Raw genomic sequence first — 72,089 nt, forward strand, 5'->3', positions numbered from 1 at the left:
ATTCTGTTAAAGTAATCATTTGCACGAATTTATAAGATCAATATAGAGTAGAAGTAAATACATAGTGTCACTGCACGAATATCCCTTTGGTTGCAGAAACCTAGTTCTGCAGCCTTCAATAACTACTGTGAGTGAGATTTCAATCTTCTTGTAGGTCGTTACCAAAAGGGCTAGTAGTTGAGGGTTTTGTTGGTGTGTAGTAAACTGTGAAATTGGGTTAAGTCCCCTCAAACCAACATCTTACACTTTTTTGGGTAGAGAGATTAGAAATTGTGGCTAAGTGAAGAAGAGATATTTCATGTCTGAGAGGAGCTTGGAAGAATTGGTGAGGGTATTTATAAAGAAATGGCTAGCTAGTGTCATGGAGTCACAAGCCGAAAAGACCACAGAGGCGAATGTACCCATGTCACTGACAGGCTTAAGGTTGCCAAGAAAGGTGCATGCACAGCCTCAAGCCCAACCACAAGCATAGGCACAACCACAATCATAGCCTTAGAAGACAAAGGAGGAGAGACTGGATGAGGTCTCTGCAGTAGAATTAAAAACATCACCACACAAGAAGACATGGAAGGAACTACAGACGAAGAACGTGGAGGATATAGGCAAAAATTCCATGCAGAAAGGAAAGAAACCAATGCAACAAGAGGGACCTCAGCAAATCCACGATAGTGATGAAGAAGTTGAGTTTCAGTAGAAGAAAATAGAGGATGTGGAGATTCCCTATATGCTCCCAACGTACATGCCACCAAGAAAGTCAGGTGCAAACCTGGTTAGGGAGCCAAAGGAAGGAAAATTTTCTACCTATACACCACTATTGCTAGAGGAGGTTCCTTTTCAAGGAGAAGTGTTGGGGAAGATCCCGCAACTCAAAATGGAAAACTAGGATTTCAATGACAGAAGAAAATACCTATAGTTTGAGCCGAGTAGGTATCTAGAGAAAGTCTACTACCCAAATAGTGAAGTTACAATATTGGAACCACAAAAATGGGTTGCGTGATCGTAGAGAGAAGGGATTTTGAACATGATGAACATGTCACACTTCAGTCGAAACCCATTAAGTACAATTTATATGCAGAAGCTCCTCACATTGGTGCATCATGATTGCATTTGGCTAGGGACGAGGCCCCCAATTAATGAGCTGCTCATAAGGAAAATAACATCGCTCCCATATCAAGGAAAGGACCCCGTAGAAAATTTTGGATTAGTGAAGAAATCCCACGGATATGGGATAAACTCTATCGAGGATCAGGGTGTCCACTTCGCCACACATATCTTAGCAGGGAATATCACGAGGAAGTGCAGGGCCAATGAGGTGCCTGCAGCAGTAGTGTCATTAGCAAAACAATGTAGCACAGTGATCCAGTTCAACTGGGCTTCTTATCTATGTAAATAGTTTTTGATGGATTGCAAGGAAGCACAACAAGAAAGCAAGACCTTCCACTACGCCTGGCTACTAATTCTTATTGCACTTATTGCATGGAAAAGATTCTCAATTTCCGACTGTTGAGGTAGATTTATGAGAAGCAACGAGGTATGCTTCACTATGGTTTACAAAGGAATCGACGTGTGTAACAGAGAACAAGATATTATTTGTAATCATTGTGACAGGTCTAGATATGGTGGTGAATCACTATCCAATATTGTCCCCGAGCTTGTACAAACAATACTGCCATATTCCATAGTTCAAGGTAGAATTTCACAGGGCGTATGTGAAAGCGAGGAAGGACCCAACGGAGACATGAAATCCATTGCCATACTTGGTAACAAGAGATGATCTCCTCGCTGTAGTGTAGGATTGGCCGTAGGAATGGATGACTCCACCCAGTGGAATAGTTGTAGTTGGAACAAAGAAGGGTACTTTGCAGGGTACAGGAACAAGTAGAAAAGATGTCGATGAAGAGACATAAGAAATAGGGTGAGGACAGGAACACAAATAACACCTTAGTGATGCGTAGGTATCATAAGATTCGGCCTTTGTGGTGAAAATGCAGCCAAGAAAGAAGCAAAAGGTGGATAAGAGTAAGGGAGTAGTGTCTCTTTTCCTCACTAATGGGGACATCAATGAGATAGTAGAAAAGATACAAGAGATCAACACAGAGACCTGAGGCAAGATTGATGATCGTTGCAAAGCAATCTTGGCTGAGGTATAGCGGGGCATTGTGGAGCTGAAGGCATTGCTGCATGCAGTGAGGCAACCAAAGCAGGTAACCTAGCTGTTGCAACTAGAAAAAATATTGGAAACACCCTATAGAGTCAGGATGTTACATGTGCTATTTGGGGCATTGAAGTTTGAAGCTTCAGTAGACAAAGGGCAACCCAAAGCATGGTAGAGTGTCTAGATGAATGTCGTTTTGCTACCCCTTTAGATATTGCATGAATTTCACCAATGTATCACCATAGAATTGTAGAAATGAGAGCAATGTATGTCATTGTTAAAGAAAAGGCGGAGTCAGAAAAAGCAATGATGCAAAAGGAATTGAAGAAATTGGCCAAGGAAACTGAGGAAGCAAGGCAGCAATGAGAACAACTAGAGAAGGCCATTGTTGAAACTTGTAGCATAGTTCTAGATGTGTGGGTCTGAGATGATGAAGCACCACCAGAAGAAGTTGTGAAGCTTTTTGAGCATTAGAGAAGGTATGTAATTGCCACTTATTTCGTTATCTTTTCCTTTAATTCATAACTTCTTTACATTATCAAATGGGCATATGATGAAGGATTATGATGAAGTTTAGGAGATTTGTGAGTAACATAAAATGACTAATTATTACCTTTTCCTATGCAGAAAATGAAGAAAATGGAAGATCACCATTCCAAAGGAAAAGACAAGATGAAATCAACTATTGTCCCTTTGATAGGGAACCGCATCCAAACGAGGCAATCCAGATCGGAGTGCATAAGCCAAGAAAAGGAAGAGGAGATACCAAATCGGTGCAAGAAGATGAAGAGATAACTGAGAAATAATGATATGGCGAATCCCTCAGGATCATTTGATCCTGAGGGATCGCTACCTTAAAGAATATCTGTATCTTTGATATTTCCACCTGGCCGCTATAAAAAGGGACAACGTTGCTAGCCTAAGGGGTAGATTATTGTTGTTTTATAGAATTCACTGTTGTAACCTAAAATTTGATCATTGACTCTCTTTAAAGAGCGATTACTGTAACTATATTTCATGATTAATACATAAACTCTATTGTTGTCCCATCTTTGATCCTGGAGTAATCACAGCAGTGCGTCCCTAGAGGCTAACGGCCCGACCCTAGTGGATCACTTGCTTCACGTACCATTATTTTCCAATTCCAAGTCGTGTGTCGTTTGATTTCTTTTATTTGCCTTGTTTAGTAATCTGTTGTTCCCTATCATTTCATGTATTGGCTCTGTTATATTTCATTCATATTTGAATATTAAGGTTATCCTTTGCAACTGGAATGTTATGTTGTTCATTCTGCATTTATGTCACATTACCGTTCCTTTACAGTTTGATATTATTGTATAACATTGTTGTTCCTTCACAGATTACCATTAATGTTCATTTACAGAGTAACAATGCTATGTATTTATAGATCGGTACTATTGTCTATTTATCTATGGTTTACCTCTAAGAGTGATTACTATTCATTGGGATGGTTGTTCCATGGTAATCGCAATTGTTGTTTCTTCATAACCTTAATTAATATTCGTTATGCTGAAACTCTGATTACTGCCTCTCTTAGTATAGATGCACTGCGTGTAACATTCAATTTAGCTTGCTATGCGTTTACATTTGATTCAGGTTGTTGTTCAATATTTTTTCAACTTACCTTAGTTTGTTGTTCCATTTTCTGTTTGTTGTTCAAATCATTTCTGAGGTAAAGATCGCTTCTTAATTCCTTTAGATTACAATTACTTAATTCATCTATATAGGTTAAAGCTTTGTTGTTCAATATTTTTAAATAGATTAGTTGTTGTTCCCTTTCCGGTTAATTGAATTATCATTGCAAGTAAATGTTTTGGTGTGAACAGAACGATCTGAAGCTGTAGTGAACATTGACTAGTGTTGTCCACTTCCCAGATTGACGATCTTCTCCTTGATTGCTTTTCAATTGCATCAGTTTACAAAGGGAAGGGTTATCATTATTGCAACCTTGACTGATGAAGTGTTGTAGTTTCTTAAATGAGTGATTTAGTTACAAAGCATTTCAAGTTCTTGCCTTTACATTTATAGTTTATTTCCAGCATTTATTCACTTTTGCAAAAGCACTATACTACTAGCATTACTCTTGACAAATGACCGCCTCAAACCGAGTACACTATTTGAGATAACAAATCGTACCTGGATTGATAATTAATGTAGGGTAAATAGAGGTGAAAAAGACCCTTTTACTTCTCGACATTTTGGCACCATTGTCGAGGAAGAGTGTGGCCATTTGTTTCTTTTTAGAGTAGTGTAAGTACCTGCTAGGAGAGAATTGGGTTTTAAAAACAGAAGGTAAGAACCTGAGTACGGAGCATGTAATAGCATTGCTCCCCTGCCTGCTTTCCTACATATTTGTTGTTGTTGTGGGTGGAAATCAGCATTTGATTTGTGTGCATGACTAACTTGAAAAATCCTGAAAAGAAACCTAAACCACTACGCAAGCCTGATAAAGCTAAGGGGCTGGTGACCCTTGGTCGATCGACCTTTATAGACGAAATCCTTAAAAACGCAGAATCTCAGCCTTTAGTAGGACCTAGAAAAGTTGATTCTAGACAACCTACAAGTTCCCTTCAGGCCACAGGGTCACCATCTGTAGCCTTTGGTGAGGTGCACAGCCAAACTGAGGATCAAGATTTTCAAGAAATTGAGAATTCTTGCCCAAAATCATTGCAAGAAGGGAACCTTAGTAATCTCTGCAAGGGGAGAGGAGAAACAGGGGAAACTGAAGAACCAAGATCTCCTCTTGGAATAATTCAGCCATTAAGCAGCCCAGATAAGGGAAGTGCTGCAAAAATCACCCAGAACAAAGTCGAAGAACCTCAAGAGTTAAAATCCCCCCAGACATTAGGAACTCTCATCATCCCAGATAAAGGAAGTGTTGTTAAGGCCATTCCTATTAAGGCCATCCCTGCTCCATCTAAACAACCTAGGAATACCCTCCTAGAAATCCCATAAGGTTATTGGAACATATTTGACCAAATGGCTTAGAACCATCCAACCACCCAAACCTCCACACTACAATATCCCATTGTAGATACTGCAGTCAATGCACCTATGAAGGCAATTCCTCTCCAGCATATCCCTACATTTCCTTGTCTAACATCAGAAGACCTAGATGCATTTTTGTTAGAATTCAATGTGTTGTGCAGGGGATATGGCTATGCCACCGACCCCCAAAAGCTGAAACTATTTCACTCTACATTAAAAGGGGCTGCTTTACGATGGTTTATGGGGTTGGGTGGAGGTGTTATAAATGACTGGGATCAGATGAAAGGTGCTTTCCTGAAGAAATATCAGGATTATTGTAGATCTAGAGAGTTAAAAGATGAAATATTTCAGATGGTAGCTAGACCTAATGAAACACCAGAAGAATATGTTGAACGTTTTTAGTATAGTCTTCAAAGATCTCTTTATGCATCATTACCCTTACCTGACAATGTATTAAAAACAACATTAATTAAAGGTATGAAGGAACAATGGATTGAAACACTAAATATTATGGGAAAAGGAGACATCTATCAAGAATATTTTGCTAACATCATTGATTTATGTATCAGGAGCTCACGAGGAAGCACAAGGCTAAAACCAGCAGAACATGACAGGTTTACAAGGGATAACAAGATCTCTGGAGAAGGAGTAACTCGCACAGAAATTGGAAATTTATTAGAAAATTTCAAAACTGATATATTGGGGACTCTGACAACACAACTTGATATTATGTAAGCCAAACAGAGACAAGCAGAGGTAGAGCAAAATCTAGCAATATTTTGTCCTAGATGCAGAAAGAAACACAGCCACAAAGAGTGCCCATTAGATGCAGTTCAAGTTTGTGCTATTTGTATAAAAGATCACTCTATGGAGAGCTACCCCTCACTTCCTGGTTTGAAAGAAATATACAAAGAAGCGGAAGAAAAACCAAAACTGGTGTACCTACTTAATCAGTGCCGGCAATGGCAGCCGCAACAATCAAGTATGTTCCCCGAACCAGCTTCTTCTTTCCAGCCTCCATAATATCATGCTCAACAATATAATACAATGTGCAAAATCAACCTCCCTTCTCAAATTGGTCACAACAACCATTTCCTTCATCATCACCATGGCCAAACCAAGCAAGCCAATCTAATTGGCCAAATTTTCCCTACACTCCACCATATTGGCAAAACAATGCGTATCCAGCACAATGGTCCCCTCCCACTTCACAGAGTCAAGCCTGGCAGACAAACTGGCAAAGACCAATAAATCAGCCAGTAGGAACCATTCCACTCCCTCAACCTACACTGCCAGCACTACAACAAAACCCCCAGTCCAATTTAAGACCGCAACTCCTAGCCCAACCCAACCCAAACCCAAATAATAGACCGGTGCAATCTGTTCAAATAATTGAAACCCCAAAGCTAGAAATCGATCTAAGGGAGTGCAACGACCTTCAATTAAGGTCTGGCGCATTATAGAAATTGAGAGAGATAAAAATGTTCAAGTTGAAAATCAGTTACCTGCAGAACAACCATTACAAGAAGAAGATGTGGTTAGAAAACAGACTCATGACCAAGCAACCACATCTTCTCCCCCATTCCCAGAATGATTAAGTATACTGCGTCCTATAGAACATCCTGACTTTGATATTCTGGGAGAACTTAAGAATTTGTACATAAAAATCCCACTCCTCCAAGCTATCCAAGATATCCCAATATATGCAAAGACCATCAAAGAGCTATGTATAAAAAAACCAAGGAGGAGAATAACAAATAACCCAACAGTCCAAGTAGTTGACACCTTATTTGACCTGTTATCAGGAAGAGAAGCACCCATCAAATATGAAGACCCAAGAAATCCAATAGTGACAGTGAAAATCAATGGAAAAACCTTTTCAAATGCCTTAGTTTATTTAGGGGCTGCAATTAATATCTTGACAACCACCACTTGTCAAAAACTGGGCATTACATCAGTAGAACCAACTTCCACTTTATTAGAACTGGCTGACCAATCAGTGGTTAGGCCGGAAGGCACACTACATGATGTCAGGGTATTCGTTGATTCCTGGGAATATCCTATTGACTTTCTGATAATAAACCCCAAAAACCGACTTGATGGACATCCGTTAATTTTAGGCAGACCTTGGCTTGCAACCACTGATGCTTACATTCGCTGCCAACAAGGCAGTATGATCATAACTAGAGGGAGTAACATCAAGAATCTAGCCCTATACCCTCTAGCCCAGCCAAGTGTAAAAATAATAAAAACTAACAAACATCCTGTATCATACCTTACTGAAAATATTAGATCCCCATTAACCATAGAAGATGCCCTTGATTTCAAAGATCAAACAGAGGATGATTTTATTAACAACTTCATTAACCAAGATGAATCCAGATCCCACGTGCAATGTCACATCATAGAAGTAGCATTTGACAATGAACTAGAAGAAGATCCTCTCAAGGACACTGATGATCAGACAATACCTACTACCTCTGTTTCAAATAGAAAAACTATAGAAATTGAGCCAGGAAAAACTTTGAACATCAATAATAACCTAACTCCTAAACAAGAAGAGAAGCTGATCCAACTACTGAGAAAATACAAGGAAGCATTTGCATGGGATTATCCGGACATGAAGTGAATTGATCCCCAGCTATGTACACACCACATTTATATAGAAAAATACGCAAGACCTGTTCACCAACCCCAAAGAAGACTTAACCCTCATCTAAAAGACATTGTGAAAGCTGAACTATAAAAACTTTTAGATGTAAACTTTATTTATCCAATATCCGATAGCAAATGGGTCTCTCCACTTGTAGTGGTGCCAAAGAAGAATTGAAAGTGGAGGAATTGTGTAGATTACAGAGAATTAAATAAAGCAACCCAGAAAGACCACTTTCCCCTTCCATTCATTGATGAAGTATTAGATACACTAGTAGGAAAGAAATTATTTTCTTTCTTGGATGTCTTCAGTGGATACAATCAGATTGAGATTGCCCCTGAAGACCAGGACAAAACTACTTTTACCTGTCCTTGGGGAATGTTCGCCTACAGAGTTTTATCCTTTGGCCTATGCAATGCTCCTGCCACATTTCAAAGGGCTATCCTTAGCATCTTTTCAGATTTAAAAAATGAAGGGCTCGAAGTATACATGGACGATTTCACACCATACGAAGATGATTTCGACCCAGCACTAGACACATTGGAAAGGTGCTGCAACGATGTATCGCCACCAGGCTCTGCCTGAGCCATGAAAAATGTTATATGATGATGACTGAAGGACTCATTCTAGGTCATTATATCTCAGCAGCTAGAATACAGGTAGATCTGGCCAAAATTCAAATAATTTTGTTAATACCTACTCCTACCACACAAACAGAGGTACGCAGTTTTCTTGGATTTTCTGGTTATTATTGGAGATTTATAGAACATTTTTCTCAAATATCTGCACCTCTATATGCACTACAGGGAATGTTGATTTTGTTTGGACAAATAAATGTGACCATTCTTTTGAGGATCTGAAAAAGCTTGTGTCAACAGCCCCAGTGCTCAGAGGCCCAAATTGGGACCTGCCATTTCAAATTTCATCATATGCTTCAGACACAGCTATTGGAGCAGTCCTTGGGTAGGAAGAAGACAAAAAACCATATGCAATCTATTATATTAGCAAGAATTTGTCTCCTGCTGAGTTAAACTATACTGTTACTGAAAAATAATTTTTAGCTGTAATACATGTTGTAAATAAATTTAGGCATTATATCACTGGATATCCTGTTGTTTTATATACAAATCACTCTACCATAGAATATTTAGAAAATAAACCAATTACAAATGGTAGAGTAAAAACATGGTTGATTTTATTGCAGGAATTTGACATCACAATAAAAGATCGACCTGGAAAAGAAAATCCTATAGCTAACTTTCTCTCACGAATGCCAAAGCCAATGGACGCAACAGCAGTTGAAGATCAATTTCTAGATGAACATTTATTCGTCGTTACTGTCAAAACACCCTGGTATGTTGATGTTGCGAATTATTTAGCGGTAGGCAAATTACCGAAACATCTGACCCCCAATGAACAAAAACAGATTGTGCAACGTAGTACCCAATTTTCTTGGATTAGGGGCTACCCTTTCCATATATGGGCAAATATGCACATCAGAAGACGCGTCCGTGAAGATGAAATTTTTGACATTCCGAAAGCCTATCATGACGGACCCTGTGGCGGACATTTCACAGATCGAAGAACTGGTCACAAAGTTCTGCAAACAGGGTATTACTGGCCCACAATATTCAAAGATGCAAAGAAATTTGTTCAAGCTTGTGACAGTTGCCAAAGAGCAAGACGTCCTAGATAGTCTGATGAAATGCCTTTGAACCCACAGCTAGTCATTGAACCATTTGAGCGTTGGGCACTCAATTTTGTTGGTCCAATCAAACCAAAAAACATATATTTTGGTAGCAATGGAATACGTGACCAAATGGGTTGAAGCAGAGGCACTTCCAAGAGCTACAGAGGATTCCGTCATTCATTTCTTGTTCCAGATGTTTGTGCGATATGGCCTCCCAAGAGACATAATCACGGATGGGGGACCACAATTTGCTGGTAATAAAATTGCTGCAACATTAAAAAACTATCATATTCAGCATCAAATTATCACTCCATACGACCCATAGGCAAATGTCCAAGTAGAGAGCACAAATAAAGTAATAGAAGCAATATTAAAAAAAACCATTGCGTCACACAGATGCGATTGGGCTACAAGATTTCCGGAAGCCTTGTGGGAATACAGAACAACATGGAGAAATACTATCGATTATTCACCATATCAGCTAGTATTTGGAAAGGAACCCATCTTTCCAATAGAATTCGAAATACAAACTTTGAGAACAGCACAAGAAGTCGGTCTAGATTTAAATGAGGCCCAGATTAATAGACTACAGCAAATCAACGAGCTGGATGAAATCAGGCTCTCCGCTCTTCAACATACTACATTAATCCAACAACAGAGAGAAAAATGGCATGACGCCCTCATCAAAAAGAAAGTCTTCCACGAAGGAAATTGGGCACTCCTATATGATTCCAGGTTTGAAGATTTTCCAGGGAAACTTCAGACTCATTGGTTGGGACCATATGAAATCCAGAAGGTGCATTATAATGGCACCATTACTTTAACCACCATTAACGGATCTGGACATACCTTTAAAGCAAATGGCCACCGAGTTCGACTATACCACAAACCACTTACTCAGGAATCCTTCTACTAGCAACTCCAGGAAGACTCCGACATGCAGATTTTGCCTAAGGAAGAGAACTCTCCCTCGCCTTTGGTTCACTAAGTAATATGATTGCTTTTAAATTTTGTACATAATTCTTTTTGTTTTTTTGTGTAAATTACTTTTTGTACAGATTTATGCATTTATGCAATTTTTGCGTTTTGTTGTTCCTTCGGAAGGAACAAAATTTTCATTGCTTTGCTGTTCCTTTTTGAAGGAATAGCATTGTTGCATTTTGCTATTCCTTTTCGAAGGAACAACACTTTTGCATTTTTCTGTTCCTTTTCAAAGGAACAACATTTCCAACGTTTTGTTGTTCCTTTTCGAAGGAACAATGCTTTTGCATTTTGTTGTTTCTTTCCAAAGGAACAGCATTTTCGTTGTTTGTTGTTCTTTTCCGAAGGAACAACACTTTTGCATTTTGTTGTTCCTTTCTGAAGGAACAGAACTTTCGTTTTTTGTTGTTCCTTTCCAAAGGAACAACACTTTCGTTTTTCACTATTCCTTTCCGAAGGATCAACACTTTCATTTTTTGCTATTCCTTTCCGAAGGAACAACACTTTCATTTTTTGTTGTTCCTTTCTGAAGGAATGACACTTTCAATTTTTTTTGTTCCTTTCCGAAGGAACAACACTTTCGTTCTTTGTTGTTCCTTTCTGAAGGGACAGCACTTTCATTTTTTCGTTGTTCCTTTCCGAAGGAACAACACTTTTGTTTTTTGTTGTTCCTTTCTGAAGGAACAACACTTTCATTTTTTGTTGTTCCTTTCCGAAAACACAACATTTTCACATTTTTTTTTGTTTGCGCTTGCTTTATTTGTTGTTCCGATTAAGGAACAGCTACTGTTTCTCTCAAGGAACATCAGTTTCGAGCATGTTTTTTTTCCTTTTTGCTTGCAGTTTTTGTGTGCAAATATTCTTTTTCTGTCCCTCTAAAGAAACAACAGTTGTTCCATCTTGAGAACAACATTTTTGGTGCATTTTTCTTCTTTTTTGTGTATATGTGTTTTACCATTTAGAGGATTTTTTGTGAGTGATGGTCATTTAAGGCATAGCTATACATTTATGCAAGAATACAAAAACTAGAGGATACTGAAATCAACAAATCACATAAAAATCGTCATCTTTAGAAGAAATTGCTTTGAATTGATAAAAGAAAAGAGGAAAGGACACAACTATTTATCACCTTGCTGTCATTATTTTACTAATACCAATATGATTGATTATTTTTATCATGATGGTTCTTTCTAAATCCCCATAATTCTCTTTGATCATTATTATTGAATAAGAATAAGGGCATATTTTTCTCTATTGAGATGTTCAGACTTCTTCCACCATCCCTACTCTTAAGGAGTGTTGAACCACCCTCTGTATATAAATAGGAAAAGTGCTATATAAAAGAAAAGAAGAAAAAGAAAAATGTTTATATATATGATTGCTAACATGATTTGTCAGATGAAGGATAGGGGGTCTCATCAAGAGCCATCCTACCATGATAATAAGGAAGAAAGTGAAGTGGCATTCCCACTATGGCCACCACACCAGGGATATGATCCAAGAGGCACACCAAAAAAATAAAAAGTCCTTGGAACAGGAGGTCTCATCACAAGCTGGCCTGCCCACCTTTCACTCCTTCCTGGTGAATGGCATTGTGATTCATCTGGTTACCAAGCCAGCACAATGGCCTCCATTTTGACATTGCATAGCACTTTCTTAGGCATACACAAAGGATTATGGTTCCAAGGGTGAAATAAGCAACTCTGTCAAGGTTATGGACACCTGTGGGTAACAAAGCTCTGTTGATGGTATTGAATTCATATTTCTTATACATCAATAGTGACTATAAAACCCTTCTTCTTATATCTTTATAAGTGGTTTCAAATGAGACTATGTATATAACCCTTTTGAACCTTTGATACATGAAAATCATTTACAAATCAATCATGACAGTAAAATTTGATAATGACTGCATAAGAACTTTTATTCACGTCAGTTGTCTTAACCTCCATTTCTCACATCATATCACGGCATTTCCATATTTATTAGTGATTCTATCATACGCCTCGATTTCGGTAATCCGCTCATTTTTGTAAACATGGCATATCCCTATACGATGTTCCTTTATTACTCTGTACTATTGCAGTTCAGCACACTGCTCCTTTATTTGATGGCCGAGGACGGCCTATCACATTATAGGGGGGCGCGGGTGATCTCCATAATTCGCTGGCATACGTGTCAGCCCATCATTCGGAAGAATTATGACTCGAGAATAGCAAGCTTAATGATATTTTGTTTCCCAATATGCATGGCTTGTTGTTCTGACACCATTTCTGTGTTTTGCTCTGCAAAAATTAGCAGTAAGTTAGAAATTTGAACAGCTTGCTGTTCCATCATCTTCTCTATGCTTTCTTAACAGTGAGCTAAAAATTTGAACAGCCTGTTGTTCCATTGTTGTCTTTGTGTCTTTACAGTGTGCTAAGTGTGAATAAGATGGGAGGAAGATCAATTTGCTGTGAGCCACAAGTGTTGATGGTTTCCGATGCTGCACGAGAAATCCTAGCAAGGGCAAGATGGATAGCTTACCTTAACCGTCTGCAGCAATCCAATGAGACAGTGGAAATTGAGTTTCTGCATAACTTGCAAGAAAATCATTCTATGGTGAGAGGGAGACAGATAGTAGTCACTAATGACATAATTGTAGAAGTTTCGATACTGCCAGCTGCTAGACCTGTCTGGACTCTGAAAAAGGTGAGACCGAGAGACACCATAACCATCTTCCAAGATGAAGGGAAAAACTTTACTGTAAAAGGGAAAGGAGTTCTCCCGGCAACCCTGGGAGAGTCGTGGGTAGAATTGGTGAGAATTATCCAGAGCTACATCACTTGCGATGGCAGAAAAGACATGGTAAGACCACGCCATCTCAAACTTTTAGCCGTGTTAAAGCAAAAATGTGCTGTGAATTTGCCTGCGTTTTTAAATTTTTTATTACACGATGTTGCCCGAAGCATGAAGAAATCTTGCCATGTAGAGTTAGTAGTAAGCCACCATGGGTTAATATGACTGAGAGTCAGCTACAGTCTTGCCCAACAGCAGAGTAGTCGGGAAGAATTGATTTTCTCGATAGATTGGGGACAGGTTTTGCCAGCCCCAAATGAAAACATATTTCCAGTACATCGAGCAGACCACTAAAACGAAGAAAATCTGTTAGATTGGCAAGGATCAGAGGAATGCTGGGAAATTCCCAGGGAAACATTAGTCAACCTGTGGAAATACATGATTCAAGAGACGAACAACCCCCACAATTGGAAGGTGGGGAGAACGAAAAAGAATTGGAGGAAAATGATGAAGGAGAACTGGAGGAGGAGACTGAGCAATCTGGTCAGGAAGAAGGGGAGGAAACAGAGCAACACAGCGAAAGTCCGCTGCAAAACCCTCTGCAAGAAGATGAATTGGCCCAAATTCTGGCCAATATGGGTGAATATGTCCAACCTCATAGCCCACTCAACCCCCATACCGAAGAAGGGCCACAGGAGCACTATGCTCATGATAAAAGTGCATCCGAGGAACTGTGTGATGAGGAGGAAGAAGAAGAGGATCACTCTGCTCATGATAAGAGTGTATCTAGGGAGAAGAGTGATGAGGGTGAGGAAGAGGAACAATATGTTCCTAGTCAAAATACACCTAAAGAATTCCATGATGAAGAAGAGGTAGAAGAAGAAGCTACCCAGGAGACAGCAAGCAAACTAGGGTTTTTACCCCTGAAAAAATGATCAGTAGAACACTGAAGAAGTATTCCAAGAAGGAAACAAGGAAATTGGCCAAGGCGAAGATATAATGCCTAAGGTACAAAGCCCAGACTTGAGAAAACAAATGGCTTTTCCTTCCAAGGAAACAGAGGAAATTAAAAGATTGTGAAAGGAACAATAGAGATTTCTTAACGTAATTAAGCAACTTTGACAACAGTTAAGAGTCTTAAAAATGGGGAAGAAATCAAAAGGAACCTCTGTGGAAAAGCATGCAACTACCCAGGCAAAACCCCTTAAGAAAAATACCAAGAGGACTCAAGTCCAACTTGTCATTCAGAATCGAAAGGAACAGCATCTGGCTGTTGCAAATGTAGAAGTACAAACAGATGACGCACCAGCCTGTGATAAGGAAATCTAGATAGAGGCACTGTCCTCTAGCGAGAAGGAAACTCAGACCATAAAGATGAGATGTCGTAATAAGGAGATCCAAGTAGATCTCCAGCCCAAAATTATCATGTTGGATAATGACCTGAGGATAGTAACTCTGCGAAAAGATTTGGCACAAGCCCAACAAACAATAGAGAAACTCACAGAGCAGATTGTTCCTCAAGAAAAATACCAGAAGTTACAACAGCAGCTGAAAAACATCAATGCATCAGAAAGCCAAGCCTTTGAACGATGGCAAAAGGCAGAGGAAAGAGTCAAAAAGGCAACCCATAGACTAGACACACTCATAAACCAAATGGATACCTTATGTTCTCTGTATACTAATGTTCTAGCGTGTAGGGCACCTGCCAGAAACTATGTTTTGTTTTTAATGGAAAGATATTTACAATTGAAAATTAAAGCTGTCAAGGCAGGAGTACCTATAGAGATAAAAACCATTGATGACTTTATAAATTGTTGTAAGCATTACGGGGTGAAAGTTCAGCAATTGTTATGTGAATTTTATTTGCACAATCTTGTATTAGATGGAGAAATAGAAGAGAACCCTAGCCCTTTTGTGGGTGATGTCCAACTACAGGCATTTATTTCTTTTGGTCTTAATTAGATAAAGTGGCTTTAAGCCTACAATGTCTTTCAAAGACAGGAGAATGGATTAGATCTATGGGTGAGGGGTGAACCTAGAGACCCATTTCAATTATGGAATAAACATAGGAGCCTAATGAGAACTCAGGGTGTGATCGAGACATTGGGACCTATTCACATAGCAGTCATCCGGCAAGGGGTAGAATACTTCTTTACCATCAAAGACCTTGCCATAGCAGCGACCAAATTCCGATACCAGACTTCTATTGTTGAATTGAGGCTTATGTGATCCATATCAAGTTTAAGAGAATTTCTTTGGCGTAAATCACAAGATAAATCATTTGTTACAATTGTGGAGGCCTGAGACACTATGCGCGAGACTGCCCAAATCCGACAGGTCTATAATGCCGATATTGTACTTAGTTTGAACATGCGATAGAGGATTCCCCGTATTATTAGCTAAGATACATGAAAAGGGGGCGTAACCTCAACAACTGACTCAGAACCTACATATGATGAGGGCTTAGCCTCGCGAGGAGGATCCTAAGGTAAATATTATGCTGCAGAGTGGAATGACGACTGGCAAAGATAAGGGGAAACAACTTGAAAAAGGTGAGTGGGTCCACAAAGTGCCAGAAAAGGAGATCGGGTTTGATCTAGAACACGCAAGGGAAATGTTTATGGAAGAAAAGAAAACTTCGTTGAGGCACCTACCTTGGGAACTCAGGATAAGCCAACTGAAGAGATGGACCCTTCCATGCTTACTACTTTCTTGGAGACCTGTATGAAGCTATTGCATGATAGCAAGGTTGTGAAAGGACTGCAGGAGCTGATAAATAAGTGCGTCAGAAAAGAAAACGCTCCTGATGGACCATGCGTAATCAGGAAGATTGGTAAGCATAAGGAGAGAACGGGGCATGAGATGAGGCTCACTGCGTAGATAGGAGAATATGAGATGGATCAATTTATTCTAGATCTGGGTCACACCCGAATGTTTTGCCTAAAAAAACATTGGAGAGGATTGTTTCCGGGAAAACTAGTGTCTATTTGATCTGCTAGTCCCACTAAGACGGGTAGCTATCTTAGAAACAAACAATTCAAAGTAACTTGTGTTTTCCTTTATGTATGATAGACAAGAGAGAAGCAGAGAGCACCAACCTGAATCTTTCGCTTGGCTCCTTGCTTGTTTCCTCTCTCCTTTGATATAGCCTACCACTCCTTTCTCACTTGTCTCGCTTTAAAGAACACTTGTAGAGGCAAAGAAATAGAACATCATCAAAGCATAGAGATCTATAATACCATAAACAATGCAGAATCAGAAGTAAATTAACCATACAATTGCATTCACAAATAGCAAGATTCACAAATACACAAGTATATGGAGGAAAACTCAAATAACTTTATTGATAGTAGAAATAGAAGAGAGGATTACAACCCAGTTGTCTGATCCAACATCATCCTCCCAACATGAAAGCCCTCTTCACCTCATGAAAAGAAAGATCACCCAACAATGCAATGTCTCAAAGAGAAACCAACAGCACTTCCTTACAATTTACAAAATTCCAGCCTCTAGATCTCTGTGATGAGGGATCCATTTATAGATATTTGTAGAGGTGTGAGTCAGCTTCTGGTTTTTTTATTATTGTCATTTCACTGATAGTTCTTGGTTCCACTTGGAGATTTCATGATCTCTTATGCATCCCTGGGCGAATTCAGAGAGGCAAGTGTCATAGGAGAAGTTTCTAGAAGATTCCCTGGGTTTCCACTTAGAAAACTGCCTCTGCCTTTTGTCTACTCTCACCCATCGCATCCCATGGAAGGCTCTTTCAGTATGCATCACACCTGGCTAGTGTAGCAACTAGTATGCATCGCACCCTCAGCATGGAGTAATTTGTATGGTCCAGTTTTGGCCAGTTCTGAGTGGTTTTTCAGGTGGAACTTCTGGGAAATGATGTAATCAGTTGACCATGATCCTTTAGGGTGTGGAACAACACTTTTAGGGGTTTAAGAGCCCTTGGTTTATTCACATATGTGATTGGGCTTACAGTGCCCAAATATGTCTATAACAGTTGCCCCCTAAAGCATGAGGTCGTAAATCTTCTGATGTTGGGTGAAATGATTTATCATGAGGATCCAAGGTTTTTCAAACTAGAAGGTGACCTGTATAAAATAAAATACAATACATTATCTTCATATTATTTTCATGATCTAGCTAAGACGGGCATTCCCATGCTCAGCTTTATAAATTATTTTTCATGTACATAGGACAGACAATCGTCTGCTGTTGCAGGCTAGTGATTCTTGTAGAGCCATCATCCCTTAGCTTGGATGATCATCTGTGGAGCTATGTTGTACATTTGATGTCTTTATATTCCTGAATATATCACAGCTCGGATGGATGAAACTAGATTTGGGGTCTTCAAACTTGTTCAATCTTTGCCCAATGTACAAGTCGATCCATGTGAAAAGATGTTCTGAAGTCGAACATGGAAAGACATCGCCTGATTACTAGCCAATGATGTAGGTTGTTAACAGACGCGAGAGGAATCACTGATAATGATAATGACCCTCAAGGTACTATAGTACAATTCACATGGTGTGAATATATGAGTCAATGTCGAACACCATGTGAAATCTTTCGGTCAAAGGCCATTGATGTAAACCTGTTGCCGGAAGTGAGAAACTTGCCATTGAGGCATGCAAGCTTCAAAGTACTGAAAGGGTTGTTCCCAAGTCAACTTCTTGGATAATGAGCTGATGTCGACAAGAAGTGACCCATCATAAGAGGGCCTTAATGAATCCCACATCTATGACACGAAACAAAGAAAATGATTTTGTGGAGGTGAAAATGATCTAATGATACAAGGTTCAGGAATGGTGGTCATGAAAAATGGAGAGTGAAGGTATTGCAGTGGATGAGGTGTTAGCTGGGTTGGTGAATTCTCTGAATGACTTCTCTTGAACATATCGGTGACACTGAGATGGATTAGTAGCGTTAACCCCAAAAATGGATGGTATGGAGGACCAATAGTAATGTGACCGGTGAACAGAATAACCCAACCCGACTCAATCATGGTGATGGAGTGAAAGTATCATGTTCAAGAGCGACCTGCTACCAATGAAGTTCTTCAAGTTTTCTTCCCTTTTTCCCCAGTCATTGCTGACTAGTACCTCTTTATTTTTGTCAAGCTTGAGGAGGATAACATATGATTGTTCTATAATTTTCCCTTCGGGCAAACCTGTCACTATGTTTTAGCGAGCCTAGCGATAGTGAAACTCGCTCTTGTCCAGATGGACAAGTTTGTCACTATTGTTTTAACAAGCGTAATGACAAAGATAGCTTGGGCCTTTTCATGTTTAGAGAGTTTGAAAAGAGACGGAAAGGAAACTGCAATAGTCCTTTTTTGTGGCATAATCCCTTAAGTCTGAAAAAGTATAAAATAATATGAAAGGGATGACTTTTCGGTAGCTTTAGTGAGCCGAAAAAGACAAGCACTCGATCTTGTTGTGGAATGATCCCTCAGGTCCAAAAATATTAAAATGTAGAGGAGGGATGGTGCTTCCCCTTACTTCAACGAGCTGGAAAGGCCAGTAGCTCAACAATCTTTTCATATTTTACGAGTCTAAAAAGAGCTTAAAAGAGACTCGTTTTTGAGGAACGAGTGATGTTTTCAGGTAGCAACTGGTTCCAGGTAAGTTTGGAACTTCTCAAACACGGTAGTGTAACAAGGGTGGCTAATGGAATCACTCATCACAGTTGTTCCTCAAAAGGGTAAACAATCAAGTGGAGGTGTATGATCGGCCAAAAGAATGGAGGTGATGGTAAGAACACAACCAAGGCTCAAAAGGCTGATAGCAATGCAATCACAAAGGTTATTTACCAAGGGTGGATTCATTTTTTAATGAGCTTGAATCTTTGGAAACTATGCTCAGTGGTGGGTTTATTTTTTAACGAGCTTGAACCCTACAGTAACATTTCCCAATATAATAGTCAAAGATGCTCAATTTACCATTAACACTATATTATTTCGACGGTCGTACAACATGTTCAATTACTCCATCAAGCTAATTAGAAATGCAAATACATGCTCGAAAAATGAGTTAAAAACTAACATCTTACTTGAATTACGTGAATAGTAACATAAAAGCAGTTTTACCTCTCATTTTTACCATTTCATTCAAATTTGGGATTGTTGGAGCTCTGGAGGTGTTTCCCCCTAAAATTTCATCAGCTGATTTTGGGAGATTCGGTGGACTATTCTTCGCACCGTTAGGACCAGGTAGGAGCTAACCCTGAGCTCTTCAATTACATTTCATCCTTTTCTAATTTAGAGCAAGCTTTCCCTTTCTTTTGGGCCCCAGGGGTTTGAATATTTCGTTCTCTCCCCATCACACCTAGTCTGCATCAAAAAGTGCGATGCATACTGAGCTGGCCATTGGCCAGTCAGTATGCATCTCACCCTGTACACAGCTAGGGTGCGATGGGCGCAGAAGGGAAATTTTGTGCAGTGGTTTCTCATGAAAGTTTTGCCTGTTTTTGCCCAAATCAGGATCCTAATTCATCTTTTGTTTGTGTTTAAGAGATTCATCAGATCAAGATGGCTGTTACATCGCATGAATGCAAGAATGAAGAAGAGGACATGATTTCCTTACATGATCTGGGTACGGTTACTGCATTGCGAAATTGTGGCTTGCTCAAATTCTTCTGCATATCTAGCATGAGGCAACAAATCAATTTGTTGCAATATCTTCTCAATGCATGGGATCTGATCAACCAAGTTTTCCAGATTAGAGGAAAATCCATTCCTTTGATGGTTGAGGATATCTACCTTTTTCACTGGGTTATCGAGGTGTGGTGCCCCTCTCTCACTATCGGGATCTGCCCGTGGGGGTGAATCTGTGAGGGATTATATTCACCAGTTTTGTAGAGATGGGTCTCAGTCGAGCAGGGATGGAAAGATCAGTATTTGAGATGTCACTGATCGGTCCTTGAGGACTATTTTATTCACCTTTGCTAGATTAGCTAGTAGCGCGACTCTTCATTTGGGCAATAGATCGTATATGCAGTATGCCTTGGAATGCCTGGAACCAAAGGTATTCAACTGGTGTGAAGCAGTACTTCCCGTTATAAAAGAACAACTTTCCAAGGTGAAGAATGGAAGATCCAAGAACTTTGGTTATGGTTCGATTCTGACTGCTTTTGCCTTGGAGAGGATTCCACTAATGCAGCCAAAATACATTTCACTAGGATTGCCAGCACCGAGGGAACCACGGATGCAGAGATGGGTTGACCTCATGGCCAAACATGCTGTCCAATCACAGATTTCATTCTCTGATGCCTTCTTTGAGTGGTTCAACTATCAGGATATGGACTTTGCCGAGTATCCATACGTTGGGATGGATTTCTGAGGCGACCCAGATTTGGTGCTACCAGCTGGCGAGCAATGGAGTGTTATGGGTAAAATGATCTGACCATATCTTTGTTTATTAGTTTTCTATAATATTCTTGTGTTTTTTAAATGTTATCAAGACTAATCAAACTCATATATTTGTGCAGATGTTGGGCCAGCGCGACCAACAGTGCACCCAAGGGCGGCAGCTGACGTTCTAGCAGGAGAGGCTGTAAGGAGGGCTATCCTTCACGATCTGGACATAGCGGAGACCCTTGCAGTATTGCAGGATCAGATCGAGGGTCTCACCCTTGGTATTCAGGATGTGAGGACCGATGAGTTACCTCTGAGATTACAGTGCCATACCACTGGCGTGCCGAGTCGATGGACTAGGCTCTTACATATGATCGCACAAGCGGTGACTTTTTATCACCAACACCATTAGTCTAGGGTGCTTTTTGCATTTTTGAGTTTTTGGGTCATATGACCGATTTTGTCCTGGACATAGAACATTTTTAAAAAAATATCAACAATTATATATTTTTGATTTTCGGAGTTTTATTTCAGTTAAGTTATGTGATCCTGATGCAAATGTTAATTGGAATGCTTTTTCCTTTATAAATGCTACAAATGTCTATCTAACACATAATTTGCTAATGAATCAGTTAATGTGTTTAATTTTTTGGAAATGTGTTGATATTGAATAGAATCAAACCACCTTTCCAAAATCCTAACCCTTAGGAACATACGGTAGATAGCTGGGTTCCGAACAGAATAGACACCAGTAAGCTGTAGAATGACGAGTTGCAAATCTAACCTGACAACAAGTTGGCGTATGCCATGTGAAATGGCATCAGAGAGAAGTTCCATCAGCGTGTTGTACTCAGCGATGTTGTTCATTGATTGACCAATACATATCCCCCTAAAACTCACTAACTCATCGCTTGGAGAAAAAATGGCCCAGGCTGCAGAAGATAGGTTCTGCATTCTACAACTAGCTCTCTCGGCGTACCGAACGAATGTTTCCAAAAGGTTTGACATCTCCAACAAATGCAAAGTGGATTACCTAACCAAAATGATAACTCTTGAGGAAAACAAAAATGTAACAAAAGCATACAAAGAGATTACTACACTTAATCAAGCATAGTAACACTTAAGATATAACCCATTCCGAGGTCGGGACAGTGGAATCCCATTGTAATCTACTAGCTCATAGGCTCCTTTTGCTAATACTCTTTTAACAATGTAGGGGCCCATCCACAATGGTTCGAACTTACCTGCTCCCAATTTATCGGGGTCTTGATTGTAAAGCAAGACCAGGTCACCTTCTGAGAAGACACGGGGTTTGACATTTTTGTCAAATTGTGCCTTGACACATTTCTTATGAGATTTGTTAGCCAAAGTGGCATCACGACGGGTTTCATCCAATTGGATTAGTTCCAAGAAATGAGCCTCTTCCTCCGAAGTTTCGGGAAGTAGATCGACTGCGAGCTTGAGAGATGAAATTTCACACTGAATCAGTAAGACCACTTCCAGGCCATACACCATCTAAAACGGTGTAAATCCAGTCACATTTCTCACTGATGTCCTATATGCCCACAAGGCTGAGTACAGGATTAAGTTCCAATTTCGTTTATGGACTCCAATCATCCTTTGCAGCATGCGCTTGAGGACTTTGTTGATGGCCTCAACTTGTCCGTTAGCTTGTGGATAATATGGAGTGGAACTGTCGTGGGACAGTCCTAATTTGGCAGCTAATTCGACCATCAGGTGATTGCGAAAATGCGATCCATGATCTGTGACTATAGCCTATGGAGCACCGAATCTAGAGACTACATGATTGAAAAAGAAAAGAGCAGTTGTTTCACCGCTGTTGTTTAATGTAGGCATCGCCTCAGCCCATTTTGTAAAATAGTCGACTGCGACTATGATATACCCATGCCCCCTGGCTGAGGTGGGGTTACATGTCATGAAATCTATGCCCCATTTGGCGAATGGCCCAACAGCAACTACTGGATGTAGCGGTGCAGGTGGTAGTTTGGTTTTGCGGTCGAAGATCTGACAAGCATGGAAACTTCTGACTGCGATTATGCAATATTTGAATATAGTAGGCCAGAAGTAACCCAATCGTAAGATCTTTTGTGCCGTAGCGTAACCAGATTGATGCCCCCCACACGCACCTGAATGGCAATCATTCAAGACTTTTTTGGCCTCCTCATGCGTGAGGCACCTTTGCAGAACTGTATCGATACCACGATGGTAAAGTGTATCACCGACGATCATGTAGTCTTTGGCTTGGTATTGAGTACGTCTTTGTTTGGGGTGAGAGGTATTAGGACTATATGTTTGGGTTTGGAGATAGATCAATATATCTCCATACCACGGATCGCTTGATGATATCAGAAACAGAGATTCATCCACGATTGTTGCTTTACATGTTGAATCGTTGGACAACGATGGGAGGTCGCATAGTAACCATGCGAAAACTAGAGATTTCTTTGATTTGGATTTTGTGAATTCCAGATCAAACTCTTGCAAAATGGCTATCCATTTTGAATATTTTCCCCCTAGTAATTGACGTGATAGAATGTAAGTCATAGGGTTGCAATCTGACAAGATGGTAGTTTTGCGAAAGAGGATATAGTGTCAAAATCTCTATATTGCTTGAACAATTGCTAGAGCTAGCTTTTCAACATAGGAGTACTTTCTTTCTGTATCATTTAAGTTTTGACTTAAATAATAGACAGGATGTTCAATTCCATGTCTTCTTGTACTAAAACCATTGTGATGGTTGTATCTGCTGCAGCTAGATACATGTTAAATTCTTTTTGATAGTTAGGAGCGTACATTAATGATGCTTTTATTAGGGAATCCTTTAAAGGATCAATGGAAGCTTGCGCAACCTGATCCCAGTTGAAGGGCACTTATATTTTCAAAAGACATGTATAACCTTTAGCAAGTTCGGTGTAATTTGGAATGAACCTCCTTAGATAGTTTTCTTTCCCTTGGAGTTTCTGAATCTGAAGCAAATTTGAAGGTGGAGGCATGTCAATGATCGCCTGAACCTTATATGGGTCGAGTCAAATCCCGTCTTTAGAAACTATAAAACCAAGTAAGTGACCAGAATCGACACAAAACACACACTTGTGTGGATTGAGTCGTATCTTGTAATGTCAGCAACATAGAAATATAGCTCTCAAATGCTGCGGATGATCAGTCCGCTTTCACGAATGAGCTGGTAGATTGTCAGGGTATGGTTGAACGATGTGTTTGATGTCATGGAAGGGGTAGTTCATTACCCTCTGAAAAGTTTCCCCTGTGTTCTTTAAACCAAAAGGTAGTTTACGGTACATGAATGTGCCCCATGGACATATAAACGCAGTCTTCGACTGGTCTTGTGGGCGGATGTTTATTTGATTGTATCCGGAAAATCCATCCATCAATGAAAATATTTCACATCCAGCACATTCATCAATTATCTGGTCGATGAAGGGTGTAGGGTAGTTGTCTTTTGGACAAGCTTGATTTACATCCCTATAATCAACGCACACTCTAACCGTTCCTTGTTTTTTCATGACAGGAACAATATTCAATACCCAATCAGTTAGAGGAATAGGGTAAATGAAACCAGTATGTAAAAGTTTTTCAACTTCTGCCTTGATGGCAGCGGCTTTCTTCGGGTGAACCTGTCGAAGCCACTGTCATACTGGTTTGATGTCTAGATACATCTTGATTTCATGTTGAACGATCCTCGAGTTAATGCCCGGAATTTCTTCATATGACCATGCAAAGACATCTCTGAATTTGTGAAAGAGAGTGGATTATATTTCCAGTTCTGAAGAAGAAAAAGATTTGCTGACATGAATATTCTCTACAACATTAGGTTTGGTCGAGATATTTATGGTGATAGTTTCTTCAATATTGGATAGGTTTCGCTTGGAATCCACCGTATTTACAGTATTTGATAGAAAATCAAAAACTAAAGGATGATTAAGGTCACTGGAATAATCTTCGTCATTATCTTGAAGATGGGAACGATGGTGGTAATCTTCCCATGGTGCCTCTCCTATCATCATTGACCGAATTATTCCTTCATCTGTAGAATGTATATGTGACCAAGGATCTGAAGAGGTGCCATATTCTAGAGACCTATCTATCCAAACATTTGATGAGTGTTGATTTGTGTTTTCCACCCAGGCGAAAAAAATTGATTGCTACAAAATTTCTATGGGGCTTGGAGGTAATACCTGGCGATGATCCATGCTAAAAAAATGTTCAGAAATATTCTTAATATTTGCTGATGTAGAAGATACCATATTACAAGTTTCCACCGTGACCACTTCCGCCAAATTACTCGGAGGCCGGAGGGAAAAAGTACCCATTAAGGCAAGGTCTTTTAGGAGGCATACTCCGACATTTTGAAGCGATTAAGAGCTTCCATAGATCATTGGAATGCTTCTCGTAGCTTGTGAAATGTTGGGGAAAAAGGTTAGTTGGTCAACTATTGTAATTTCACCTTGGAAGGGAAATGCAATCTTTCTAAAATATGTTGACACAACAACAGCCATGGCATAAATCTAGGGCCTTCACAGTAGGATATTGTAATCGAGGTTTCCATCAATAACTTTGACTTCAATTTCTATTGTCTTGGCCCCCAATTCAACTTGCAAGTTATTTAATATCCCATATGGTGTGTATGTTCTTCCATCGAATGCTTTTAATGTCATTGATGATCGCGACAAGGGTGGTGAGCCTAAAGTTTTCCAGCAACTCATTGACATAATACAGGTAGATGCCCCCTCATCAATGATTGTTCTATGAACAGTTTTGTTGAGGGCTTTTACCTGTATAAGGAAAGCGAGTTGTGCTGGTAACTAAGGTTCATATCCTTTGTGGTTAAAGGCCACAATATTGGAATCCGTTGGGTCAATCCCACCTATTGCTAATAATAAAGCTTGCTTTTGGGAGGAGAAATTCTGCAGTACTTCAAGTGTCGACATAACGAATGGCGATTGAGCCAGATCCTCTACTATATTATAATTCTGTGCTGCTCGAGCACAAGGATTAAATGTTGATTTATGTAATACTCCCTTTGGCAGCTTATTGTTAGTTCAGGAAAGATGGGTGGCACAACTTCTGACGAAGTTGTTGTCGAGACCATTTTTCCCGAAATGGTTTCGTTTCTAGAGTTAAAGACGGTTGACTCACTAGTCTCCGCGAACGACGAGGTTTTGATTGACTTTCTTCCACGATTGCGGATTACTTGATCAAATCAAAATTAAAAAGGGGAAAATGTTATTCTGAATTAAATGAATTTTATGACACTTTGACACAACTTGATTTTTCAATTTTTAAGAGTCGAGAAAAAGCTAAAGGTGACTCTAGTCTCCTTCGATTTTTAATGAGCCTGAAGTGACAAGTGCTTAGATGGACCTTTTATTTTAGGGAGTCAAAAAGGAACGGAAGTGACTACTCTGGAAATATAGACAGAGGGATTACCAAACCAATCACAAAACTGCAATATACACCTTGGTGGTAAATTAAAGAGAAATTACCAAGGACTTTATGTACGGTAGTCAATCTTCCCGAATGTTGTGTTCAATGCATTGCGATCGATAGGGCGGCAGACATGGCTTCCTAAGGATAAAGGATATCAGCCTATTGTGGTCTCCCAATATATACTCGACGGTACAGGGAGCACAAGTCCATACTGGCACTTGTCGTATCAAAGAGGAGGAATCACCCAACCTTCGATGAAAACGATAGTTACCAGGTTTTACGACGCCGGAACACGTCTCTAGCCTAGACTTCTATATGTTGTGCGTTAGGTTCCAAAGTGTTTTTATGTTCATTGAGGTTTATTTTAGAGTTGATCTTTCTTAGAATTTTGTCTTTCAAGTTTCACCGCATGATGTAGATGTAAAATTCCTAAATATGCAATCTAAAATGATAAGCAGTCATTTGTTTTCTTTTAGAAATGAAAATCCTAGCTATTAAGGAAAGAAGAGTGTGATTCTTTCAACAGAGAGTAGAGAGCACACACTAAATGCACTTTTCCTAAACCATTTTCCGCATGCAGTCTAAATGCAAATGCACATCCATGTATTTGCTTTTCCGTTTCCTTAATGTGAGAATGCCAAAAAGGAAAACTCAGTACAGATCTGAACTATTTTCTTCAAAGCGACACTTCAACAATTTCTTTTCAAAATGAAAGGAAGACCAAAACGACACTTTTGATTTCGAATGGAAAACTATTTTCGACATTTCAAATATTGACAATTCAAATCAAATACAATGAAAAAAGTACAATCAACAATCTATAAGAGGAAGACTTTACAACACTCTTCTTCTTGACTCAAAACGAAAGCTACGACACTTTTGAATCAAAAGACGACAGTTCGATTAAGCTAATTTTTGCAAAGGAGGACTGTAAATGATGAAAAATACATTAAAAACATTCACAATTCCTGATCAATGGAGGCTGAATAATGTAAAGGAAGAAGGCTTCAACAATGATATATTGATCATAAGCAACAAAACTACTGAATAGAGCTGAAAACAAGGAGGAAAAAACCAAATTCTAGAGATAGAAACAATATCATTCAATCATCGCACTTGTCCTTAAGGGAAACAGGGATGCATCTCACCTACAACACACGGGAGGTGCGATGCATCCAGGCTGCCAGTTACAGACAGTGCGATGGACCAGGGAACGAAACTGAGCTTGGTTTTTGCTCAAAATTTGCAGCTAAGTTCAGTGATTTAGGCTGAGCTATGATAGACAGTAACAACAAAGTATAGGGGTATGATCTTATGAGGTTAATGAGCTACCACAAGGGCACTTAGGATGTTTGCAAGTCAGATGTTTAGTTCATAAACCAACCCAGAGATTGATTGAAGCAGCGTTGATCTACTTTGCAGTTGCATAGAAAAAGCAGTTCGAAGGCTAGCTGGCTTAACTTCAGGCTCCATTTGTAGTTTATAAAGCAAACAATAGTAACAAAAAAAACAAACTATTCATTCCCTAATGGAGTCGCCATTTTGTTTCCAGGAAAACTAGTGTCTATTTGATCTGCTAGTCCCATTAGGATGGCTAGCTATCTTAGAAACAAACAATTCAAAGTAACTTGTGTTTTCCTTTATGTATGATAGACAAGAGAGAAGCAGAGAGCACCAACTTGAATCTTTCGCTTGGCTCCTTGCTTGTTTCCTCTCTCCTTTGATATAGCCTGCCACTCCTTTCTCACTTGTCTCGCTTTAAATAACACCTGTAGAGGCAAAGCAACAGAACATCATCAAAGCATAGAGATCTATAATACCATAAACAATGCAGAATCAGAAGTACATTAACCATACAATTGCATTCACAAATACACAAGTATATGGAGGAAAACTCAAATAACTTTATTGATAGTAGAAGTAGAAGAGAGGATTACAACCCAGCCATCTGATCCAGCATCATCCTCCCAGCATGAAAGCCTGCTTCACCTCATGAAAAGCAAGATCACCCAACAATGCAATGTCTCAAAAAGAAACCAACAACACTTCCTTACAAATTACAAAATTCCAGCCTCTATATCTCTGTGATGAGGGATCCATTTATAGATATTTGCAGAGGGGTGAGTCAGCTTTTGGGTTTTTGATTAGTGTCATTTCACTAATAGTTCTTGGTTCCACTTGGAGATTTCATGATCTCTTACTCATCCCTAGGCGAATTCAAAAGGGCAAGTGTCATAGGAGAAGTTTCTAGAAGATTCCCTGGGTTTCCACTTAGCAAACTGCCTCTGCCATTTGTCTACTCTCACCCATCACACCCCACAGAAGGCTCTTTCAGTATGCATCGCACCTAGCTAGTGTAGCAACCAGTATGCATTGCACCCTCAACATGGAGCAGTCTGTATGGTCCAATTTTGGCTAGTTCTGAGGGGTTTTTCAGGTGGAACTTCTAGGAAATGATGTAATCAATTGACCATGATCCTTTAGGGTGTGCAACAAAATTTTTAGGGGCTTAAAATCCCTTGGTTTATCGAAATATGTGATTGGGGTTGCAGTGCCCAAATATGTCTATAACAAGGATGGGGAGACCTATGCTACAGTGGTCTCTGATTCAGTTAAGAATGGAAAATCAGCAGAAAATCATCCCCATGGGAATGTTACAGGGAGTGAGAGTTGAGATTGAGGGCGCGAGTGCATTGGCTGATTTTGAAGTGATAGAGATTATGGATGACAAAAATCCCTACCCTGCACTCCTTGGGATTGATTGGGCTACTGACATGAATGGGGTAATCAATTTGAAGAAGTGGAAGATGATATTTGAGAAGAAAGTTCTACATGTAGTAGTGCCCATGGACCCTGCAGAAGGACCATGCTATACTGAACCGGTCCGCAATTATAAAAGTGATGATGATTTGGACTAGATTTAAAATATAGCAGCATGAGATTAGGATTGGGTGAATTTGATAGCAGATGGATGCATTGTCTGGCACCGCAAAACTTCCTACACATTAGATTCAAATGAGGATTTAGAGCACTCACAGAATCGATTGCATGAAGTATCTATGCTACGCTGTAATATGATGACCAGATCATGCATTGTGTATCATTAGAGGTAAGAAATCTACCTTGCTATGATGGTTTAACAAATGTTGATAAATTTCTAGATGCATTTGAAAGGTAAGAGCGAGAGAAGCATCACTTCCAGGCCTTGGATTTGGCGTTGCACGCTACGCTTGTGAGATGGTGGTGTATGCACAAAGACAGTTTTGATGATTGGTGCATGTATAGAAAGATGATGAGATTACAGTTTGGTCACCCACAGGTACGGCTAACAAAGAAATATGATGGAAGGAATGACCCATGCGATCACCTGGCCAAATGAACTAAGGTTTATGGAGCAGAGCCTCAACCTGAACGGGTGCATCTATTTTGTCATACTTTCAATGTAATACCGATGAACTGGTACTTGGAAACAGAGCTCCACCATGGCACTGAAGAATGGGATGTTTTGTAACAGGGATTCTTGATGATGTTTAGCTTTGAGGATGGGTTTGAAAGTATTAATGAGGCATTGTAGGAAGTTAACGCAGCAATCTTTAGAGTACCGCAGGATCCCTTGGACTTAATTCAACCGGATTGGACCACCTAGTTGAGCCACACGCTAGAGTGTTACAATGTGACTGTCGAAGAAGAGGACGAGGACCCGAGGAACATTAATATCCCAGAGACTGAAGGTCACCGCGAAGTTGAAGGACCGCAAATTGAAAATCCAAATATCACTGCACTGCTAAAAACAAGACAAGTAAACATTGGAATAGAGGTGGAGCCGAAGTTTGAAAATATTGGGGACTACTCGAATGATGCAACAATAGATAAGGTTGTTGAATTGCTCCGTGAATACCAGGACTTGTTCCCTACGAAGTTCTCAGACCTAAAGGGGATAATAAGGGACCTAGGAGTTATGAAATTATGTTGAAACCGGACGTGAAGCCAATCAAGCAGAGGCCTTACCGCCTCAGTTCAAAGGATAAAGAAAGGGTCCGCTTAGAGTTGGATAAAATGCTTGCGGTGGGTATTATTGAACCAGTAGAAGAGTCTGATTGGGTGAACCCAATAGTAGTTCAAGAAAAAAAGCAAAAGGATGAAATAAGGATATGCATAGATCTCAGGAAGTTAAATGATGCATGCGTGCATGATCCCTTTCCAACTCCGTTCACTGATGAAATGCTGGATAATGTAGGAGGATAGGAGGCATATTCGTTCACGGATGGGTTCTCAGGGTACCATCAGATCAATATTTCACCAAATGATAGAAGTAAGATGACCTTCGCCATAGAGTGGGAGTGCTTCCAGTATACCATAATTCCTTTTGGGTTGAAGAACACGACGACGATCTTTTTGCGCATGGTCATCGTGGCATTTAAGGACTTCATTCACAAGTTTATGGAGGTCTACTTTGATGATTGGATGGTGTTTGGGATGGTGAAACACCATGTAGCCAGCATACGATTGATGTTGGATACATGCTGGGGGTATCAGATCGCGCTCAAATTGAATAAATGTTTGTTCTGTGTTCCCTTCAGAATCTTGTTGGGCCATGTGGTGTACAAACAAGGATTAATGGTCAACCCAACTAAGATAGCAGTTATAATTAATTTAGAAGCACCAAGAAGTGTGAAATAGCTTCTCGCAATGCTAGGGCATACGGGATACTATAGAAAATTCATTAAGAGTTATACCTAGATTACCGCGCCGATGGAGAAGTTGTTAAAGAAAGATGTTATTCTGCTGGAATGAAGAATTCTAGCAAATCTTAGACATGTTAAAGGAAAAGATGGTCACCATGCTGATCCTAGTCTTCCCAGACTAGAAGAAGGAATTGCATGTGCATGTGGATGCGTCATGTATTGCGCTCGAGGAAGTACTGACACAGGCTAGTGAGGGAGAGTTGGATCACCCCATAGCGTTTGTGAGTAGTAAGTTTTCTAAAGCTGAGAAGAATTTTTTAACAACAGAGTGCGAAGGTTTGGCTATGGTGTACGTGCTCTAGAATTTCAAACATCACTTGCTAGGCAGACACTTTAAGATGTATATAGACCATTCTGCATTGAAGTACTTGGTGAACAAGCCTGTTTTGGGGAGCAATATATGCACATGGTTGTTGCTATTTAAGGAATATGATTTCAAAGTTATTGTGAAGCTAGGAAGATTGAATATCGGACCAGATCTTCTGTCACGCATTGAAATAGGAGGAGCCCACTAATTTGGTGGAAGTATTGTCTGACATGCAGCTCTTTGTAGTGTGTGTCGTGGACAATCACTTTGCAGATATCATACACTTCCTGACGAATTGGTGGTGGTGTGTGTAGCAGACTTGGTGGTGCGCGCGAAAGACTTTTCTGTCATTACAGGGCACTTATATAAAATGGGGTCGAATGAAATATTGTGATGTTATGTACCTAAGTTTGAATGAAGCAGTAACCTTGTTGAAGCTCATGGAGGAGTTGCGAGAGGACATTATGTAGGAAAAGAAACAATGCAGAAGATTTTACGTGCTAGGTTATGGTGGCTGACGCTTCATAAGGATTTCAAGGCTTATTGTAAGGCATGTGGTGCATGTCAGAGGATGTGCAGGCCATCACAGAGGGATGAGCTGCCTCTGAATCTGCAACTTTCATTACAGCCATTTGACAAACGAGAGATTGATTTTGTGGGACCAATTCAACCTCTAGGAAAGAAGACAGGTGCGTAGTACATCATCACCGCGACAGAGTATTTCACCAAATGGGCATAGAAATTGCCTTTGAAGGACTATATTGGGGCAACAGAAGAAAAGTTCACCTTTGAGTATGTACTGACTAGGTTTGGTTGCCCGAAGATTTTGATGAGCAATCACGATACGCATTTCCTTTATGAGATGATCAATGCGTTGACAGAGGAATTCCAATTTTATCACCAAAAGAGTACATCATATCACCCGTAGGCTAATGGGACAGTTGAAGAATTTAATAAGATATTGGAGGACGTGTTGACAAAGATCTGCAATGCAAAAAGAAATGACTCAAATGTGCATGTACCTACAGTTTTATGGGCTTACAGGACAAATTGCAAAAAGTTAACTGGACAAATGCCTTTTAGGCTGGTTTATGGCTTAGAAGTTGTGATGCCAATGGAGTACATTGTACCTAGTCTGCGCATAGTGGCATTTATAGGAATGATGAATCACGAAGCCCTAGAAGAAAGGCTCACGCAGTTGATAGAGTTAGAAGAGAATAGATTTTTGGCTGGATTCCATCAGCAAGTTCAAAGAAGCACGAAAAGGCATGGCACGATATGCACATCAAACTACGCACCTTCAAGATAAATGATTTAGTGTTATTATATGACAACGAGTTTGATAAATTTCTAGGAAAGTTTCGGATGCATTGGTTGGGGCCCTATGTCATCAAGGAGATTACTGATGGTGGAGCAATTCAACTAGTGAAGTTGAATGGAGATTTATTTCCAGGGAAGGTAAATGGCAACCAATTGAAGCCATACAACAGGGATCCAGCCAAATGACTATATGGTGGAAGCACAGTCTTACCACTCCAAGTAGCTGAAAGGAGGAACGAGACTATAAACTACATTTCTCGAGTTGAAGAGTTGCATGACTTGGGAACTACACGGAAAGGAGGAACGTCACAATATCAGCAAAAGTGCAAGGGAGCTGCGCCATAGGAGGAGAGACCGCACAAGGTAGCTAGAAAGTGACTATTATGGTCAATGTTCATGAATTGACAGTGGGAAAATGGCTATGGAGTGGGGGGGAGACAATTAAGTCAGAATTTAAGAGCGAGATCTTTGAAAATATGCCGCCAATCTAGCATTTATGAGAAACTTTTGGGGGGAACGTTCGAATTGAAATTCAAATTTTCCTATAAATTACAGATGGCCTCCCAATGAAAGACACTTTGCATTCTGAGAATTGAGGTGTTGGGCTATTAGGTAAACATGAACCTTGAGAGTTTCAAGGCTTTGGTAGCGAGTTCTATTTTTGACAAGTTGCCTCACGCAACCCAGGAGCTTCTTACTAGCCTCATGTCAGTGCCCGTAGAAACTGCCAGTGTTGGAGGATCCATGGCATCTAAGGGAGTTGCCCTTGAGATTGTAAGTGTAGAAGTTCCCGTAGAAGTTCTAAAATTGCCGAGGTCACCTAGGCTGAGGCCTATGCCAACCAGAGAGGGTCCAAAGACAAATAAGGACAAACAGAAAGCGCCACAGCCGATGTGCACGTCACCCAAGAAACACCAGAAGAAAGATAAGCCCACCGCGCAGGAGAAGGGAAATGTGGTAGACCTAGAACTCGATGAGGATGTAGAAGAAATTAATATGGGCGCAGAAGACATTGATGTTGAGGGCATAGACCATATCTCAAAATTACCTAAATACATCTCTCCATGCCAAGGTAAGGTGAAGATCACAAAAGACATAGAAAATTTTAGGGGCGAATGTTTGCCCTTTGGTGAAATTAAGGGATTTTAAATTTTTAGTGGGCGAATATTTTGTATCATAGTACATTTTTACAAATCACCTCAAATAGCCCACCTTATTTTAAGGGAGAGGGTAAAAAAGGTAAATTTAGCCCTTGAAATTAGGAGTTACAACCTTCCATTCGCCCATTTTCAAGAATAGGTTTTATTTAAGTGAATCCACTCGCCCATTTTCAAGAATATGTTTTATTTAAGTGAATACTATGGGCCAAAGGCCCAAATACCATATTTATAAAAGAGGTATGGTAAATTAATAAAAATATAAATAAATGAGAGGTATGGTAAATAAATAAAATGTTTTTTATATTTACTCCATAAATCACCTTATATACATGCAAGGGTGTAAACAAATAAAAATATAAGTAAAGTGGAGGTATGGTAAATAAATAAAAATATAAATAAACTCTACGCATGGTAAATAAATAAAACCTCTTTTTATATTTAGTCCATAACCCTTGTTCTATTTATGAAGGCTCAAGAAAGAGGTTTTATTTAAGTGAATCCTATGGGCCAAATACCATATTTGTAAAATAGGTATGGTAAATTAATAAAAATATAAATAAACGAGAGGTATGGTAAACAAATAAAACATCTTTTTATATTTACTCCATAAGACACTCAAAAAATGTGTTATATTTAGGTGAAACCTATGGGCAAAATATTATGGGACAAATACCATGGACTAGATTGTTATCAATACCATGTAAAAAAAACATTATTAACCCTAATATTAGTATTAATAAAAATAAAAATGGCACATGGTATTTACCCATGGTATTCACCTGGAATGTAGCCTATTTAAATGGGGGAATTAAACCAGCATAGATCCATCTTTACTCTAGATCTATTAATCCCCGAGAGGTATCAAATATCGTGATATGCAAACTAGCATAGAGTGAAAAAATATTTGATCCGATCAAGAGTAAAAATGGATGTTGTAATTTAATGTATGTTAAACATTTTAGCTTGGTTAAAATAAAAAATAAAATAAAAATCAACTATTAATTTTATTAATTTTTATAAATTGCTAATAGTAATTTTTAAGCTCCAGGTTTATGATAACCCATGGTATTGACCCATGGTAATACAATGGTATTCATGTGAGCATAGACTATTTAAAGGGGAAATTCTATCATCTTAGATCCATCTTAATTTTGGGTCTACCAAGTGCTTAGAGGGATAAATAGATTTCATCCCCCTAAGAGTGGTAGATGTGGAGTTAAGATGGATATAGGTTGGTTTTTATGATAATGAAGATATTAAATAGACTTAGGAAATTATATTGTAAAAACATCTTAAGGTGAATGGTTAAAGCATAGACATTGGAAAAGTATATTTGTATACTTCTGTTTTAAACTGAAACAAATCCAGGGCTAAAAGGAAGGGATTGATTGCACTAGTCATCCTTCTATAACTTTCCAACATATGCTGGAGTAAACAGATTGTAATATGGGTATTTTTTCTAATTGCAAACAGGAACATACTTGTGTATCGGAAGGGTGGTTACGAGGTCCCTAGAAGTGATGAATTTGAATTTTTCTTGGTTTTATATATATAATATTAGGTTTTTTCTCATGCTTTCTGTGAATGGCACGGGTGAATTTTATCCTACACCCACTAGGTTATCAATATGTAATTTCGGTAATTTTTATTTCCAAAGATATTTTAAAGAAATGCAATGATTTCATTTGTGTATTCAATAAACACAAGATTTTATAATTGAGTAAAATGTTCACCATGCCTAGTGAGAGATTCGCCAAAAAATTATATATACATATCATATTATTGATAAAATCGCCTTCCATGTTTCCTATATACCATGGAGATTCGCCCATTTATTATACATGTAAATTTAGGGGGGGTTCTTAAAATTTTCCCTGACGAAAGATCTAGATGAGGGGAAATTTATGCTCAACACGTCTCTACTGCCGAATAAAATCACGTTCGACGGACCGCGCCTAGCGCGCATCCCTCATTTAAAACTTGAGGATTGGGACCTAGCGGATATTGAGCGGCTCCCCCATTTGGAAACTAATACATTTATGCACTGCATCCTCTATAAATATTCTAGTGTGACCGCACCGGAGCTGAGGCAATGGATTAAAGGGGTCAACAAGGCATGGTTGTTGAATCTCCTATGGGTGCCACATTACCAACGCACTATCATAAACATGATCATGATCAAACAGTTGCTATGTCTAGTGCACGATGAGTGCCTGTGGTTGGAGGAGCCAATCCCAATAATCAATATACTGATCCATAGGATCACCTTGTTGCCACATTCAGGGCTAAACCCGACCAAGGCATTTGGCGACAAAGAGGGTGAGCTTGAACTCACCGAACGAATGAAGGACAAGTTTAAACTTGTCAAGAAACCACACAGATACTCCATATCAAGCATAACCGACCCCGCAGTCAAGGTAGCCACCCAGATTTTGGCTGGGAAGATAATGCGGAAGTGTTGCGCAAATGAGGTGTCAGCACTAGTTGTGTCACTAGCGGCCTAGTGCATGGAGGGCATACAATTCAGTTGCGTGCTATCTCTATAGTGAGTTCCTCATGAACTGTAGAGAAGCATAAGACCAGAGTACAGCCTTTCACTACTCTTAGCTACTATTATCAATTGTGTTGGTCGCATGGCAGTTGCTGGAGGACAGTCAGTTTCCTACAGTCACGAAGGATTTATCGGAAGTAATGAAGTTTACTTCGTTGTGGGCCACAAGGATGTTGCATGGGTCTGTGAGAGTAAGGTATTTTGGGTCTCGATGGAGATGAGTATCAGTATGGCCATCAACAGGAAACCACAGTTGTCACCTACCTTCCTCGAGCAGTTGTCAAAATATGTGGAGTTTAAGGCAGACTTCCACTATGTCTCCATGCAGGCGTGAAAGGACCCTGAACAGAAATGGTATGATATTCCATACCTGGCGACAGATGATGCAATACTTGAGCATTGGCCAGTAGAGTGGTGCATGGCCTCGAATCTGTTAGCTGGGTCTAGCAAGTCCAAAAGAAAGTAGAAGAAGGAAGAGGCATGGTTGAAGATATAGCAGTTAGCTGACAGGAGGAAAAAGGAGGCTGAGGAAAAAGTTGGAGCAGAGCACGCTGCTAAGGAGAAAGTGGAAGAGAAGGAAGATGAGGAAGAGTGTGACTCAAACAAGTGTCAGAGGTCTCCTTCACCGCAGATGGATGATGAAGAGCAGTAATCAGGACAGGATGGTGCAGACCCGGAGACTAGTCCATTCTGGGTTAAGCACATGAGGGATTAGGAAAAAGAAGGGTCCCAGAAGAAGTCCAAGGCTAGTAAATCATTGCTCGACCCGATCACTTTAATGGAAGGTGATCTAAATGACATCGGGGACATAGTAAGGGATGCAACCACGGAACTACTACAGAAGTTTGAGCAGCAACAGAAATAAGCCCTCACCGCCATTCAGACATGTCTACGTGAGCTGTAGATCCAATCTACTCAGACTGGTGTAGGGTGGGGTTGCGTGGTGTCGACTAGTTTGGTGTCGAGAACCTAAAACGAAGTGGAGATGGTTCACTCTCTAGATCCTCAAGTCGTCACGTTGCCGAATGGAGTGCTGAATACAGAAGCATAAGCTGACAGGGCCACCGTCAGTGCTCTCAAAAGGGTTGGGTAGAAATTGGTCGCACTTCTAGGTGAATCCCTTCACACCCTGTAGGACGGTGTGATCGCAGAACTTCAGGCCCAAGAATAGTGTGCACTAAATGTGATCAGTGAACAGAAGTTAAACAATGCACAGAAATTTGTAGAGAAGACTTTCGCGATCGATCTCCTTAAGAAGATTACGGAGAAGAATGAGCGCACCATAGTCGTGGTAGCTGAAGCATGCAGAATCATTCTGGAGCTGCATATCCCAGAAGATGCATCGGTTAATGCCAAAATTTGAAAACTTGCTACAGGTGTGCACGATGCCAACATAGAGCTCGCTAAGGTTCAGTTTGAGTTGAACCTTAAAATTATAGAGCTTGATTTGAAGGCCCAGCCTTCGACTCCACCCGAGGTCAAAGAGCAGCGAAAGGCTGCTATCAAAGATGCAGTTGCAACAGTTGATGCCACAGTAAAGGATTGCATTGCGCTCTTCGAATAATCACTCGAAGTAGTTACCAATTTACAAGAAGATCCCAACCTGCATAGATTAGAGATCGAGGCGAGGGAATTGCAGCAAAAATAAAATGAGGTCAGAGTGACGATACACACCATCGCCATAACACAGAGGTTGGAAAAGTTGCAGGAAGCAAAGGCACTGAAGGAATAGGTGGACGCGGAACAACGTAGGGAGGCAGTACTGAAGGTCAAATTGGGGCCTTGACTAGATGAAGCCTATGTGCTTAGGACCATCATTGAAGGGAAGCTAGCAAACCTGCAAACAACACAACATGAAATCAAGGCAAATGGTGCAAGACCAGCAACAGAGCAGCTAGTGGAACAGGGTAAGCAGACGGTGACGCAATGTGCTACCAAAGTTGTAGTGGTACAAGTAGAGTTGGGAGGCCTTCGCAAAAAGCTCTCCGCAATAGCAGAGTGACTCGGGGGCAATTCACCATATTTTTGTTGGGGACCTGTTGGGAACGGGTCCCCTAGGGTCATTTTTGGGGCTAAAAGCCCAAGTTTTAGGGCAAAAATCCCCAGTTTTGTATAAGAAATGTAAAGTCTTTGCATTTTGTGGCTGCAGAGTGTGAATATGTAAAGCGTCAAAAAGGGCCTCTTCCCTTCTTTTATGTAACTTGTGTTGGCTTTAAGAGATCCACCCATGGTCCGTTGACCATGGGATTGTATAAAAAGGGAAGTCTTAGAAGAGTCTAAGGAACTTCTTAGTTCAGTTCAATTTAGTGGAACAGGTGGACGCAACACAACACAGGGAGGCAGTACTGAAGGCCAAATTGGGGCCTTGGCTAGATGAAGCCTATGTTCTCACAACCACCATTGAAGGGAATTTGGTGAACCTACAAACAACACAACATCAAATCAATGCATAAAGTGCAGGACCAGCAATGGAGCAACTAGTGGAACAGGTTAAGCAGGCGGCGATGCAGTGTATTGCCAAAGTTGAAGTGGTACAAGTAGAGTTTGGAGGCCTTCGCAACAATATCTCCATGCTAGAAGAGTGATGTGGGGGTGAGTCACCATATTTTTGTTGGTGGCCTGTTGGGAACGGATCCCCTAGGGTCATTTTTGGGGTTAAAAAACCAAGTTTTGGGGTAGAATGGCCCAATTTTGTATAAGAAATGTAAAGTCTCCGCATTTTGTGGCTGCAGAGCGTGAAGATGTAAAGCGTCAACAAGGGCTTCTACCCTTCTTTTATGTAACTTGTGTCAGCTTTAAGAGATCTAACCATGGTCCGTGGACCATGGGATTGTATAAAAAGGGAAGTCTTAGGAGAGTCTAAGGAATTTCTTAGTTCAATTCAGTATAGTGGAGTCTTGTTATGTTTTATGTAATGGGTCTGTGAGAGCTAAGAGCGAAGAGTCTTAGCATAGGAAATAGGCTCTGTAGTTGTGTGCGTGGAGGCCTAAGGTAGAAGTCTGCAGCTGAGTGCGCGGAGGCCTAGGGTAGAAGTCTACAGCTGAGTGCGTGGATCCCTACAGTTGTTTGTGCAAGGTAGTTGGAGTCTGTAAAGAGGAACTGAACATCAAAAAAGAGAATTATTCAAGAATTATCTATGTACGATCTATTTTTCTTCTACATATGATTATGTTATGATGAATACTGGGTTTATGTTTTAATGTTGTATTGATGCACAAATCCATATGTTTTTCTTTGTTATATGAATGCAAGTAAGTATATTTGTTTACGCGAAGGTCATCTTAACGCATGTGAAGTTATTCAATACTTAAGATAATATGGGTAAAAATAGAAGTAAAGAGTAATTATAGAGGAGTGTAAGTGCATCATCCTCCTATCTAGGGTACGTGAAAGATGATCGTAGACCTTCGCGGAGGTCTAAAAAAAGAATAAGAGAAGTATATCGATAAGCCCTAAAGGGATTATCGACTTGTGTGAAGGAAGGTATAGGGTATAAAACAACATCACTACCAGCTCTAGGTGTGGAAAATTGGTTCTTGCATCCCCCCATACTGCTTCGGGTGATACTTCAGTCCACACTTCACTTATTGATGCCGAAAGGGCTAGTAATGTAGGGATTTCCTTGGCTAATTAACGTTGAACCTGGGTCAGGGCCCATCAAGCCAATAGTAGATTTGGAGTAGACCACAACTAAATTGATAACCTAACATTCAATTTAGGAAATTTAAGGTGGAAATCATGGTAGCAAAAAAAATTCCAAAGGAATTAAAAGCACAATAATCCCTTTTAGAAGGGGTCCCTTAGTTGGCATCCTCAATAAATTTGTCCATAATTTTATTATGCAGAGGTTCTTAGTTGCGAGATTTTTCAAGGCATCTTGGGTCTATTTAACTAAATTTCAAAGAATAGATTCAATATGGTCAATTCTTTACCTTCGTGCAGGTGGATCTACACTTTTAAGAGGAATATCTTGACTCTTTCTAGACTAGTGAAGCAATTGGTTAGCCACTTTAAATATAATAATCAAAAGTGACAAGACGAAGACAACCTAAGGCTAACTAAATAAACATATCACACCACTAAAAAAGTCCTAAAGAGAACAACAATCACACTCCCAAAGCCTAGTTTATAGTAGTTAGGATCTAAATCTAAGGAAATGAAGAGCTAAAAAGGTTCCTTCTGGAGGAAATCTTGGGATGATCAAGGCCCAAGAAATATTAATAAAGGTATAAGAATCAGTTATACTTACCTCCTAAAATGCATTGGTCAGTAAAAGTACCCACGCTTCAGTGGGTTCCATATAGGAACATTATAGAATTTATGTAATGCCTACCTTAGGTACCATAGGTATTACCCCTTATAGTCCTTGTAGGGAACCTAGGATCGGAAACCATGGATACCAACTTGTAATCAAAAATCAAGGGGAATAGTCATCAATTGGAATCATGTACGTGGTCATCGTATCTTGTCCTGAAACTTCGTGATGGGAGAATCCACAAATGATAATTCCCAAAAAAACTCCCCATGCATTAAATAGTCCATGAACATCATGATAAGTTAGAGAGAGGGTATCTCCCTTCACTTACCCAAACATGATCTAGAGCTTAACTTATGTGTGAGAAGGATTTCCTTGGAAACACCTATATAATGCTACAATTAGGCATTATTTAGTAAAATTATATGTTTAGTTGAATGTCCTTGGACATTTGACTCTCTAAACCTAATCCAAGGACCTAAAACTCCTAGACTTATTTGTGTGCCAAGTAAACAAAATCTAGTTATTTTTAGATTGAAACATTCATTTTAAGGGTTTGTTGTTTAATCAAGGTTATGGAGATGAAAATTATGATTTTTAGAATATAAATAAATAATATTATAATAACATTAGAAAATAAAACTTCACACATATCCTTCAACGAATTAAGTTCTAGACACGCATAAAGAATAAATAATTTCTACTCTGATTGAAATAAAAGTAATAGAAGAAAACAGATTGTTGTTATTTTTTCTTTTTTCTATTAAATAAACATAAATGTACCTATTATAACACAAATAAAAATTATACTCCACTTATAGTAGGTCCTACCCTTCAATAACATAAAAACAACATTGAAAAAGGTGAAAATCAAGGAAAAAAATGTCAAAAAACATTAGTTCATGAGGTACATGCTCCTCTTTTGAGTTATATATATATATCTATATATATATATATATATATATATATATATATATATATATATATATATATATATATATATATATATATATATATATATATATATATATATATATATATAGATATATATATATATATAACATGCATTTATATGCATCTATTATGAATGGAACCCACTTAAATTTCCTAAATTTAGTCAAAAACTAACCAAAAAGGAAAAAATAACCTAAAAGTTTGCACATGCAACCCTTGGGAAGGTAACCTACATGCATAAATGATTTTCAATAGGATACAAATGCATGCATATGTGTGTTATGTCAAGGAAAGGTGTCTGAAAACTTAGATTTGGGGCTGAAATCATAAAAAACCTAACAAACACACTTGAAAAAAGACCTACAAATAGTAAACTAAGGTACATTAATCTCAAATGAAAAAAGAAGGAGACACAAACAAATGCTTTTTTTGGAAAATATGAATGCAAAGAAGGAAATAAGTAAAGAAAAATATCTAAAGAATAATTTTCTTTTCTCTACACTATGAAAGAAAGAATAACCAACAAGCCTAAGAAATGATAAAGAAAGTGAAAGAGTCAATTTTATTTTTTATTTCAAAACAAAAGATTCTTTGAGCCTACTACAATCAACCAACATAAATTGGAGATGGAATAGACTCTGAAACAGTACTAGGATACACAGAAAAAGGTTTCCAAAACCCCAGAAGGTGACAATTTTCACTCTCAATACCTATATGTGCATGCTACTAAAATAACAAGTGTATATATGTGACTCTTCTAAGGGAAGAAAACATATGTGCATAGTTTTCCTTAAAAAAAATTGCATATATAAAGAAGTTACCAAAAACATTTAAGATATTAATACAAAGAAGACTAAAGATTACTATAAAAAGGTTTGAAACTGGAAATAAAGACGGAAAATATATGAAATAATGGCCTAATCTATCCACATGTCGGTAAACTAAACCTAAGAGACAAACTCAATGAGTTTGTTCCTAGTATGGTCATCAATTTTGTTTGTATAAAAACTATACCTATGATCGGGGCTAAAAAGTACAACAAAGTGAAAATAGAATACAAACTTTAGGCCTAGAATAGCATGAAAATGTTCATTATCATAACTACCTATTCAGTTATGGAGACTTATCCCAAATTCCAATGGTTGGAGAATATCCCTTTTATGATTTCTTATGCTCCAAAACCTTCCTTGAAATCCTATAGACAAAAACAAAACAAGAAACAAGTGAAAGAAGTATGAATGAAATAACCTTGACTACCCTAACTGATTGGAACCAAATGTGACAATCACTACTAATTCATTACAATTGACCACAACCCATTGCAAAATACTTACTTAAATAAAGAATGAAGTTAATTCTCTATTAGAAGATTGAACAACAATATAAAATTTGAATGCAACGAGGTTCTTGCTGGCAGCAGCACCTGGAACCACCCTCTACATCCCTCTACCATGGGCCACTAAATATGTTATGAAAGCAGCTCACAAAAATATATAAAATATAGATAAATTCCTTAGAATTCAGCCTCTTCAAGGGGGAAACCTCCTTTATATTACACAAATGAAAAATTCTTGGATGATACAAATGACAAGACCTCCTTTCTATATATAGGAGTCTAAGGGGTCATAATATAATCAAAGCTGACATAACAATAATAATGTAAGGGCACAATAATACCAATAGTGGTCTTCTATGGGGCACAATAATAAAAATATGGGGACTACATGGTGTTTGGTCAATTTAGTGTGTCCTAAATTGCTATTTAAAATGTCAATCCGAGAGTCGTAAACTAATGAAGTGAAGTGCACTGTATATGCAAGATAACCGATTTCTTATTTCTTTGTCGTTTTTGAGTTTTGGTTTGTTTTTGGGTTTATCTTCTGTTGATTCCCTAATATGAGATGGCAAAATTGAAAGTCAAGTATGGATGGCAATAGTGACTTCTACAATGATTTTCCAAACTTTAAAGTTCTCAAAAATGTTTTAAAACTTGTTGTGATGAAATCAATTCCTAAGAGAAAATAAAAATGTACCAAAACAGTGAGCTAGTGAAAATGAAGCCCAGTATCCTTGCTGCTGTATAAAAAGAGAAAAAAACTGAACTCAAATCAATTCAAAGACTGTAAGCAAAGCAAACTAAATCACACTACTTCAACTCATATTCTGACCCCTCACCATTCGACTCGCTCTGACTATAGGAGGTAATCATAAACAAATTGAGTAATCTGATATCTAAATTGCATGAAATGAAATTTCATAAAATGAAACTAAGATTAAACTACGCATTCATATTTCAATCCCTGAAAATGACATGAGTAATCTAATCACTAACTTGCAGAAAAGTAAACTAAATCATACTACATCAACTAATATTCTGATTCCTCACTATTTGAGTCGCTCTGGCTATAGGAGGTAATCATAAACAAATGGAGTAATATGAGCTCTAAATTGCATGAAAGTAAATGAGAAAAACAGAACTGAAAGGAATGACAATGTTGGAATTAAAGCTCAGAACATAAATCAGCAGAAGGACAAGATGATTTCATGTCATTAGTCATTAAAAACTATGTGAAATTGCCTCGGCTGTCTACAAGAACCTGAAAGAAAAACACTGATCAGTTAACAATCATGAGAAAGCATAAAAGAAAATATGGACAGCAGTTAACATGAATATCAGAATAGTGTAATATATAAAAGCAAAACGATTATGGAAGCAGTAACATAATGAAAGAAAGCAAGAAACTATACAGTAGTTACAGAGCCTTGGTGTACAGGGGCCCTCTGCAACCTCGGCCAATCAATACTTAGTCACAAATTGAACTTAAGAACATTGTCTTCTCATATATTAAAATGCAGTCATAAGATAAAGATAGAGCACGGCACAGTGGGCTCGTAAAAACAGTCAAGATTACATATAAAAAGCTAACTATCAAGTGTATGATAACGCGTTATTTATAACTGAGGATGCTACAACTAATTCCTAAATTCTGCGCTGCCAAATAGACACGTGAATAACCACATCCTGAGATCTAGCAGTATGGTAGCCATGACAATTAAATCTAAGGAGTGGTGGCTGTTCGATTTGGTTCACAGATCGGTCCACAGGTGTTAGCACACCTCCGGAGATTGAGGAACTTGCCACGCAAATCTTCACGTGGTAAAAACAGAGTCGTGCCACCGCAAAACTCTTAGGTTGACCACTGCTTCGACTGTCCTTGACCATGGTTGTTTGTGACTGATTTGGCTGAACCAAGGGGACACGCTCCATGTACACATCATTTGCAGCTTGCCCATGTGGCTAGATTCTCCAGTAGACACCTGTAACATGGACTTCAACAAAATGGCTGCAAAAACTTGGGCTGGCTGCGAAAAGTGACAAGTTTCCACAGCTAATTGAACAAAATGTAAATCAAACAGCAGTCACAAGACATAGTTAGGAAACCATTTTATAAGCTCTTTTTAAACTAATATGAAATGATTTGACAGCTTGGTGGGTTAAGTAAATGGAAAAGAAGGCTGAAAAGGTGTATAGGGAAGATGCAAGTTTGAGACTCAACACATGGGCACAACAATATAATAAGGGGGTTGTACTAATAACAATAAGGGGTTACACTATTAGTATAGGGACCTAACATGCCCCTCTCCTTCAAAAAGTGTTGTCCTCAATGCTTGAGTAGTTCTTGATTCTTCTATATAAAATTATTGTCCTCCCATGTGGAATCTTCAGTGGGTAAGTTATTCCACTTGAGGAGATACTCTGAAATTGATCAATTTCGTAGCTCTCGGTTTCTTGTTTCTGTGACGGCGCTAGGTTCCAATATGATTTTTCCTTCCTCGTCAAGTTCTAGAAATATTGTTTGAACTGGGATATTCTGCAAATTTTGAATGAGTGACCACACTTATTCGTCCTTCTTCCATTCATCTCTTACTTCATTTATCCAATCTGGTTGGATAATAGAAATAGCACAAAACAATGCTTCCACATCCTCATCCTTTCTTGAGAGTGCATCTGCAACAACATTTTTCTTCCCCTTTTTGTAGATGATTTAAAAGACATAACCCAACATATTTGTGACCCATTTTTTTTGTTCTTCTAAAGATAATCTTTGTTCTAAAAAGTATTTAAGACTATCATGATCCATTTTTACCTTTAAGTGTCTTCCCATTAGGTAAGGTCGCCATTTCTTAAGTGCATGTAGTATGGCCAACATTTCCTTCTCTTAAATAGCTTGCTTGAGATGTAGCCATAAAAATACTCAATCGCCTACATCAAAACTTCTTTCACTGCGATGTTGATCTGCCTGTTGTTTCATTTGATTCTGCACCAAAGTGGGATCCTTTAAAAGTTGGATAACTTGTTGTTGTTACAGGGAAAAGTGTCTATGCAGAACTGCTAATCCCACTAAGGTGTGGTAGCTACCTTAGAAACAAACAAAGTAAAGCTACTTTCGTTTTTCCTTTATGAAATATAGATGAGAGAAGAATAAATGAGACCAACCTCTGTCTTGCGCTTGGTTCCTAGTTCGATTCCTCTCTCTTCTGATAGTCCTTTGCTACCTGTTTCCTTGTACACCCAGCTTCACAGAGTACCTGCGGAATCAAAGTAGCATAACACTATACAATAACATGGATCTATAATCATAAACAATCTAGGATCAGATGTAAATTGACCATACAAATGCATAAAACATAAATGACACAAGATTATGGAAGAAAACTTGAATAGCTTTATTGATAATCAAGAAAGAGCCAAGTGAGTTACAACCAGTTGTTCTGACCCAGCATCATCCTCTCAGCAAGTAAGCCCTTCTTCACCTCATGCAAAGCTTAGATCACCCAACACTATGATGTTGCCTCAAGAAACCAACAACAATTCCTTACAAGATGCAAAATTCCAGCCTCTGGATCTCTGGGATGAGGGATCCATATATAGATATCTGTAAGGGAGATGAGTCAGCTTGTGATTTGATTGGTGTCTTCCCTCTGATAGTTCTTGCTTCCACTTGGAGATTGATGATCTCTTACTCATACTTGGTCGAATTCAGAGAGGCAAGTGTCACAGGAGAAGTTTCTGGAAGATTCCATGCCTCTCCACCTTGCGGATTGACACTGCCATTTGTCACTTCTCGCCCATCGCACCCCATAGAAGGGCTTTTTGAAATGCAACGCACCCACAGAGTGTACTTAGGTGAGATGCAACGCACTTTGCCTATGGAGCAGGTGAAATGATCCTGTTTTGACCAGTTCTGAGTAGTTTTTCATGGATAACTTCTGGGAGAAGCTGTAATCAATTGACCTTGTTCCTTTAGGGGTTAGAACAACACTTTTAGGGACTTAGGAGCCCTTGGTTTATGGACATTTTATGCTTGGGGTTGCAGTGCCCAAAAATGTCTATAACAGTTGCCCCCTAAAGCATGAGGTTGTTAATCTTTTTTTGATGTCGGGTGAAATGCTTTATCATGAGGATCCGAAGTTCTTTCAAGCTGGGAGGAGACCTGTAATAAGATACAATAAAATACATTATCTTCATAATATTTTCATGATCTAGCTGAGGCGGGCATTCCCATGCTTAGCTTTATAAATTCATTTTCATGTACATAGGACAGACAATCGTCTGAGTGTAGACTGATGATTCTGGTAGAGCCATCATCCCTTTGATTGGATGATTATCCATGCAGCAATGATGTACATTTGATGCCTTTATTCCCCTGAATATATATTGCAGCCCGGATGGATGAAACTAGATCTGGGGTCTTCAATCTCATTCGATCTTCACTCGAAGTACAAGTCGATCCATGTGAGAGACGTACTGGAGTCGAACATGGAAAGACATCACTTGATTACTAGCCAATGATGTAAGCTGTTAACAAGCGCGAGACGAATCACCGATAATGATAATGACCCTCAAGGTACTGCAGTACAATTCACGTGGTGTGAATAAAGGACTTGGCGTTGAACACCACGCAAAATATTTCGGTCGAAGGCCATTGATGTAAACCTGTCGCTGGAAGTGAGAAACTTGCCATTGAGGCATGCAAGTTTCAAAGTACTGAAAGGGGTGTTCCTAGATCATCTTCTTGGATAATGAGATGATGTTGACAAGAAGCGATCCGTCATAGGAGGGCCTTAATGAATCCCACATCAATGACACGGAACGGAGAAAATGATTTTAATGGAGGTGAAAACGATTTGGTGATATAAGGTTCAAGGTGGCGGTCATGAAAGAATGGAGCGTAAATGTATTGCAGCGGGTGAGACACAGGTGAATTCTCTGAATGACTTCTCTTGAACATATCGGCAACACTGACGTGATGGATTGGTAGCATTAACCCCAAATGTGGATGGTGTGATGGGACCATGGCAATGTGACCAGTGAATGAAACAACCCAACCCGACTCAGATGCGGAGTGAAAGTGTCATGTTCAAGAGCGACTTGCTACCAACAAAGTTTCTTCAAGTTTTCTTCCCAATTTTTCCCCAGTCATTGCTGACCAGTACCTCTTTATTTTTGTCAATCTTGAGGAGGATAACATATGCTTGTTCTATAATTTTCCCTTCATGCAAACCCATCGCTATGTTTTAATGAGCCTAGAAATAGTGGAACTCGTTCTTGTCTACTATGGACAAGTTTGTCACTATTATATTTTAACGAGTTTAACAACAAAGAAGACTCGGTCCTTTTCATTTTTAGAGAGTCTGAAAAGGGACGTAAGGGAAACTCCAAAATTCCTTTTTCGTCATCTAATCCCTTAAGTTCGAAAAAGTATAAAACAATACAGAAGGGATGAATTTTCGATACTTTTTAACGAGCCGAACAAAACAAGCGCTCGATCTTTTTGTGTAATAATCCCTCAGGTCCAAAAAGATTAAAATCTAAAGGAGGGATAGCACTTTTGGTCCCTTTAACGAGCTGGAGAGGCCAATGGCTCGGAAATCTTTTCATATTTTACGAGTCAGTTGAAAAGAGCTTAAAGGAGACTCGTCTTTTGAGGAATGAGTGATAAAATTGGGTAGCAGCTGATTCCCGGTAAGGTTTGGAATTTTCCAATCATGGCAGTGTTACAAGGATGTCTAGCGGGATCACTCTTTGCAGCTGTTCCTCAAAAGGGGTAAACAATCAAATGGAGGTGAATGATCGGCCAATACAGAGTGGAGGTGATGATGAGAACACGACCAAGGCTTTAAAGGCTGAAGTATTACATTCACGATGGTTATTTACCGGGAAATAGTTCATTTTTTAATGAGCTTAAATGCGGGGAGAAACATTTGCTCATGACTTATGTTTAATTTTTAACGAGCTTGAACTATGTGCTAAAACTGCTCGATTAATCCAGTCGTATAATAAGAATGTCTCATATATGAAAACGGAAATTTTTAGAGTTTTGCCCCACATCCTTTCTTTATGCAAGTTAGGAAACGACCAATCCTACGAGTTTAAAGGGTTAGAGGACCTACAAATTTAAAAAATAAATAGTCGCTCTTCGCTTGCACGCCAAAAGGTTTGCATGCCCCCAGGTATAAAATAAAGCTTCAAGGTCACCTTTTATTCTACCGACAAAACATGTGTTTTATCAGGAAAGGTCTACCTCTTTCAAGTTACCAAAGATTGTTCTATTCACAGTGCAAACAAAACACTTCTTCAGTGATGTCTACCGAAATAGACAAAGGTGAGCGGTGCAGACGCCTCCACTCACATAACTTTGACGAGGGAATCTTATTCCAGTCTAACCCCCTCTTCCAATCACGGACGTGAGTATAGACCAGTCATATATCTCTCGCGGAAACCTATCCTATACACGAAGTTTTCCTGCCGAAGCAGACCATGGTGCACCTGCCACCTCGACCTTTTGACTTTCGTCTGGTATGGGTTTAGATGGTTTGTCTTCAATGATAGATGCTTCGGCCGACCACCTGGGCGGGTCAGCCGGATTTTCAACTAGTGATGGACTCGGCAAGAGTTTTTATATCCAGGAGGAAGTCGTGACGGTGAAACCAGATGATCATCCAAAACTCTTTTAGCCTCGTCTAAGAAGGGACAACGGTGGACGGCATGATCGCCTTCACACAGTTTACAAGGAAATCTATATTTTCCTTTTTTTCCTGGGGCTTCACTTTCACTAGTCGACGGTGTGCTTTCATCATGATCATCAGAGGTTGACGACACTGGGTTGTGCAAACGAGGAGACCAGTCCCTTAAGATCCGAGGGATGTAGGGCCAATCTCGATGATAATGGTCTCCTTTACAAATGACACATGGCGATTTAGGCCTGGTCGGTGCAGTGTGTGGATTTTCGCTAGATGACGCTTGGTTGCCCCCTTTCGCTTTTGGCTCCTTCTTCTTCTTCTCTTTCTTCTTATTTTCCTTCTTCTTCTCAGGTACTTGATTTTTGGCTTTACCAGCCCCATCAAGCGAAGAGGAAGGAGGAGAAGAAGAATTGGAGGAAGTAGATGGTTGGGGGGTAACTCTGGAATCGTCTAGTTGCTGACTTGATTGTTCAAGAATTGCGGTGTTCTGAACGACAGAGGTTGAGAAGAGCCATACGGGAAAACCGATTGTCAATCCTGGAAGCGACAATGTGGCCATATGGGGTGCACCAACATCTCCCCAAGAGGAGAAGGGACTAGGATTTCCTCCAAGGGGAATTCCTTGGTTGGTGGACTCCATTCTTTCAACCTAAGACCAACGTAGGAAAGGTGATGATTATTTCATTTAAAATAATTTTTAGATGCTTTGACACAACTTGTTTTTTCAATTTTAAAGAGTCAAGAAAAAACAAAAGATGACTCTAGTCACCTTCGGTTTTTAATGAGCCTGAAGTGACAAGTGCTCAGATGGACCTTTTCTGTTAAGGAGTCTGAAAAGGAACGAAAGGGACTGCTCTGGAAATCTAGGTAGAGGGATTACCAAACCAATCGCAAAACTGCAGAATACTTTTTACGGTACGGCAGTCAATCTTCCCGAATGCTGTGTTCAATGCATTGCGATCGATAGGGTAGCAGACACGGCTTCCTAAGGATAAAGGATTAAGCCTATTGTGGTCTCCCAAAATATACTCGACGGTACGTGGGAGCACAAGTCTGTACTGGCACTTATCGTCTCAAGGTGGAGGAATCACCCAACCAACAGTGAGAACAACAGTTACCAGGCTTTACGACGCCGGAATACGTCTCTAGCCTAGACTTCTAGATGTTGTGCGTTAGGTTCCAAAGCGTTGTTAGATTCATTAAATTTATTTTATAGTTGATCTTGCTTAAGAAATTTGCCTTTCAGGTTCACCGCATTATGTAGATGTACAATTCCTAAAATGAAATCTAAGATGATAAACAGCCTTTTATCTTCTTTGTGCAATGAAAATCCTAGCTACTAAGGAAAGAAAGATAGAATTCTTTCACAAAGAGCAAAGAGCACACACTATATGCACTGTCCTAAATCAAACCAATCAAACAGTCTAAATTCAAATGCTAAAAAGAAAGCTAATGCGCAAATCTGAATTACTTTACAAGCGACAATTACTAACAAGTTTCTTTTCCAAATAAAAAATGAAGATAATGACAACACTTTGCGATTTAGAAATGAATACTTGCTTTCGACACTAGAAAAACTACAAATCCAGATCAAATACAACAGTAACAGGGTAATCGACTATCCAGAGTAATCAGACTCTCTTCTATGACTGAAAATGCCACTTGCGACACTTTCAAATCAAGAAACGACAGTATAATTACGTTACTTTTTTGCAAAGGAGAACTGAAAATGACTCAACAAATACAAAAAAACATTTACAGTTCTTTGCACAATGGAGGCAGAATAACAGCAAGGAAAAGGGGTTTCAAACAGAGGTATACTGACTACAGGCAGCAAAATTCACGAATAGAACTGAAAAGAATGAACACAGAAACCAAAATGAGGAATAATGCCTAGTCTGATCAACACACCTGTAACACAGTGAACTTGAAATGTAGCGCACCTACTACACTCGGGAAGTGCGCTGAATTTCAGATTCACAGAACAGAGACTGCGCTAGGCTAGAGACGAGACTTTGCTTGGGTTCTGGGTCACAGTCTGCAGTTCAGTTCAAGGATTTTGGCCGAGCAAGTGGTAATCAGTAAATCAACAACAGGGATAGATCTAAGGAAGTTACTAGAGCCACCACAAGGGCAATTAGAGAGTTTGTAAATCAGTTGTTTAATTCATAAACAAAACGCGGAGATTGACTGAAGCGGCATTTATCTACTTTGCATTCGCATAGCAAATGCAGTTTGAAAGCTACCTGGCTCGACTTCAGGCTCCATCTATAAGTTTATAAAATAAACAACAAGGTAGATAAACAAACAACCTAGTCACTCCCCAGCGGAGTCGCCATTTTGTTACAGGGAAAAGTGTCTATGCAGCACTGCTAATCCCACTAAGGTGTGGTAGCTACCTTAGAAACAAACAAAGTAAAGCTACTTTCATTTTTCCTTTATGAAATATAGATGAGAGAAGAATAAAGGAGACCAACCTCTGTCTTGCGCTTGTTTCCTAGTTCGATTCCTCTCTCTTCTGATAGTCCTTTGCTACCTGCTTCCTTGTACACCCAGCTTCACAGAGTACCTACAGAATCAAAGTAGGATAACACTATACAAGAACATGGATCTATAATCATAAACAATCTAGGATCAGATGTAAACTGGCCATACAAATTCATAAAACATAAATGACACAAGAGTATGGAGGAAAACTTGAATAGCTTTATTGATAATCAAGAAAGAGCCAAGAGAGTTACAACCAGTTGTTCTGACCCAGCATCATCCTCTCAGCAAGTAAGCCCTTCTTCGCCTCATGCAAAGCTTAGATCACCCAACACTATGATGTTGCCTCAAGAAACCAACAGCAATTCCTTACAAGATGCAAATTTCCAGCCTCTGGATCTCTGGGATGAGGGATCCATATATAGATATCGGTAAGGGAGATGAGTTAGCTTGTGATTTGATTAGTGTCTTCCCTCTAATAGTTCTTGCTTCCACTTGGAGATTGATGATCGCTTACTCATCCTTGGTCGAATTCAGAGAGGCAAGTGTCACAGGAGAAGTTTCTGGAAGATTCCATGCCTCTCCACCTCGCGGATTGACACTGCCATTTGTCACTTCTCGCCCATCGCACCCCATAGAAGGGCTTTTTGAAATGCAACGCACCCACATAGTGTACTTAGGTGAGATGCAACGCACTTTGCCTATGGAGCAGGTGAAATGATCCTGTTTTGACCAATTCTGAGCAGTTTTTCATGGAGAACTTCTGGGAGAAGCTGTAATCAGTTGACCTTGTTCCTTTAGGGGTTAGAACAACACTTTTAGGGACTTAGGAGCCCTTGGTTTATGGACATTTCATGCTTGGGGTTGCAGTACCCAAAAATGTCTATAACAGTTGTTGTTGCTCGATGTGATCTTTCACTGCTTGAATCTTTTTCTTCTTGATATGTCCTTCTATCTTTAGAGTTTGAGGAGTGGTAATTTCTTCCAGTGCATTACAAGATATGGTCGGATTCATTTCTTGATGCTCGATGTGATCTTTCACTTCTTGAACATTTTTCTTCTTGATATGTCCTTCTATCTTGATAGTTTGAGGAGTGTTAATTCTGACCAATGCATTACAAGATAGGGTCAGATTCATTTCTTCTTTCTTAATGTGATCTTTCACATTTTGAACCTTTTTCTTCTTGATATGTTCTTCTATCTTGAGAGTTTGAGGAGTGGTAATTCTTGCCAATGCTTTGCAAGATATGGTCTGATTCATTTCTTCTTTCCTTGGGGTTGGTTCCTAGTGTATATCCTCTTATTTTGATGTTTCTTGATCATTTTCTTCCTCCTCTTCATAATCTATGTAAAATAATTTCTTCTCAGCACACTTATGACCTTTAGTGTATTTGTTATCACAGTTGTAACAAAACCCTTTTTCTCTTTTTTCTTCCAATTGTTGTGGTGTAAACCTTGTAGGTTGTGGAAGGCTAGGAGAAAAAACACTTCCATAATTATAGTCATGAGTGATGGGATTCCTTGTTTCCATAATTTTGCTTTCAATTTTTCTTGTCAACATGAATGTCTTCTCCAATGAATCAAGTTCCCAAAGACAAACCTCATGTTGAATATTATCCTTTAAAGTCCCTATGAAGACATCAATCATTTGCTTCTCTGGAATATCATTTACCCTTATTCAATTTTTGAAAGTCCTCAATGTGCTCTGCCATTGAACCCTTTTGTTTGAGATTTATCAATTGGCTAAAGAAGGTGTTACTCTTTTTATCCTCATAATGTGCTATCATTTCTTCCGTGAAAATTGACCAAGTGACAAGTTCTTTATGAGAACAAAGCCCTTTATACCATAAAAATTGGTTTTGTTCTAAATATAAATATGCAATATGTACCTTTTGTAATAGTTGCACCTCATGTATATAAAAATATTTCTCCATCTCTAGTATCCAATTTACCGAATCCTTGTCATCAAACTTCCTCATATATATTTTTATTGATTTTAGGAGCTCACTCTTGAATATATTGTACCTATGAAATTTCAGATCTCCAAGGTTTTCAATTGCGGCCTGTGGTAGCCCTCTGCGTCCTCTTTCCAATTCCATCAATCTAATCGAAATTGAATTCTCCAAGAAAGAGTTATGCCCAATCTCCCAAGATGACCTAATTATATACGTTTTTAGTCAAGCTAACTTGTATGAAGTGACATGTATCACTATTTCGACCTTCGGACTTGAAATTGATACACACAAAACTACAAGTCATCCTCTTTCTTTAACTTCTTATGAAAGTGAAATCGGATGCCCAGGGAGAAAGTTATGACAATTGTCCCAAGGTCTCCTATTTGGAATGTAATTCGGGTGTCTATAAAAACCCTAACTTCCTCATATCATATCTTCGAAAATATAGTGAGACAAGATCTGAAATTAGGAGCCAAGTTTCAGGATGATTTAGGATCAACTAGGTTTTAATTTTAGAGTCTGATCCGTTGCAGAAAAAATGTTATAGCGAAAATACCATGATGGCCTATTTGAGATGGAATTCTGGAGCTTGCGAAAACCCTAAGTTCCTCAGATCATATCTCTGAAAATATAGTGAGACAAGATCTGAAATTTGGACTCGATGTTCAGAATGATCGCAGTTCAAATGGGTTTTTTTTTAGTTTCTGAAACTTTGTAGCGAAAAAGTTACAGCGAAAATTCCACGATGACCTGTTTGGAGCACCTAAACCCTAGAATCCAAAGCTCGGATACCAAATTTTATGAAACCAACTCACAAAAAGATAGAAAAGATAGATAAACGCCTTATAATTCAGCCTCTTCAAGGGGAAAACCTCCTTTACATTACACAAATGAACAATTCTTGGATGATACAAATGAGAAGACCTCCTTTCTATATATAGGAGTTTAAGGGGTCATAATATAATCAGAACCGACATAACAATAATAATGTAAGGGCACAATAATACCAATAGTGGGCTTCTATGGGGCACAATAATAATAATATGGGGACTACATGGGCACAACAATATAATAAGGGGGTTTCACTAATAACAATAAGGGGTTACACTAGTAGTATAGGGACCTAACAAAATATCTCCTCCAATGTATCTTTCTATTAACACAATTATATGAAAGAGAAGCAATCTCTTTCCAATGCAATCTTAACAAGGAAATAATCAAGAAACAAGGGTTTCCAACTGGACAAAAAGCTTAAAAGCTTAGGGAGTGTAAAAATAGGGAATCAAGTTTTTGTCATAAGGGAGCTCGTTGCTCTTCCTCCTCCATAGGATTTGTTATATACTCTAACAAGTTAGTTTGGGTTGTTGGGGATAGGCTACTAGAGGTTAGATTTCAATCAAACCCATAAAACCCACCCAAAAACATGTTATTATGTGCATGTTTCAATTTTTTACTAAAAATTAGAGATATATCTGACTTTCTAAAGGTCAAAAAGTGTATGTACATGCTTTTCCTGAGTAAGAGTATTGAATATAATGTTTATATCATAATGAAAGTACCATACACTAACTCATGTAATTATTTTTAAAGAGTTCATGGGAGAGGGAGAATCTACAAGGACAAGGGAAAGATGAAATCTAGCCATGGCATGGATCGGTGGAAAATCACACTATAAAAGTGAGAGACTGGTGCAATAGGAAAAACACTAGAAAATAAGTCATTGATGACTAATTGAGAGTTTTTTAAGGTCATAATCAAAGCGTATTTATACCTAATTAGATATGAGAAGCACCAACAAATTTTATGGAATTACTTCATGTGAAGGCAAGGGAAAATAATGCAGGGGTTCACCACAGAGTTTAGGAAGAAAGGTATTCAACTAGGTGTCTCTCTCAATTAACCATATATGTTTATAAAGTACTTAAGAGAAGTTTTACCTTATCTTTGGAATCAATTGATGCTATTAAAATCTATTATGATTGATGGATCCAATACTTAATCATGTTACCTCAAAAGAGTTGAGTGGAAACAATTAGGAGGCATGAAAAACAAAATAGAATGAAAAGAATGGTGGAGAAAATGAAAAACAACAATAAATGAACTAAGAAAAATATTGCGGAAATGACACAAGAAGCAACATATTCCATCAAGTAATTTGAGGGTTGTGGTCAAAAGGGACACACTGAGGATGACCAATGGAAATTGCACCCTAAGAAGTGCCCCAAAAATTTCCAAAAGACTAAGAAGAAGGAATTGATAATAGTGGATGCTAAGGAAAAAGGTTGATAGCACCTTATACCTAGAAGGGAAGCTTAGTTGCACTAATAACCAAAAGTAAAATTAGTTAGTTATAGTCACAAGGAGGAAGGAGATGAACAATTTATTCTACATCAACGTCCACATGAAATAAAGCAAAGTATATATTTCTTTTAATATCAATTCACAATCCAACATGATCTCTATGCAGTTGGTGGAGAATATTGGTCTAGAGACGCAATACCATTCACAACCATACCCCCTAGAATTGCTAAGGAAATTTATGGAATTAGGAGGAAACAAGAAATGCAAATTCAAGTTTCCTTGAACTAGCACTTTGTGGATGAAGTGATTACATCTGTGGTTCCATTAGACATATGTGGAGTCAACTTGTGAAATACATGATTGTAAATGATTGATGCCATCCTCAAGAGGATATCACACCAATATTGATTGTTCAAGGATGGAAAGGAATATGGCATAAATTCACATAAGGAAAAATCCAAACTCTTTTTAATCAACACTCACGAGAAAAAGGAATCATGGGTAGTGCAAAGAAGTTTTTCTTGATTTTTTAGAGAAATAAAGAAGCAAGGAGAAGGTAGTAAGTTGGATATGAAGGAATTGTTAGAAGGATGTAGTGGAAAGCAGTGTTAGCAAATGTAGCAATTGATTGAATAATATACAAAAGTGTTTCAAAATCCACAATGAATACCACCCAAATAAGAGGTTGAGCATAAGATTCAATTGTTTTTTAAATTGACATTACCTAATATTCGATTCCAAAGGTATTCCATCATCGAAGTAGATGAAGTGAAGAAGAAATTGCAATAGTTGATAGAGTAGGGAGTCATAAAACATGGTACATTTACATGTGGTTCACCCATCATCATATTGACAATGAAGGATGAAAGTTGGAGAATGTGTATTTACTATGATTCCCTAAACAAAATCACCATCAAGAATAGATATCCTCTGCCAAGGATTGATGACTTGTTGGATCAGCTACAACAAATAAAGTTCTTAACCAATCTGGAACTTGAAAGGGTCACCATCAAGTGAGAATGAAAGAAAAAAATATGTGGAAATTAACATTCAAAACAAGACAAGGTTTGTGTAAGTGGTTAGTGATTTTCAGTTTATGTAATACACTTTTTACTTTCATGAGACTGATAAATGATTCCCTACACCCTTTTATTGACTCATTTGTAATGGTATATCTAGATGGCATACTAATATTTAGTAATACATTGCAAGATAACTTCTAACATTTGATGCAAGTAATAGAGACGTTAAGGAAGAATTAATTAATCACAAATTTGCATGAATGTGAGTTTAAAAAGACATCCTTGATATATCGTGGACACGTGATTAGAGGTTCAGATATGAGGGTGGATCCAAAAATGATTGTACCTATCACCTAATAGCTTATTATCATGAGCATGATAGAGTTCAATATTTTTATGGGGATAACACAATACTTTATAAAGTTCATTATAAATTTTTCAACATTAATAGTGGCATTGCATACCTTAATTTCCAAAGGAAAGAGCTTTCATTATGGTAAGCCACAATAACGAGCATTTAAAGACTTGTAAAATAAGGTCAATGATGCTTTGGTCTTAGCCTTGTAAAATTCTAAAAAACATTTTGAGTTGGATATGGGTGTTAGAGGGTGTGCACTAAAAGCATTTCTAATACAAGGAGGAATACTTGTGTGTTACTATTCATGGTTGTTCCATAAAGTAATACTTGGCTACCTCACATATGATAAGGAGTTCTTTATGTTTGTACAAGTGGTACAATAAGTGGAAACACTATCTCCTATGAAAATAGAACATCATATAAATGGATCATTAACCCTTAAGTACTTGCAAACCCATAGCAAGATGTAGCATGTGAGGCATTACAAGTAGTTGGCATTATTACAACAATTTCACCTATTAATCAAGTACAAGAAATGAGAAATAAATCATGGGGTGGTCGCTTCATCAACTTGTGGCATATTACATGTGTTCATTAAATATTATAGAATACTCTAATTTCACTAGATATTAATAAATACCTTCACAAAATCCTTTTCTCAATATATATTTCCAATAAAAAATACCCTTATTTTTACTAGATACCAATTTTTATATGCTCGAATACCTAGTAAGCCCCTCATACCTCACATCCCCCATCCACTTGTAATACCTACAATATATTGACATTTTTTTTCACAATTTTGAAACCCCCTTTATGAATGAACATGATAATATATTGTTCAACAATTTGAAGTCCCCGTGTAATAAATAAGATAGCAAGCATGATATGTCTATTTATTTTTTATGTACTATAGATACAAGTACTTTATTTCTGAAATATGATAATTAATTCCAATGATATCTCTGTGTGTGTTGTTTACCACATCAGTGAGATAATTACTAATTATACTTCAAAAGTTCAACCAAATAGACAATAGAGTAATAGAGATCACAATGCACAAGAGGAAAGAATATGTTTTCCCTAGGAAAACCCACAATGGGGGAAAAACCCACAATCGGGGGAAACCCAACTGACCTTTTCCTTAGAGAATCAATGTAACAATAGATACATCAAAGTAACTAAATAGAAATATAACCAAACACCGAGCACCAAGACAATCCTCCACATTTCTATCCAAGGAAGCTCTGCAAAAAGATCAAGAAACATCCTCCAAGTCTGCCTCAGAACTTGCTCTGTGCCATAGAGATCAACCTCAAAATGTGCACTATGTCGTAGAGATATCTCAAAAAGATAAGGTCTCCAAGAAAGACGAAAGTTTCCTAAAACTCTACCTCAAATTGCACACTCATCCACAAAGATATGTCATAGGGATGAGGTCTTATAATTTTTCATTGTTCCATAGAGATATATACCTCAAGACTTCACATAGTTCCACAACGAGATATACCTCAGAACTTCACAATGTTCCATAGAGAGATATACCTCAAAACTTCACACTATTCCATAAAGAGATATTTTTGGACACCAATATTTTTGGACAAATCATCCATAGAAAATCCCAAGTTTGGGGAAAACAAATCCTAAATATGAGGGTTTTATTATTATTCAACAAATCAAGAATTACATCATCTACTTACCTAACACTGGAAAAGATCTCGAAATATTTTTCCTTCACTTATACTGGAAAAATCGAACTAGAAAATCCATGATTCTCCTCTGCAAACCAACTCGACCCTCTCTGTGTAACTCGCACTTCCTCTAATAACTCGCATTGGCTACTAGAAATGTGCATTGTCTCTTCCTGAAGGTTTCTCTACCTTTGGAAAATAACTTCAGTGAATTTCTCTACCTCCAACAACTCTAGAAATCAACACACACTACCTGCAAGAAATCGATATGGAAACTGGAAATAACATCGAGATTTTTGCAACTCAAATAAACTAGACATCCACACTAGCTAAATCAGCCTCCCTCTTACAGAATAATTCAACCTCCTTTTTTCCCTCAGAAAATAGAATCTTTTCAACGAATTTCTCCTAAAATTCTCTTCTTGATTTCTCTTTTTGAAACTCCACTACTAGTGTCCTCCATGTTATCATTGTTCCCTTGCTATCACCACAACTCTTTTTGTTCAAATGTGTTCCCTAAATTCCCATAAATCTTCTCTTATAATCTCTTATTGATCAATGAATGGAAATGATTTAAATCCAATCGATGGCTAAGATAATCTTGATTTCATTTAATCACTTTTCTAGAAGTTACTAGAAAAAAAATGATTTGTCTCAATTAATCTTCAATTAATTAACCACTTCTCCTAAGTTAGACTGAGGAAAAAAATTAAAGTGGATAATTAAATCTAATTAAGAAAATTTTCCTTAAAATATTTTTATGGGTATTGGAGATAATTAATCCAATTGTTTTTTTATCCCCATTGACACCATTTAATACTAGAACACATGTCTAAGCTACACAAATTAACACTCCCTCTTAGCGAGGAAGGTGTTCTGCATGACACCCAACTTATCTCTGAAGAAGATAAATCTCGCCTTCCCTAAGTCCTTTGTTAGAATGTCTACTACATGTTGATATGTAGGTATATATTGTAGTTGAACTATCCTACATTGTACATAATTCCTGAGGAAGTGATACCTAATTTCTATATGATTGGACCTATCATGAAACACGATATTCTCAAATAACCTTATGCAACTCTAATTTTCATAGTGTATCACGGTTGTCTCTACCCTATGACCATACAAGGCTACTAGCATCTTCTAAATCCATATGGCCTCACATGTTTCCATGGTAATTGTTATGCATTCTGCCCTTGCAGAATGCAGTGCCATAGACTTGTACTTCTGACTGTGCCAAGAGAAAACTCCTGGTCCCATGCTGAAGCAGCACCCTGAAGTGCTTTTCATGTCCACTATAGTGCCTTCCTAGTCTACCTCAATATATCCCACCAACTTGATACCATGACTTCGAGCATATTTGATCCCATACTTGGTTGTACCATGAAAATATTGTAGCGCGTGCTTTTTCAGTGTCCAATACACTCTCTTCGCCTCAACCATGGCCTAACTGAGAGAGTTTACTGCAAAGGATATATCTAGCTTGTTTTTGACCAAATAAACGAGAGATCCAATCAATTGCTTGTATAAGGTGGGGTCCACATCCTTCTCCTAGGATGTGTCTACCTTACTCCAACTCATGATCATGGGTATAGACATGTCTTTTCAATCCTCCATCTCAAAACTCCTCAGGATCTTGATGCAATATTTCCCTTTCCCAGGGAAAATATCTTCATCCATCTTCCACACCTCCATACCTAGAAGGTAATGCATACGCCTGAAATCCTTCATCTCGAACTTTGTTTCAATGTCCCTCTTACACTCCTCTATGAGCCCTATTGAACCTGTTAGAAGCAATTCATCCAAATGTAGAAAAATAATTAGAATCTCACACCCAAACACCAAGTAGTAGAGGTTTTCATCTTCCTCACTCTTCACGAAACCTATTCCATGCAAGTATCTATCAATGTGCTCATAGCATGCCCTTGGAACCTGCTTAAGCCTATACAAGGCTCTCTTCAATTTGCACATGTGGATCTCATTGTTTTGTGCTATAAATCCCTATGGTTTTTCTATGTATACCCCTCTTCCAACTCACCATTAAGGAATGTCATCTTGACATCCATTTGATGGACCTACCATCCCATTTATGTTTCTAGTGAGATCATGGCTCATATAGAAGATACCTAGTCATAGGATAAAATGTCTCCTCATTGTTTATTCCCTCCTTCTAAGAGAACCCCTTGGCCATGAACCTCACCATGTATTTCTCGATGTTTCCGTTTGCACCATGCTTGATCTTAAATATCTAGTGTGATCCAACCACCACCTTTTCTATCGGTCTAGGAACAACCTCCCACACATCATTCTACATTATTGAGGTATACTCCTCAACCATAGTATCCCACCACACCTACTGCTATGTGCCCTCATGATAGCTATAAGGCTCCTCATCTACCAACTGACAAACTAATGCCATGTATCCTGTGTACCTTTCTAGTTGTCTCTAATGTCTACTTCCCATCCTAGGAGCTCCCACAAACTCCCGAGCATCCCTAAATGTATATTGAACCTCATGGTTCCTCCTCAAAATTGTAGAGGATGGAATATCAACCTCCATGTCCTTCTAATACATTTCTTGGATTTTTTGTATCTACCACTCCATACTTTGTGAATTCTCAAGAACTCCTACACTTGAGCCTATGCTCTAACTAGCAATTGTACTTGTGATCTGTTGCCCCTAATCTTGTTGCTTACTTCTATCAACTACTGGAAAACATCTAGACCTCCTATATGCCTTGTCCTCCATGAATTTGACATCATGCTTGACAATAATCATCCTGGCCCCTAGAATAAATATTTGATATACCTTTGAGGTCTTGTTCATAAAGTACCCCCTCTTTGTAATCTAATCCAACTTGTAACTTGTATCCCCTGGAATGTGACAATATGCTATGGTACAAAATATCCTTAAATGACTAACATTTGGCTTCTTCCCTATGAATGCCTCATTTAGTTTCATATTTAAAATCGTTTTATGTGGGACCCTGTTTTGTATCTATATTGTCATGTTGCATGCCTTTTCCCATAAATAACATGACATATCCTGGTCATATAGCATATCCCTCACTACCTTCAATAAATAATGACTCTTCCTCTCAGCGACCCCATTATGTTGCAAGTTGTAAGGAACCATCCACTCTCTCTTAACTCCTTCCCTAGTACATAACTCTTAGAACTCTTTACCTTTGTATTCACCTCCATTTCCTGATAGAAGAACCTCCACCTTTATGCCTGTCGCATTCTCCACTAGAGTTTTGAACTCTCATAAATGACTAAATACCTCATCCTTGGTCTTTAATAAGTATATCCAAGTCTTATTGGAGAAAGTAACAAAGTACTCATATCCTCCAAGATACTTCATCAACATTAGTCTAAATATATCTAAATGTACTAGATCATGAACACCCTTGGATCTGGTGTCACTCATTGGAAATTTTTCTTTCATAAACTTCCCAAACACACATCCCCTACATGAATCATTATGTTTTTTTCTCACCTCTAGAACACCTATCACGATCTCACGAATCAGTTTGAGTGATCCATGATTTATATGTCCCATCCTTCAATGCCACATCCCTCCATGTTCTCTAGGATCACTACTTCTCACCAGTTCCTTAGGGGTATCCATTTGCAACCTATAAAGTTGGTCACTCCTAACTCCAATAGCTATGAGTGATTTCCAATCCTTATGTATAATCAACACATGTTCCCCTCTAAAAAGTACATTATACCAGTTATCCTAAAGGATATACGGAAACCAGGTTCATTCCCAAGCCTGGCACATGCAACACATCATGAATGGGAATTAGCTTGCCATTCTCCCTCTGAAATAGAATAGTCCCTCTCCTAACTGGATTGCACTTACGAATTTCCCCATATGATTATGGAATTTGTTATCCTTCTCCTTGTAATTGGAGAATAACTCCCTAACTCCTATCATATGGAATAACGCCCCACTATCTATATACCAAATACCTTGTGAGGTTTAGCTAGTCAATCAATCTATGAGTGTGAACTCCTATTCCATCCTGCTAGAGAGCTCATCTTCACTTGTTAAAGTTGTTATTTGCTTCTTTCCCTTCTTTTTTCTTTTCTTCCTTTGTGAGTAATTTCTGACATACTAGCTGAACTCATGACATTCGTATCATTTGACCTTAGAAAATTCATTCTTGTTATTCTCACCTTTTTGGTTAGGTCCTTTGATATACCCCTTCTTCTCTTTCCCTTTTCCTGTTAAGGACACATTTTCCTATTGCACCTCACTTTTATGACTTTTACTATTGTTCCCATTGACAAGACTTAGTCCAAGCTCCTCTTGAGTGAAATTTCCCCATAGTCAATCCCAACTCAGAAAGGTGTCTCATCCATTAATGAATTTAATGAAGACATCCCACTACCTAGTAAACTCATTCAAGGTTATTCACACTAGATCATCATCGTGTAGATTATCTCCAACAATTGCTAATGCATCCTTGACAAGTCAAGTCAGGTGAGGTAACCTGCAATGTCTTCACCCTTATTTATCTAGTTGTTCCTTAGCTTATTTCTGAGAATCAGCTTCCTATATGTGGTAGAATTCTAGTATAGATTTCTAATTCCATCTTGCATCTTCTTCATTATATCTAACTTAGTGATATGTGAAACTATATGGTCCTCAACATCGTCAAGTATTATCCTCCTCATTTTGGAATCCTCCTTCTTATATGCAAGAAGTTGTGTTGAATTTGTAGGTATTGCTACAACATTGGTCACATATTCCTTCATATCATTTTCTTCCAACAATAAAGAAATAAATATGAAGAACTTGAACTCGGTTTTATAAACCCTCGATTTTCTCTTCCTGTGAATGCACAAAGCCTCTTCTACCTCTAAAAATGCTCTGACACCATGTGATATTTTTATATTTATTGTAGTTACTAGTTATTATTCATTATCTTTAAAATATTATTTGTCTTCTACAAATTATTTACGACAAATATTGAATAAAACACTACTGCAACTTCACCAAAATTAAATCAAAAGAACTGACAAAATATCACAAACAAAATAATAGCCACCAATAGTTTTGGACAAGTCATCCCTAGAAAACCCCAGTGTGGTCCTAAGACTATCAAATCTCTGGCAATATTTTTCCTCCACTTCTACTGGAAAAAACGAACTAGAAAATCCATGACTTTCCTCTGCAAACCAACTCATCCCTCTCGCATTATCTCTTCTTGGAGCTCGTACTGCCTCTGGAAAACCACTTCAGAAAATTTCTTTGCCTACAACAACTTTAGAAACCCACTTGCACTATTTGTAAGAAATCCATCTAGAAACCGGTAAAAAAACCAAGCTTCTAGAAACTTGCACTAGATAAACTAGCAATTCACACTAAATGAATCAACCTTCGTCTTGTATAATAATTCATCCTCCTTCCTTCTCTCAGAAAACTGGAATCTCTACAAAGACTTTCTTTGGAAATTCTCTTCTCAATTTCTCCTATTGACATATCATTGTTGGTGTCCTCCATGTTATCACTACAATTATGTTTATTTTAATGTGTTCTCCAAATCCCCATCGATCTCCTTTTATAATATATCGTTAATTAATCAACTACCACAATCTAACTCCAATCGATGGTTAAGATCATATTGACTTAATTTAATCACTTTTGTATAATTCACTAGAGAAAAATCGATTTGACTCAATTAATCCAATTAATTAACCAAATTTCCTAAGTTAGAATTAGGAAAATAATTAAGTTGGCTGATTAAATCTAATTAACATAACTTATATTAGAAATTTTTCTAGGTATTTGAGATAATTAATCCAACTATGTTTCTAGCCTCATAAACACCATATGAGACTAGAACACCTATTTGAGCTCACAAAATAACATACACGACAAAGATGAAGGAGTAGGTGGTTAAACTTGTTAGAGGCTATGTTCTTTACAACGCTAGAAAGTCATGCAATTGAAAGCTTGGTCTATACATGCCATCCTTAGTACTAAATAGGAATTAGTTGATAATCTCTATGGACTTTGTTAGAGGGTTACATATGACTCATAGAGGCCATGACTTCTTGTTTTTCATGGTGGACTATTTCAACCAGATGAGTATGCTAATTTTATCTAAGAAAAAAATCTATGGATGAGAAGAAACTAAACTATATTTCAACCATGTTTGCGTACATTTTCGATTTCCAAGATGAATCATATCTAATCAAAATAGCAAGTTATTATACAAATTTTGGATAGTGCTTTAGGATAGGATGGAGACCAAGATGAGGTATCTCGTCACAATTCATCCCTAGACTAAAGGAAAGATCAAGGTTGTCAATTGGAAATTGGTATAGTTATTGAGATGCAACAAACATTTGGAAATACATAGGACAAACAATTGGTTTAGATTGAATACTCCTACAACTGAGCACTCCATTCTTCCACCAAAAAATCTCATTTTGAGACTTATTTTGGTTATTTACCCCCTTCACATGATTTAATATTTTGTACGTACAATTAAAGATGAAGTTGAGCTACAAGGAGATGAAAAGAAGATGAATACATTCATGGAGAAGGTCACACAAATACATCTAACATAACAAGAGAAATTTGAGAAGAGTCAACAACAATATAAATTTAAAAATGTCTATCATGGGGAGGATCACAAACTCCATGTTGGATACTAGGTGTGGTTTTACCTCCATAAGAAGAAATTGCAAGGAGAAATAAAGAAACTCAAGCCCCTTAGATAGTGCTTATATATGGACCATTTAACATTATTGAGTAGGTGAAGTAGAATGCCTTCAAATTGAGACATCCTCCCTATATCCAAATCAATTTAGTGGTAAATATAGTGTACTTGAATGTATTTTAACCTTCCATGTTGGATGATTAAGAGGACCATCAAATTCTCATTATTCCGCAACAAAGGAAGATCTCACTTCCATTGAGTATGATTGTGGTGAGGTGATGCTTGTTATGTAGATTTTGGTGCTCTTTGTTACGTTTTAAAATTGACTCCTTTCCATCTATGCTATGAAATTTCTCTGTGAACCACCTCTCTTTGTAGTCCTCCCTAGAAACATTTTTTTCTCTTTCCTCCCATTCTTCTTTTCATTCACTGAAGGGAGTCCAAGCTCTATGGGGGAGGTTTTATACCTGTTAATTGGCTCAGGAGGTCTCAATATATTTTCTTGGTTGAATACTCTCAACCCATAGATACTTTGGTTTTTTAACCCTTTGCATTACTTCCTTCCCTTTATCACCACGATTCACCAACATGAAAGATGTCATAGAGGTGGTGGAGGGTGGGGTTATCCATTTGGTGTAAGAGCTTAGTTCTGCATTGAATCTTCTTCTTTCCTTTATCACAATTAGACTCCTCCATCAGTGTAGCTCAAGCTCAATTTCTTGGAGGAATTTATTCGAAAGGAGTGTCATAGTCATTCAAAGATGGAAATGTTTAAGGGGATTCCATCCTGAGTGTCAAATACTGGGAAATGCGAGGCAGACATAACTAGTACCTCCACATGTTATACCCTTACTGCCACGTGAATATGCTCCTTAACAAGAATATGTTGGAATTCCATGACATGCAAGATAAAACCCTAATGAAGCTCTAGTGAATTTGGTTGCAATTGGTTGACATCAATGGATGTTTGGATCATATTAAATAAGGCTCTACTCTCAACTCAACCCATGACATACAAAATTAAGGACACGTCTCACCCAATTTATGTGGAAATATCACTCTCGTCTTTATTGCGTTGAGATGCACTCTACATTCAAGTATAGGGGAGATGTGTAGGGGTTAAACATTAGATGTTATATGTTAGATGTAAACATTTTTTAAATTAAGTTTTTATATTGTAATTTTTTTTATTAAAAAAATTATGAACAATTTTTGAGATAAAATAAAATCATAATATACATCTCATATTGAAATATATAACATATATCCTCGATAAGGATGCACACTTCCTGAGTTCATGTGCTTCGAGGGGAATTTTAAATCCCATATGAGCATATGGCTAATCCATGAAGCTGGCATGGAGATATCCACCCATGCAGCAGCATGGGACCTCCTACATTCATGAGGGGTGGCATTTATTAGGCATAATTGGGATGGTATCCACTCTCTATGTAATGATTTCTAGTATATTTTGCAAGGATCAAGCCTGGAATGGGAGCCCCCTTCTCTGCTTAGGGAGGATCAGTATCTTGGTTGGTGTGCAGGGTCTTAGAGTCATTGGATAATATCCTTGTGCCTTCATTCAGATCGGAGGATGGGGAGACTATTCCTGCATTAATGGTGTTTGGGCATACTCGGTGCGAGAGAATTCCTGCAAAATTACCCTGGTGCTCATGGGTCAGACCATGGATTTTATGTGGAGTCTTCTTTGGGTAATTCATGTGAAATTTAAAATTTGGGGGTATTTTGATGGGGTGTCAATTCATTTTACTTGATTTATTCTGATTTCATGAAAATCCAAAGCTCGGGATTCTTTTCAGCTCGTAAGTGTCTCTAGATGTTGTTTGTGGTGGTGCAATTGGGTTCTAGGGAATGTTATCTTGTTTAATTTGTCCCCTAGGTCTACTAAATTGGCGACCCTGGAATTTATTCCTATAGGATTCCGCTCTCTTGTCCTTTAGGTTTTGATGGGAATTTTCGCTCCTCAGCTAGAAGTTGTGGTCCTAGTTCGTGTGTTTCCTTGAGTCTTATCTGTTGTGGAGGGTTGGTGTGTTGTGGCTAGAAATTTGAGTTACAGGGAGGTTTTGTTGTGCCCTACATTTCTATTAGCAGTGAGTCTCTGGGGTTATTGTGTGTTTTGGATTGGTGTCTAGGACCTTTCATAATTTTGTGTCTTTTTCAGTGTCGGTATGCCTCCTCTATAGCGGAGAGGTAGGCACAGTGCTAGCAGTCAGGCAGGTAGGTGGGTCTACTCTTTCCAAGGATCTACGAAGTGATGAGATACTCCATTGCCTCCTACTCCTCAAACTTCTTCCCATACACAGGAGGAAATTCACCCTTAGGGCATTCTATATTCATTGATTTAGTCTCTTCTTTCAAATGTGCATCATCTTAACAGAGCTCATCAAGAAGACCATGTTGAGTTTCTGAAAACTCTTGGTCACCTTCAATATAATCAGTGGTAGCTTCATGACCAGTTGGGAAGCCTATGGCGCGGGCAGCACCACACGTTGGACAAATTAGAAAGATTGGATGAAAGACTAGGCCATATGGAGGGTCATGTGCATTGTGACAATAAACTGCCTCTATCTCCTACGGTTGACCCAGAAAATATAGCTCCAGTAAATTCGGCTAACTAGGAATGATCATTGGCATTTTCTATGCTATGCATGTATTTTGGATTTTTTGGCCTATTAATCTCTAGTTGTCTTAGGATCTATGCTTGTTATATTATTTTTTGTTTCTTTACCTGTTGGCCAATAAATCCGATAAGAGTGAGGCCAGTAGGATTTTGAGGATGTACATGGAAAATTTTAACTTTCTGAGTTAACAAAAGACCGTGATTTAATTTTATGGTAAAATAGATCTTAATTTATAATTATATATATAGTAGTTATAATTATGATCCACTTTACAATGAAATTAAAAATAATGATTCTGTAACCATATTTAAACTTAGTTAATAAGCATTAAAAAACTTAATACTTACAACAAACTTACAATATAACAAGATTCTTAACCATGGAAATTTACTCCACTTTACCATGTATACTATTAACTTGTAAATAGGCTTTATTACAATACCATTGTTAATTTGGAAACTCAAGGACAAATTCCATTCTTTGGATAGTCTTCCTCATTAAGAAAGACCCCTCCTAGCCCTTGAAATAATTTAATTTGATCAAGGAAAAATATATTTTTAATATGGAAACCCACATGTGCTCAAAAGTTCAAGTCTGATTTAAAGAGAACTTGGACATCCTTGGAAGCCTATAAATTCAAGTCAAGTGAATTTCATTTGTGTTAAATTTCCACGATCTTGGGTCTGGGATAGAATATTATAATCTCTTAAGCTACCAAACCAAGAATCCCAATGGTACTACTTTGCCCAGTGGAATAATATATAGTATTAAATCACACATGCACAAGTAAAGAAAACGTTTTACAAAATATTGTACCAATATGTACAACCCAATCTTCTTTATATTTAACCAACTAAGTAATACAATAGTCTAAGGCTCCCTTACAAGGGATACAAGATACAATGAGAATCTCCCTGCAATATTTATGTTGTGTCTCATATTGGCGTTCCTTCACTTTTGTTTTGCTCTCTAGCTACCCCTTAGTGTTGGTGGGAAAAGTTCCCTAAGGTAAGGGTTGATAACCTCAATAGAGCAGAACAAGAAAACCAACATGAAGCAGTCAAGCAAGCATCCCAAAAATGTGAATTATTAAATGTGGACTTGGAAACTTACTCGGAAATCCTATGTTTGATGATGTTCCCGTAGGGTCCAAACCCTTCGCTTCCTCTAGAATTGAGCAGGCCTGCAAATAAATTTAGAGAAGCATATGCATGATATATAATTCAATGTGCATATATAAAATATATGTTATATCATCATATATAAGAATGGAAATAGCTATTCATGTGACAATAACATATTAGGAATAATACATGAGCTTCTTTATTGATAATCAGCAATAGGTACAGGAAAGGTACAACCTGATCCAAGACAAAGCACTGATGAAGCCTTCCTCTAGATTTGTCTAGCCTGAGCCACAAAGAAAACCTCTCTAACAAATGCAAGCAGATGATATAAAGATGATAAACATATCTGCAAAGGAAACAAGGGTTTCCATAGAGACTGGGAGTGCAAGAGGCATGGGAAAATCAGACTTGATCTGGGGAAAAAAATGTGTATAATGTCAATAGCCCTTCTCTTATGTGCTTTAGGCCTACCCAAGGTGTATATATATACCACCTGAAATTAGTTAATTCATTTTGTCTACGGGCACCTGTAGGTGGGCTTTCGGTAAAACCCGTGAACCCTACCCTAAAATTAGCATAATATTTTATTTTTTTCATATTTAAAAAGGTATATGTGGGTATGCAGTTATAGAACACAAGTATGTATGCACTTATGAAAGAGCAAAGTCGTTTATGGAACTTGAAATATTGTTTTTTAATCAAGCATCAGGTCTACATGGCAAAAGGTTTCCCAAGGCCATATAAGAGCATCAAGTCTACAGGAGTGCTAAATGATGCGATAACATATGCCCCCTAATATACGAGGTCATAAGGGGTACATGATGGCTAAAATATACTAAGTATAGAGAGAGGAGTCATCCGAAAACCTAGGAGGATATCAACAGATTCCATCTCATCGAATACTTGTGGAAGAAATCAGAAAGAAAACTCATGTCTGAGGCAGGCATACCCATGCTCAGAAGTAACAAACAAAGTTCGTTGAACAAGTATAAAGTAGATCCAAATTGTGTACATAAGTGAACAGAAGGATCTATAGAATACATAATGGAACATAATATCATAGCTGCAAAAGAACACAGTGGAGCTATCTCTCAATATCACATACAGAATAATATCTGACCAATCATGCAAGAATATTTTCTGAGCGATAGTTTTGCATAACTGATCCTCGTAGAAGTACCAAGTCATTAAGCTGGAATAGTGGTACTGCATAAACTCGGGTGCCAACATATAGGATGTCATTTTGAAGAACTAAAACATATAAGGTGGAAGATGTCACTAGCAGAAAACTGAAGGAGTTGTCAAGTGAACCAAGATTTTGACACAAATCGAGGTCTTCACTGACCACAAATGGTATACATTTATACACTATGGGAATAAATGAGATGAATTAAACCATGTGAGAAATCATTTGATTACTGGTCATTGATGTATACTATTAAAAAAAGTGACGCAACTCACCAAAAATGATAATGAGTGTCAAGGTACCCCAGTACAATCTAACAAGTGCCAATAAATGTGTTGAAGTCGAACACTCGAAAGAATCTATCAATCAGGAGGCATTGATGTATTCTCATTGTTGATAGTGAAGGAGCCTACCACTGATGATAGCAAACCCTAAGGTACTAAAAAAGGACTCTAGACCTTATTCCCAGATAAATGAGTCAAATTCGATGGGAAAATATCCACTTGAAGGCATTAAGGCATCCAATATCAACTAGCGTGAGTGCAACCCACAGACCAATAATTTGGAAGAACTCAGATGAAGAGAGATGAAGTAACCATTCTGAAGTACATTTCTAGTTTATAGAACATGTGACTAACACATGAAAGAAATCCTCTGAACCAACCAATAAGGAAAGCTAACACAGAGGTGAGGGATCCACCAATGGGGTCAAATGGAAACCAAGGTGTTGCACAATGTGTGATAATGTAAGTTGACATCGAACATAAGGGAAACCACTCAGTCAAAGACCCATGACACTAATCAATGTTGAGCACAATGTAACCTATTAATGATGTAAATAGGGCCAGGGTGTGACTCTAAGTTTTCTCTCAGAGCAATTTGTCGAAGTCGATAAGAGTAAACCCCCCAACAAGAAGTCAATGGGGACATCCTTAACTAGCACAATTGAAGGATGAAATAAATGATGTGATACTGAAGATAACTTGACAGAATGGGTATGGATGACAAAACTAAGTCAAGGGACACCACAGAATGGCTAACGACAAGTTTACTTCCCTTGAACAAAAGCACGACTCAATGTGACTTTATGGTAGCATGAAAAACTTTGTATAAGTTTTCAATGCAGGAGGCATTAACAAAATCTCCATATGATTGGAAATGATAACCAACTAAAGGAGTTCTAACTCACAAACAAGGTTATGACTTCCCTAAATCTGGACTAAGT

The sequence above is a fragment of the Pinus tabuliformis genome, chromosome 8 (assembly GCF_031772625.1).
Source record: "Pinus tabuliformis cultivar Carrire ecotype Pingquan chromosome 8, CPIR1, whole genome shotgun sequence".
NCBI lineage: Eukaryota > Viridiplantae > Streptophyta > Pinopsida > Pinales > Pinaceae > Pinus > Pinus tabuliformis.